The sequence below is a fragment of the Cucumis melo genome, chromosome 8 (genome assembly GCF_025177605.1).
Source record: "Cucumis melo cultivar AY chromosome 8, USDA_Cmelo_AY_1.0, whole genome shotgun sequence".
Lineage (NCBI taxonomy): Eukaryota > Viridiplantae > Streptophyta > Magnoliopsida > Cucurbitales > Cucurbitaceae > Cucumis > Cucumis melo.
In genome coordinates this window covers 25933595-26004990 of record NC_066864.1, presented here as the reverse complement: position 1 = coordinate 26004990, position 71396 = coordinate 25933595, and the positions used below count along the sequence as shown (strand labels likewise).

Sequence of the window (71396 nt, the reverse complement as noted above, 5' to 3'; positions counted from 1 at the left end):
TAAAACCTAGAACCTTTTATGATAGTAAATAACTATCACGAAAAATAATTTTCGAAAACAACGTCTTTCCCGCCAAAAATGCGCATTTTGACATATTATAACAGTTGTTTCTCTCTCCTCTCCATTTTTCTTGTAATGAAATGTCATAGAAGGTAACTTTTCTTGTAGTGTAAAGTGATTAGAAACGAAAAATGAGATCGTAAAACTTTCACGTGAAAACAATGTAAAAAGAAAATTTAATTAAAAACTATAGAAATAAAATAAGTTTTATATTATAAATATAACCCAAAATTTTAATTTAAAAAATAGAGAACTTTGATAGTTGTAATCATTATTAGTTTATGAATGTATGCATGTATGCTAGTATGCATGTATTTATGTATCTATTCCTACAGTTTAATAATTTTTATGAGTAGTGGATCTAAAGGTTTAGGATATTGTTAAAAATAGAAGAAAATAATTTAATTTTTAAGGGGAGAAAAACAACAATGGAGGATTATACAAAGGTTTATAGATATGAAACTAAAATTTAGTACATGTTTGGATTGAATTTTTAAGTATAAAATTGTTTATAAGTAAAAAAAAAAAGTGTTTATAAATACTTAAAAAGTTAATCCAAATGCACTGAAGTCAAAACCATAGTGTGAGGCTTAGATCCTGAAAAGAAAAGAGGGTCCTGTTGAAGAAGAGAAGAGTTGAGGAGTGGATTGATCATTTTAAATCGAAAAGAATGATTATTCTGAAGTCAAAGTTCAAAGGGAAGAAAGTTGTGTTTGAGAGAAGACGATGGAGGGAGAGTTGTTGCGATGAAGGAGTTAAACAATCTGGCGAAGTAACGCAAAACGAAGTCCAAAAAGAAGTGGGTCGTAGTGGTCTATTGCAAGAAACAGAAGGCGAAGAAGAAGAAGACGGAAAAAAAGAGTTTAGTTTCCCAAGAAGGAAAGGGCGAGGAAAAGCTTAGCTTCTCGAGAAGATAAGGTTAGCGTCTCAAGGGAATGTCTAATTGTAACGCTCCGAAAATTAAGATAATTTTTGGAAGATATTTATCTTAGTTTTGTTTAATGAGGTTCCAAATAATGGACGTTATTTTAAAGATTTATTAGTTCTTTCATAGAAATTAGAGTCTAATTAAATAATTTTGGATGGTTATTTAATTAAATTGGAGAAGTGGGTTTTTAGAGATTTGAAAATTTTATGTATATATGGATTTATATAAAAATAATTAAATAATATGTTGTCTATCCTGCAGTTATGATAGTCTTTAGTTCAAACTTAGTTGTTTTTTTATTTCTTAGTAGTTTTGTTTGTTTGAACTGTTATGATAGTCTTCACTATGTCATCATTTTCGAGCGGTTTCAAGGAGACAGATACTCTATTTCTCGAGTTCAGCAACGAGTTCAACAATCCAGAAGGGTTGTCTTCAGTGGGCGATAATTCGAGTGAGTCTTAGTACTTTAATGGTAATGCGAACACATAAATTAATTATTTTAGCTTGTTTCTCATATGACTTGTTGTTTTCTTCAACAGAAAGTACTCAACCCTCTCTGACTCCCTAGAAGACGTCATTAGTCTCAACTCTTGGAGTTTGAGAGGCACGTCAATAAAAATGGTAAGAATTCCAATGACCATAGCCCCTGGAGCGGAGAAGCCAATATCTCCCTACGCTGTTCGGTTAAGCCAGGTCATTGATGTGTGTGTGACATACATTTTCAGTCCACTACCTTAGGTGGACTGGTATTGGACAATAATATATTAAGGTTGTTAAGGGCGCTCTACAGGTACATGCAGTACACAATTTGTTTTCATTTCAAATATACTTAAGTATAAACTAAGCTAATTTGTGGTATTTTGTAATGTAAAGCTTTTTTGTGCTTCATTCAACAATCAAACAATGAATAGATTTGTTGATCATCAAATGCTCACTTCTTTCAATGAGTTCAGGGGCGATTGTCATAGACATTTCAAAAAATACAGTAATCCTGAACAGGCATGTGCCAACCTACAGCACATGAACCGTGCATTTCAAGTGAGACTTATATATTGTAATGGTACATTATTTCATTTAACTTTTTGTATGTATAAATTTAACAATTGTTTTCATGCAGAAGCAATCAACGACGAACAAGACTACTAGACAAAAGCAGCCTTACAATCATAGTAGCGAGTTCAAGTCATTTCTACAATGACAGCACGAGCTCGTTGAGCAATGTAACATTTAATTATAATATATTTATTTTGGATTTGGTATTTTATATAATTATTTACTAATTTATTGTTTATTTTCTATAACTTGATTCAATTTAAATCGAATTAGAACCAAAAAGAATAATATATGATTGAATAAAGAACAATTCAACAAAAAAGATATTTTAAAACTATTTCCCGATGCACAGTAGGCGTTGGAAGCTAATACCTTTCTCCGACGTTGGATCAAAAGCGTTGGGGTAAATGTTTCCGACATTGCATCAGGAAATATCTATTTCTGACGCCCGTGGAGGACGTCGAGGATTGTGTTTTCCCGACGGTGTACCAACGTAAGCCACAGAGATGTCGAGAGACGCATATTTGCGACGTCATGCTAGTTGTACGTCGGGAATAGTTCTTCCGACACGTTTCTCCTTACACTCTTTCTAACATCGATTTGTACGTCTAGAAAGCCTTCCTCGATGCATTTCCAATCATGCCCTGACGCATTGTTACATCGGAAGTCCCCCGACTTGTTGTAGTGAGGTTTTTTCGAGAGAGTACAAGGAGTTTAATTGTTGTCGAGGGAGTACTAGGTGAGGAGAGGCCTTCGAAAAAGAAGAGGATCACAACATTTGCATGAATGACCTTCTTAAACTAAACACTCTTCGTGAGTGGCCTTCTTAAACTAAACATTCATGCGTGAGTGATTTGTAAACTAAATATTTTGTAAATATTTTCTCAATAGATTCTTTTTGAGTTTGAGTTATGCATAAACCATTCTATATCTCTCAGTGTTGTTATTATTGTTGTTGTTGTTTGAAAAGAGAAACTACTGCTTTCTATGTGTTAATTGTGATGAATGTGTGCAAACCATTAGCCTTATTCATATCAAGTAAATAGTGATTATGTGGTGTGCACATAATGTGAATGGCGTCGTGTGGACGACCGGTGCAACAAGAAATGAATTAAGAAACTTCCTAGATGCTACGATGGAGTGAACATCATAGTAGCTCAAACACAAGATATTGGTAAGAGTAAATCGCAGTAGGCTTGGCGAGGGGAAGGATTCATGTTCTTGGTGGAAAGGAATAAGAGAAGCTAATGTGAGAATTCTGTAATTTATGAAATGAGGCATTGGAAGACGCATTTGAGAAATGAAAATGAATTGTGCTTGACTTGTATTCCTATCTAAAGTCTTCACCCACTAAGTATTTAACTTACATGTTTAAATTTCCTTACCTAGTGTTAGGGCTATTTTAGACCTAACATTATTAGACTAATTTTTTCCAACCTTTATCCATTTACTCACTAAAATGTCATTTTTATACAGAATATGAAACTTCACCCCGATACGAGTCCAACGCCACTGAAATCACTTAAATCGGAGTTATAACGAAGAAGAACGGTAAAAAAACAAGTTAAAAGGCAAAACCGAGAAATTGGAAAAGATCGAACGAACCAGACCGCACCACGTGGCATCACCAGATCACGCCACGCGTCCACCTCGAAGTCGCGTGTTTGAACCCCACACGTGCCCCTATTTTTCCTTTCATTTTTCGCACGACCCGAAATCCGACCCAGCAACCCGATCTGTGAACCGGTTCGCGACCCACGCATCCGCCACGTGTCGAGCCCTCGTCCGCGCGTGCCTCTCCCCTGTCGTGAGTTCGAATCTCAGCAACTGCAATTCTTTTTTTTATTATTTTTCTCTTTAATTGGACCAACCCAAAACCCGACCCAAGCCCATTTGTGACACAGTTCATCATTTTCTCCAAAATTAACTGCAAAATGGCAGTTTTTAAAACTAATTCCACTTTTTTGAGAGAAAGATACGAAATTCCAAATGTAAAAAAATCCTCTTTCTCATTCTTGTAGCAAATTCTTGAAATTTTATCAATAAAAGATTACTTTTGTTAAACAAATGGATTCTTTCCTCAATATCTCTTCAAGAATTTCACCAATCTTCATGGGCTAAGGTAATCTTTTGAGACTTTTTCTTGGGTTAAATTACCATGTTTTCTTTTAGAATTAAATTCCTTTCTATATCTTTTCAATTTTTTATTTGATTGCTTGTTTCCCTTTGCAATTTTTTTTTGAAATTTCAATAAAACAAATAAATTTTTTCCATCAATTTTTCATTGAAAATTCTTTACAAACTCTTAAAGTGTTGAACTTAAATTTCTATTTGCAATGGTTTGTTATGATGAATTAATTGTTGAGATTGTCTTTAATTTTCTACTAATTGATTTAGGGTTTTGAAATGGGCATTAATTTTGCTAAGGGTAGTGGCTATCCGCAAATCTTGAATAGGATGAATTTTGCCTCAATTTGAACATGTTTTGGTTGCTGAAATTGATCATGTTTTAATAGAGATTTGGTTACTTTCTTTTTGTAAAAATTTCATTCTTGCATATTCAAGAAAAGATTAATTGATCTTCTTTCTTTTTCAATGATAAGAAACATGGTAATTGCCCAAGAAAAAGTCCATTTACTAAACTTGAAAGAAAAACTTTACTTGAATTACTTGTTGTCACTAATCATTATTTAATGCTTGTTCTTTACTATAGTTCAAAAATTACTTCCACAAACCCCCCTTTTTGTGTTTCTAATTTTCTTTTAGATCATAAAGCTACTAATCGACCTTGTTTATGAATCTTGAAGTTTTGAATCTTAAGTGCTCTCTAGGGTTCGACGCCCTTCTTCCCCATACTACTCTCAATTTCCACAAAGGTAAGAAGGGTTAAAAAGATAACTTTAAAAGGTAATTGAGGTAATCCCTAACCCTCATATTTCATCTAGTCTTTCTCTATTCTTGTATTCTTTTATTTTAGACTAGGAATAAATTCTTGTTTTGCATACTTACATCCATAACAACCTATCATTTTGATAACGACTTACCTCAAATAATATCCTTTCACTCAGGTGTTCAGGCATTTAGGCCAAGTAAGAAAAGATAAGATGGATTGTAATGCAAGAAAGCTGAACAAGTTATTCGTCTTTGGATGGTTTAAAGTTATTATGTTTATAGAGGATTGCATCCCAGTTCTATGTGTGGAATGAGTCTTGTCTTTGAGATGGGTTGCTAGGAGATCAAAGAAAAGGATAAGAAATGGATTCTTATATTGTTAAACACCTTGAAGCGAAAAGTAGCATACCAGTGAATGAAGGAAGGCGGGGAGCTTAGAGTTTAGGTTTTATTTTTGTGCCTTGCGAGAGAATAAATGTAATTGTAAAGTATTAGATCAAGTAATAAAAACAAAGTTGTATTTTCTATTTTCCGTTGTGCTGTGTTTGTGTATCTTTGTGGTGCTTATCACTAAGTAGCTAAAGAGTTTAAGTGTTGAAGGCTAAGAAATTAAGCTAAGTTGGTTGTTTAAGTGTTTTCTCATAAAATGACACATAAAATCTAAGCTTAAAACATAATTACAATAATTGGGACGAAATTGAATAATATTAATGCTACCAACCTATAGAACTAAAAAGTGTATTAAACCACATAAATTATTCAAAAAAAAAAGACCTTATGTTTGAGTTTGAGTTTAAATAATAATAAACAATTTAATATATACAACTGCAGATGAAATTGATATCAAGTTCTGATACAGATTAAAGGATTAAAATATAAGCATGTCATCTATTAACATGTTTAATATCAATATCACGTTAATATCAATATTTAACGGTATTAAATATCAAGAATTAAAATATTAATGACAAAATTACTCTAGTTTAATTGATATAAAATTTGTACTTCCAATTTTATCTAAGATATAAATGAAAAGATCACTATATCGTTGAAACATCGGAAATAAGTTGTCGAAGCAAAGTGGATGTATTGGCCAAGTATTGTGAATAAGTTATCCCCACGTTGTTTTTGTCTATAGATATTGTTCTTTGCAACATGTTCTATCAGTGATAGACTCCTAATAGTAATAGACTTTGACAAATTTTGCAATTTTTGTAATTTTTTTTAAATGTTGTTATATACTTAATTATTTTGAATTTAATGGCTATATTTGCAACTATCTCAAGAGTATAATTGACATTTAATAAATTGAAAGTGGCAACTTAAGATCAAAATCGAGGTAGGAAAAAAAGTTAACTTCGGCCTTGGCCCAAACTTATGTGCTTGCCCTTGGCTTGCCAAATGACTAATGTGGTATGCTGGTCCAAGAAATCATTTTAGGCACGAAAGGAAGATGTTCAACTTTGGCCTTGACCGGTGCTCGATAGGTTATCTTATTATCCTAAAGCAACTCTGAAACTTAAGGAGCAACCTAGGTCAAAATTATGATAAATATGTCATCATAACTTCATATGAGTTAACTTGATCTTTCGGTTTCTTCTTCATCGTTTTTTTTTTTTTAGGTAGTCTTTTTTTCCATATTACAAATTTACTATTATTGTCATGTATCAGAGACCAAGTGAATTTTTTCCTATCCAAAATTTAGCATCAATGAATTCCATGAAATAATAAACATATTGTACTTTGTATTTATATTAATGTCCTTTTGAGTCTTACCTTACGATTGAAAGACGTAAATCCACGTGGCTATTACTTCCAAAGATAAAGACTTAAACTTAAAACCTCTATATTATCTACATTTTTTAAAACACACTCATTTAGATAGAGTATGGTTTGATCCAAGCTAGATAGCCTCCTTTTAGTACCATCGGCTCCTGATATTGATACTTATGACATACTTCTAATTGTATTAGAAATCGACGTATTATAACTCGAGAGCAATAATATCTCTCTATTAAATAAATTAGGTCAATGGTTGGGCGCTAATGCTTTCTCTAGACTCTATCAACTATATATTCACTTTTTTAGTTTTTAGAATATGGTGTTACTAATAATACTTGACTTCTAATTATTGATTTATATGTTGAAAGTGAGGGTTTATTATTTAATAAAGTCCATTCTAAATTTCATTAAGAAAATCATAATTTATAAATTACCAATATTTACATAAAGTAATCGCACATCGGCTTATTTTAGAGAGTCAAAATGAAAAAAAAAAATGTATACTTTTTCAAAACAATGTTAGTTAACCTTTTGCCAATGTGATGGATGAGTCAAGATACGAATTTGCCTTGATTTCTTACTTCCTCCTTCCTTCCTTCTTCTCCCGTGCAACCGCAACTTCTCCCATATACCAACTCCACTTGAACTCTTTTTCTTTCTCTTTCCTTCTTTTTTAGTAAACCAACTTTCACAATAACAAAACTCCTATTCCTTATTTCCTCCCCCTTCGCAAGCATGACCAACTTTGGCAAAATTGTCTAAACATATGTTTTTCGATGTTTTCATGATTTCACTCAAAATTGACATAAAAAATGATCATCTGAAAAAATCAACCATATTACATTCTTAATCCGATTTTTAAATTATTGGTGCAAAATTTCTTATTTATATTAATATAAATAGTATCATCTTTATCAACATAAGCTCCACTCAACTGTATCTTTATATTCCGAGCACAAAAGAGTTGGGTTGTCCTTACAAACACCTTTTCAAAAAAAAACAAATATATATATATATATTGTCATCCTTGACTTGACGATTAAAGGTTGGATTTCTTTATGATCATGCACTTAAGTCATTATACCATCGACCTTATTGAGTGGTATTTCAACCATTGGTTAGCGGCTGGCTGAAGAAGATGGGCCAGGACTATACTATGGGGAACTGAATCTTCATCTTCAATTACAACAAATCGTCTCTGCTCCGGCCATTTCTCCCTAGCTCCGATTCCTATTCCAGTTCTCAAAAGTATTCTCCCCACCGGCCTTAATCCCGCTCCACTCATCCTCATCCAGCGATGATGTCTCACAAACTCTTCGCCGCCTCTTCTCCGTTAGTACTTTTCACCTTCCATTCTTAAATCTTATCCACCTTAGTTTCTTCTATTTTCTTTTATCTGATTTTCAGTTGAGTTCTTTTTTCGAATTTGATTGTGTAACTGTGTTCGTTGCTTAATTTCTTCGTCTAGTTGTTGTATGATTCGTTTGGCTGTTTTGTTTAAAATGTTGCAGATGCCAAGTTGTTTTGTTGGATTGTAACTCTAATGGGTCGAAGTCGTTGTTGGTTTCTCGGAATCTGATGAATTACGGGCTCACTAGAGGTATTATCCCGGGATTAACCCTTTCTTTAGGTGCTGTTTAGGTTGGAGCATGGTAGTAAGTTGGAAATGGTTCAACTCTGAAATACCCTTTTATCAGTTTTGGTTATTGTCCGTTTCTCTTGTGTCTTTAGTGGTTGAATGAATCTGTATTGTTCCTAACCTAGGTCAAATTTGGATTTTGATGCACTTTTTCATTCAATTGAAGTCTCTCTATTAAAACTTGTCGCTCTTTTTTGTTCTTCCTTTGGGATATTGTGGATATAAAAGGAAATTTTGAAGTATTGGTTTCAGATTTACGTTTCTTGCGAACCCATTGTGTCTGTATCCATTACATACTAACGGTGGAAGTAAGAAATGATTAAAATCACTTTGAAATATGTTTTTAGTCCTTCAAAGTTAAGATTAATTTAATGTTTGATTTCACTCTTTTATATGTATTTTCATACCATTAAAATTGATTTTTAATGACAAAAGTGATCTTAAATATTTAGAAATCACTTCCAAAAATGCCCTAATTTTTCATCTTTGCTAATCATTTTGCAGTAAGCAAAAGGCTGAAGGTATGTCGACTCAGGGCTGGCTTCTGGGACTCCATCAAATCCGGGTAATTGGAGATATGGCTATTGTGGTGTCCCTTTTGCACACACTGGAATTTTATTGTAAGCATGCTTTGACAGATTTCTTGGTAACACCATTTTTAATGCTCTTTTAGTATGTTAGACATAGGGTTTAGAATTTCTTTAGTTTTGTTGTTATATAAACTGGGATGGGGACCCCTTGGTGTTGTTTTATTGACCACTTGTAATTATCGAGGTTAGATAATCCTTTTTTTTTTATGATGAGAAATTTCAAGACTCCACATGCACAAATATGCTACTTTTTATTAATCAATACCGGCATTTTTTTGGAGGGGAATAAAAAACAAAAAGGGTTTGTATGCATATGCATACCACCTATGTTGATTAATATGTATTTTATATGCTGATCAACCAATGAAAATATAATCTTAAAACAGTTCCTTTATAGGGAACTTCTGAGAAGGACCCTATCAGAAGTTCCCTATCAGAGGACGCTTGTTATGCAAACAAGAACAATGAAAACTTCAATAAGAAAACAAGTAAGCAGTGGAGAAATTACAACCCTGAAGGGATCATCCTAGAAAGTCTTTCACGTGCAGTGGACTTGAAAAAATTGTATAACAATGACTCGATTAGCAAGTTTATTAACCTTTAAACAAATAAAAAATTAAAATATTTGAGTATGATTATGGGTCTTTCTCTTTTCTAAACTTTAGTTTCATTGAAATCTCTTGGTGTTTATCTTTCACGTCCTACTGAGTCACTGACAAGTGTAACCTACCTGTTCTATTTAAAATGGAGTTTCTGCTTCTTATTGCAGGTTCTTGAATAATAATAATACCCAAGTGGTTGAACCTCCTTCCACGCTTCAGGAAGAGGAAGAACCCTTGCCTGAAGAGTTTGTTCTAACTGAGACAACATTACCAGATGGAAATATTGAACAAATAATATTCACTTCAGGTGGAGATGTCGACATATATGATCTTCAAGCCCTTTGTGATAAGGTCAGTCATCAGATGTAGCAACCGAATAAGAAACATTATTTTCGATGACCACACTTCTCTTATGTGCCGAGGATCTGGATTTTATTACTATTATTATTTTATTATTGTTTTCATTTAGCTAAATTTGAAGTTCTATATGTAAAACAATGTGTGTGCTACTTCATTTCATCCATCCTCTTAGGCCTGATGTTATTGCGATTTTGTGATGCACATTAGTACGAAGGGCAATCTATGAGTAAATGATATCTTTTTGTTGACAGGTAGGTTGGCCACGTAGACCACTGCCAAAGTTAGCTGCAGCCCTTAGAAACAGTTATATGGTAGCTGCACTGCATTCAACACTTAAATCCCCTGTTTCAGGTATTTTGTTGTGATTTTTCATTCCTTTTCATTACTTCTGCGTCTGAAAATATTTATGAACATCTTATTGTATTTTGAGAAGTTATTTGACAGAGGAGAATACACAAAAGAAGTTAATTGGTATGGCTCGTGCAACATCAGATCATGCGTTCAACGCCACAATTTGGGATGTTCTTGTGGATCCTTCTTATCAGGTTATCGTTTTCCACACTGAAGTCTGACAAATTACATGCATTTTTTTGGGGATTGGTAATTAGTTAGCCTTGTGTCCCTATGATGATAAAAATCAAGTGGCCTCGAAAACAGGAGTTTGGGTATTATATATTATATACTTAGGAGAAACTGAGTATTGACATCAAAAGGTTTGGGGCAGAAGTCTACTCTCCTGGTTGTACTAATCGGATAATTGGAGGCATAAATTGGATCCAAAACCCATTCTATTTGGACTACCTTGTAATATTAGAACCTGAATTGATGTTATCTCTTATGCTGTACATATGCTAAAGACACTAATACCAGTGATGATGCTTTTGTGGTTCAGGGTCAAGGCCTTGGCAGGGCCCTAATTGAAAAGCTTATAAGGGCACTTTTGCAAAGGGATATTGGCAACATAACACTCTTTGCAGATAGTCAAGGTATAGTACTCTCTCTTAAGTGCTTCCGCAGAAAACCAACCAATATTGCATAGATTTCTTTAATATTCTTAGAATATTGCCTGGGCGAGGGTATCCATACTCGTACCTCTGACTAGCTATGTTCATGTTGGCTACTATCATAGATCTGTTGCACCATATCAAATGTTTTTTTGATGGGTTTCGGGCAAATACTTTTCACCCACCGCGATGTCGCAATTTTAGGACTGAATTTAATGACTCCAGTTTTACCTTATTCAACAATTTAGATTGGATTTAGATTCAGCTAAAAGTTTGAAACTATGCGCTTGTTTCAGTGGTAGAGTTTTACCGGAATCTAGGTTTCGAACCTGACCCTGAAGGAATTAAAGGCATGTTCTGGTACCCAAGACATTAGAATCTTTGCTTGGACAAAGGTCATATTTCTTTCTCCATATGTTTTGTTGTATAACGTAGGATCTTGGATTGGAAATAGAAGACAAATGAGTTTTATTTATATGATTATCATGGAAGTCTGTATATACACTTCATATTATTTATGAATAATATCCTATTTATTGACTGCCAACTTCTTTTAATGTTCAATATGGCCACCTCTCCCTTCATATTACTATTTTCCTTAGGCAAATGTATACAGTTTTTAGATATTGTGTTGTTGACACAATCCCTTCCCTATCTTTCTCCATATGTTCCATTCATTCCATGACATGATTATTTAGCTCATATATAGTGTTTATATGATCCAACATTCAGAAGTTTGAGTCAAGGATTTGTTGATTCTGCCGACTAAAAACTCGGATTTACGAAGTTGGTTTCTGTTTTTTCCTTTTGTATTTGTTGAGTTTTGTAATTGTGTCGTTCAAGCTACTGTACTTAAAAGTTTAAAGATGGTAGGACAGGATAAATGACGGAGAAGCGTAGGAGGATGGAGAAGGTGGAGGAGTAGTAGTTCGTTAACTTCAGTTGTGTTTTCGAAAATAGCATTAGACTAATGAGGCGCCATCTGTTAGTGTTCTATATGGTACCCCTCCCTCAAAAAGATTATTTATCTTCCTAATTTAGGTTAATATGGCAGGAATAGTAGGGATGAAAATCGTTCAGTTTCGGGTTCTAGGAAGAACTAAACTAAATCGATTGGTTTTATAAAGGATGGATCCAAATTGATGTTCAAAAGCAATAGATTGATTTTTATTTGGTTTCATTTTCCTTTCATTTTTTTTTAAAAATTATTCCTGCTTTTGTTTTGAATCAGTCAGACTATTTTCAAATTAAAAACAGGCCAAATTATTTTCTTTGTTTTTCTTTCCTTGTAAGTTTTAACCTTTTTTTTTAAACAAATATATATTTGGTATATCAATATATCAATATTTACCAATTCAAATGGTGAATCAATTTGGTTTTTTGACTTTTTGTTACCCTCCTAATGGGTAGTTTTATTAGAATGGACAAAATATTTACGTACAATAGCAAAAATGTATGCTGTATCAATTTTGTACTTAACGATAATTTGTTATCGTGTTTGAAAAGACTATGCTTTTAAGTTTATATTTAATTTGTAAGTTTAGGTCGGGTTATAAAAGTTTTAGGGTCAAAGGTTGGTTATATAGCTATTCGACTTAATTTTTTGATTAATTTCTTTTTCTAGCTTAATATATTGTTAAATATATAACTACTTTAACTTAAAAGTTTAACCTATAAAAGATATGACATGTGATTAACTTTACATGTGGATTGATGATGTTACCTTTGATAGTAATTTAGGAGGATTTTTTAAATAATAATTGAGGAGATATTCTTCTTAAAAGAAAACTTCATGATCATTTTCTTTTGCAATTCAAACAAAATCCATAAATTCTATATTTGGATTTATTAAAACGGTGAGTCAAAATATATATGTCATTCTTTGAATTTACCAAATTTCCAAATATTGTCATTATTCATTCAAAAACTTATTTTTCGTTGATTTTCAAAAATTAAATTCTAATTTAAATAATTTTTTAAAATAATTTCGAAAACGAAAAATGTCACATACTATTGTAAAAAGTATGGAATAGAACTTAATCTAGATTCTCCATCGAAAATGCACTTATTTGTTTGAAATAATCAATTGAAGTTTGTCAATGGGACCCTATTTTCTGCCGCTTTCCCATTTGTTGTGAAGGATAACAATAATCACTAAATGATTATGAAATTAGGGTAAAGTGAATATATACAAGACTTTTTAACCACTCTCTTCATTATTAATTATTCATATAATATAAAGTAAAAAGTAAAAAGGAATGTTCAAAATTTTCCTCCCACGCGCCCTCTTCTTCGCCAAATCCTCTCCACCATTGACCTACTTTCAACATTTGGTTACCTCTGGTTGTAGCTAAAATTGATTCTAGGAGTTAGATTAATGCATAATTTAGACCCTTTCACTTGTTTTTTAACCTGTGATCAACAATAAAATCTTATTTGGTAATATTTTTGTTTGTGGAAAATTAGCATATTTTCTCTTTAATTTCTTACAAATGATTTGCATCTTGGATATTTGGCTAAATTCAGAAACTAAAAAACCAATTTTAAAAACTACTTTTCTTTTTAGTTTTTCAAATTTTGCTTGGTTTTTAAAGCTCTAGTAAAATGTAAATAAACTTATCATTTGAATTTGGTTGCGTTGGAGGAGTTCAAATTGTTTGTTATTATTCAACTTATCATTTCAAGAAAGAATAAAGAATATATTGAATTAAGATTTAGTGCTCGTATTTTTAATGTATTCAAGAAAGTTAACTTTCAAAAGATAAAAGTTTTAATTTATGAACTAAAGTGCTCAATTATATTGTATATATGTTATTAACTAAGAAGTATATGGTTTTAAATCTCTCCCTACAAAAATATTTTATTCATAAGAATTGTGAGAACGAGTAATCTAAAAATAAAATAAATATATATATATATTTGAATAATGGTAATGAATTAAAACAAGTTGATAATCCAATTGGGTGTGTTATCGAAGACTAATTAATTATATGATGATCAAAATTTATATTAATCTAATCAATGGTTTAGCTAAAATTAATACAGATGTAGTGAGAGGAATAGATTGTTGTTATTATTTGAAAAGACATACGAGCTAAATTGATTGTACTGATTTGTTGACCTTTTTCTAGACAAGTTAAATATCAACTTTAATATGTTTTTGTTTTAGTTCTAAATTTTTATATTAAAAAACAATTAATTTTAGTCCTTCTCTTCAACTCTTTTTTCGTAAATTATTTAACTTTCTCTCCATCCAAAAAGGACTAAAACATAATATTGGAAAGTCAAAGGACTCAGATCAAAATAAAAGAGATAAATAGCAAGCAGCAACAACAACAGACAAAAATAGTTTAATAAAAATTTAATTTCATTAGTGAATGCAAGAGTGAATTTAAGTACAAAAGCTTGATCCTTTTGACTAAATGAGTATTACAAAAACATATATAATCATAAGATTGAGCAAAATTAGCTAATTAGGCACCACATTACACATTACCTCTTCTACATTATATCTTAATTCTTTTGTTACGATCGTACAGTTCTTTCCCCTTTTTATATATTTCGCCTTTAAGACTCAATTTGCCTTAATTTTCATGAAGTTTTTTGCTTTTTTTTTTCTTTTAATATTTAGTTTTTAGAAAAAAGAAAAATTTCATTATAAAGAGTAAAACTGTTGAAAATATTTACAAATTATAGATCGTAAATTTTCAAATTTTATCGTTAATAAAAGTTTATCGATATCTATTAATAATATAATTTAAAATTTTAAAATATTTTATAAATATTTTGGTTTATTTTGCTATATTTAAAGATGTTAAGGGTTGAAAATCGTTTGGTAATTAAGTTTGATGGTAGTTTTTTCTTTGGGTAAAATACTAAATTCGCGTCGATTCGAACCTGCTTCCATCATTTTCGTAACTATTAAAAGAAAAGAAAATCAAAATATATTAATATTTGAACGATAAAAATAGGGTAAATTATAGGGAAAAAAAGTCAACCCTAAAGTAAGTCCAACTTTACAATAACAAAAATTTGTTTCTTAGTGACTCTAATAAATGTTTGAAAAAAAAAACCCAAAAAATATATAATAACCACCAAATGTACTTATAAGTTATATATATATATATATATATATAAATGTATATGTATATACAATTTGGAAACCAAGAAAGTAAAAGATGTATATATATTTTGAAACTAAGGTCAACAAACAATAAATTTGGATACTATTTTTTGAATTCAAAAGTGTGACCATCTTCGTGGTTGTTCTTAATTTAATACCGATTGTCGTAATAGATGAACTACTTTTATAGATTTATTCATATCGTAGCAATGTTGAGAATACTAAAAGTTCATATACTTCTTCCATTTTTAAATATGAAAAGTTTGAATCAAATAAAAAATAAAAAATTATAAAAGTCAGTCGAAAATATAAGAGTGGTCTAATTGTATATTAATTATTAATAAATTTTAAATTTGGTCACTTAAAGAAAATTTATATTATCTATTATATTTTTATTTATTATAAACTTTGAAAATATATTTATATATTGTATTTTTAATAACAAGTTAACGTAGAAATATAAGATTTACTTAGATTTATTTAAAGACTTAGACTAAAATTAGATAATTGAAATTTGAGGGATTGAAATAATTATATTCTTTTTGTATTTAGACCATGTTGTCATTATTTTATTTTCTAACTTAAGAAATTATTGCAACTTTAAGTCTTAAATATTGCACAATACACACAACTATCCATTGTTTACATTTTTCTTAAATTGAGATACTACACCCTCATTAGAACATCATCAATATTTTTGTCACAAAACAATTAATTACTACTATATTATAATTTACATTTTTCTTTTGTATTCTTCTTAAATCCAAATAATTGCTCAACATGGATGTGATAATCAATTACTTTTTAATAGTTAGCATTATGTTTTTCATATTTATAGATTAAAAGAAAAAGTAAAAGGAAAAGGAATAGTATGAATGATCAAATATTATAGTTGATGAATGGTTTAGATTTATTAAAACAACAAGTCTATTAATTTTCTATCAATTTTGTGTTTGAAAAGTTTATTAGGTTAAATATATAAACTAAAATTGAAAGTTATTAAACATAAAATAGATTTGTTTGAGATTTTAAAAGTTTGTGTTTATAAAATACCTTTTAAAAGTTTAAGAACTTATTTTATATGAATCCTAGAAGATGATAAAGCTAAACTTGTCGTAATAAAAAAGATACTAAAAGACTATTGATTAACTATAAATCCAAATGAGATCTTAAACGTTAAAGAGTAATTGATAGTTCCCAATAAGACTAAATCAAAATAGTTCTTACTTTTTTTTTTTTTTTTTGTTTAGATGTCTTTATGCAAAAGATATTGAGTGAAACCATGTATTAATCGAAGCAATTGAGTTGAAAAGGTAGCAAAAGAAAAAAAAAACGAAAGAATAAAGGTGAAAAAGTTGCTTAGCATCGTTGTTGTAGTGCTACAAAAACATAGTTTCATAGTTAGGGTGTATCTTTTCTATCTAAGTTGTCGTTTCAGACAGCTAACTACTCGATTCATAGTCTCTTCATATATAATATTCATTTTTAGGTTTTATTTTCTTTTGATTGTAAAATACTTTTAATGATGCTTAATCACCTCTACATCATCACGACATATTATCGAGTTTAGTTCTCTAGTTTAGGAACAAGAATTATGATCATGCATATTAATGAGATTTGAGTTTAAATAATAATTGTATTTTAATTTCTTGCATATGTGAGCTTTGTGTTTGTGAACGAATTAGATTTTAGCTAATTGAATGTCGTTATCCATAATTTTTGTTGTTTTAATCTTCAAAGTAGCAAGGATGGATGCATACCATGTAATTGACTTATAAGCTATATGTATCTCTTTCAAATCGGTTAATAATATTCTACCATGTTATGGTTTAACATTTTTATTAGACACAAAAAAAAAAAAAAATAATAATAATAATAAAAAAATGCTAAAAATGCTAGTGTTATATTCAACACAATGATAACATTTTTGAATGTAAATGATATTTTTAAAGTTCATCAGCCTATTACACCTAAACTTCTAATTTTTACCATGATATTTTTTAGTAAATTGGTATTATTAACTAAAAAATTATTTTGTAATTAGATTCTTATAAAGGAAGGTTAATTTTCAATTATGTCCTTAATATTGTCTTTCCGAATTAACTGTCAAAATATATGACCCAGTGGACAACGGATTCAACTTTTCTCAAACACCATTCAAATTAAACTAAGTGGAGAGGGTAAGGAGTTAGAAAGTGAGTTGAAACGAGAGAAAAGAAAAAAGAAAAAAAAAAAAAAGTAAAAAAGTAAAAAAGTTTTGTTAGTAAAAACAAGAAGAAAAAAAGTAGTTGAAAATTTAATTTTCTAATAAAGAAAAGGTATAATTATAGTTCCATTTTATACCAAAATGTTTGATATTTTAGCTAAAAATTGTTTTAAAATCCATTAATTGTTTAATAAAAAACCACTTTCGTAAGAGCGCGTGGCGTTTACATCATCGTTTAGATAAAGAAAAGTCAACAACTTCTGCCGGTTCAGTTTCAAACTTCACTCTGAGAGAGAGAGAGAGAGAGAGAGAGAGAGATTCTGTTATGGTTTTGGTTGTTGCTGTCAATGGATGAGGTCTGTTGTGAAGCAAAATCTCAAAATTATTAGTAAATTGGAAGCGCCAACCAAACCCTCCACGATGCTTTTTCTTTCTTTCTCGTCGCTTTCCCCTTTCATCATTTACCCTCATCTTCAAATTCACTCTCTTCTTCTTCTTCTTCTTCTTCTTCTTCCATTTCTCTTCTACTCCATCTTCAAATTCACTCTCTTCTTCCTCTTCTTCCTCTTTACCAACAGGGTTTCTGACGAACACTTTGATTTGGGCCTCATTCTGCTTCCTTCTCCCATAGGTATTACTTGTTTCCGGTTTGATTCTTTCAATTCGATGGATTTTGTTGATGGGTTTGGTGTTGAATTTCTAGAATGTGATTGGCTTTTTGTGATTTTTGGTCTGATATTGGGTAGGAGTTCGTTTGTTTGACTGCGATGCTGTTTGGGAGCTAATTGCTAGATGCCGTCGATGTGGAGGGATTGTGTGTGCGTGTTTCTGCTGTTGTGTTGTTCATCCATACTTCTTTCTGGTGCTGCTAAAACAGAGCCATCTGATGGTAAAGTTTTCTCGGCTGTAGGGTCTTTCATGAATTTGCTTCCATGGTCTTGAGTGGTTTAAGTGGATATGGCTGGTACTTTTGCTATGGTCTCAATTTTTGTAATTTCATTATTGTAATTGTCATTTTTTGTTTTGCGATGTGATGGGGATGGGTGTGTGAACCCTGATGAGATAGCCGGTTGCGTCTATTGATTCTAGTTCTTGTTATTTAATAGTTTCTTTGTAATTTGAGTATTAGTCTCCTTTCATTTCATCAATTAATTCTGTTGTTTCCATTTAAAAAAGTAAAAATAAAAAAGGGTTCTTGGTAGCATGGTATGTGGGAAGGAATTCCGTGTATCAACTTTGGGAGCTTTTGAGCGTTTGAGTTATACTAAGTAAGTTGCTTGTGAATAATGATTTTCGAGTTTGAATGGTTTGTTTATCACCGAGTGCTCAATAAGGACTAATGTAAGTCACAAGGGACTTGGAGGAAAAAAAATTAAAGTTGCGATGACCACATATGTACAGATTTTCTTGACAACCAAATGGACTAGGGTCGTGGTTGTCTTGAAAGAATAGTTGAGTGCATAAAGGCGTCCTGGACACTCATTGATCAAAAGAAAAAAAACTCTTATTATATGGTCTACTAAACAACGACATGCAGCTTCCTTCATATACAATTTTTATGCATATGGTATAATTATCTTTAATATGAAATCATTTTTGGGATGATCAAGCATCTGAACAATTTGATCTGGGAAGTTGACTACCCTCCAATTTGGGCTCTCTCTCTTTCGGTTCTGTTATAAATTTTTGCTCTCCTAACCATTATATAGAAAGGCCATGCAATGGGGAAAAATATCATATAGAGCCTTATTGAGTCTCCTCATCCTATGTAATGATTTATATATCCGCAGTTAAAGCATTGCTAGCAGTAAAGAGGAGTCTAATTGATCCTGTGGACCAGCTTATCAGTTGGAGTAAAGGAGATCCTTGCAAAGATAATTGGATTGGAGTAATATGTTCTAATGGAGCTGTTGGGAACTTACGTGTCAAAGAAATGTATGTTTTCTCCAGCATTCTATCCCCTTCCTTTATGCTGTATTTTCATCCTTTCCTAAATTAAAACGTAAGGAGAAACTCACAAGTCACGGATTTTCGAGAAATATCTTCTATTTTGTTGCACATTTTACTTTTGAAAAACAAAACAATGATAATTAGGAAAATATAATGGCTTAAATAATTTTCTTTGTTCCAGTGTCACTCACAATATTTAGGAATCAAAATAATGGCTTAAACAATCCTCATTTTTTCTCCTTCATCTGTTGCAGCCATCTATTGAATAAAAACCTATCTGGAAATTTAGCTCCCGAGATCAGTCAATTGTCAGCGCTTGAGAAGCTGTAAGTAGTTGACAAGAAGGTTCCATTATTCTATTTATACTTCCCTAAACATTCTTTCTGTTACTGATTTTTTTTCCTTTTGGTTTGTCCTGAAAGAAATTTCATGTGGAATGACCTAACTGGTTCAATTCCAAAGGAGATTGGCAGTATGATCTCGCTGAAACTTTTGTAAGTTATATCTCAACAATTTCTTCTTTATTTCTATCTCCTGCTTGGGTACCCCTTTCTTTTCTTCACAGTTCATGATTGGAATCTTATAATTTAAATATTTTAAATTACTTCTGCTTATTATTATTTTTTATTGCCGCAAGAGAACCTGTCTCAACCTAACTATCCTTTTCTTTTTCGATCCCCAACACCTGGGAATTGTTTCTGTTGTTTTTTTGTTGAGACTTGGTTTTGTTCATTGTGTGAGAGAGATCATTCATGAACTTGGGATTCAATTTGTATTAGTAAAAGATGATAGCAAGTTTAAGTTACTTAGTTCGTTGTTTGAGAGAGAGATTGTTCGTGAATTCAAGATTGAATGACTTAGTAAAACAGAATAGAGAAGTACGACTTAAGCGCTAATTTCTTTAATCTTAGTGTCTTCTGACAGTGAATTTTTATGATGCACAGACTCCTAAATGGAAATAAGCTATCTGGTTCTCTTCCGGATGAGCTTGGTAATCTTGTAAAACTCATCCGATTCCAAATAGATGAGAATCAAATTTCAGGGCCTATCCCAAAATCATATGCTAACTTGGCCCGTCTGAAGCACCTGTGAGTGAATCTCTTCATCTCCTTGTGGTTTCAAGTTGATCCAAAACGCCGTTTTGTTTTTTGTTTGTTTTTTAAATAAACTATATTTTTTCCTATTTCTTCATTTACTTTGCAGCCACTTCAATAACAACACACTAAGTGGTGAAATTCCATCTGAGCTTTCCAAATTACCCAAGCTTATTCACATGTGAGTATTTATGTTTATAGATACGTATGGAGATGATCAATAAAATATTTCTTATCCACAAATACGTCTCTATGGAAGTGATGAGAGGGCATAATTCCTATGAATTTTCATGTTCGTTACAGGCTTGTAGATAACAATAATTTGTCGGGTTCTCTGCCACCAGAATTTTCTACCATGCCAGTGCTACGCATTCTGTAAGTTCACTTTTGTCATACAGGCAAGTTGCTTATTGCATATTCAAAACTTTATGTTTTCTTTCTCTTGTTTATCTGCTTTCTCAACAATTATATTATAAGACCGTACAAGCGCACTGCTTGGAGACCACCAGGAGGTGTCAACATTGAAAAAAAAACTTCAATGGTTTACAATTAAAAATAACCAAAAATTGCAAAGACCCTACCTTATCTTCAAAGGCGTGGCATTGGAATAATTTTATTTGTTAATTATTATTCTACTTGATCACCTTGTCATAGGTTGTCATCTGCTCTTTAACTTCGTAGTATTGTATTTGGTATGGAAGGAAAAGTTATTCAGATGTATCTACATCAATATTTTACCCTTTCTGGCTGCATGTGTTTTTTCTTGATGGGAAAAAGGATCACATATGGTTTCCATAATGTTTTGTTTTTCAATACACACACACATATGTATGTATGTATATGTTTACTCACCTCTATGCTGGCTTTGGCAGGCAACTTGATAGCAACAACTTCGAAGGGGAAATTCCAGCATCTTATGAAAATTTTCCTGAATTAGTGAAATTGTAAGTGTTCCTTTTGGTTTGCACCTTCCACACTATTCATTTCTATATTTCTACAATAGAACGGCTCTAAAATTTAATGATGTTCATACTCCTCTTTTTGAAAAAGGATATATGTTAAGGTGGTCCATTAGGATTTTAATATTTTATTATCGTAGTTTGCACATACATATTTGCTTTGGAATGTAAATCATGAAGATAATAAGCTTTTGAAGACATCCCAAGTTCTTTTCTTTAAACAAAAATATGTTAAACCAATAAGCGATTTGCTTCATGAATCTTCTCAATGGGCGCTAATGTTTTTCTCTTCCACCATTATGGTTCTCCCAGAAGTCTGAGGAATTGCAGTTTGGAGGGACCGATTCCTAATTTTAGCAAGTTAGCAAACCTCAGTTACTTGTAAGTTACCCTCCGTAGGTTTTTACTTTTGTTTCAGTAAATTTTGCATTCTCTTTCTTTTTTTGGCTAATGATAATAGTTATGGTATTTGTTACCTTGGTTGTTCTACAGAGATCTTAGCTGGAACCATTTTACTGGACCCATACCCCCTTACAACCTCTCTTCTAGAATGACAACATTGTATGTCAATGCCTTGCGTTGATTATCAATTAATTTGCATTTGTTCTCATTTTAGGCTTTCATTTTAGACTTTCACTTAACTTTCGTGAAAAATTATGTTTTGTCTGGAAGTTTTCTGATAGTTTTTTTCATGCTTAATATATCTGTTGATTTTCTAGAATTTTGTCAAACAACCAGCTGAATGGATCAATACCCAGAAGTTTCTCCAATCTTCCTTTCCTCCAGAAACTGTAAGATTCAAGATTGTATCTGGTCTTTATGCATGGTCTTGTAAATACTTGCATGAAATAATGGCTATGTTTGTCAAAGCATCTTAGTTACATTTTTTTCATTTCAGCGACTTAATAATGCAGCATTTTCTTGATTTGGTCACGGAATATAATTCAGCACTATCAATTTTTCTTCCTTGCAGGTCACTTGAGAATAACTTTCTGAATGGTTCTGTACCTTCTGCTCTATGGGAGAAAATGTCCTTTGATTCAAGTGACCGACTTACACTGTAAATCCTTTGAGCAAAAAAATAGGATACAAACTTTCAACTTTCTTGGAGTTTCATTTCTTTTTTTGAGCATTAAAAGCTGCAATTGAAATCTGAGCTCGTTTCTATTTATAGAGTAAATTTGTTCATGATTTATGAATGATGATCTCTCTTTTTTTTAATCCAGCGATCTTCGAAACAATTCGTTTTCTGACATTTCTGGAAGCACAAACCCTCCTGCTAATGTCACCCTAAGGTATTCACTTTATTCATTTCTGGATCTTTAATTGTTACTGATGTCCAATGAAAGCCCATGGAATTGCAAGGCATAAAAAGAACCAAGCCCATAAAAATTCCAAAAGAGGCCAATGGAATTTCTAATGTATCCTACTCCACAGTCGCTAATCTCAGACTTTTACGAACAAAATCGTCACTTTGGTTAGCAGTAGTCTCTCGTAGGTGCATCAGCTTTTTTTACCTTCACTCTCCATTTTTGCAGTTACAGATATTTTCATGCATGAAAGCTTTTTCCTTAATCTTTAGATTATAGTTTTTAGGTAGGAATTATGTGTCAAACTGTAGGTGGTATCACAGGAAAGTACTGTTCATATGCCCTGCTCGGATGAGTTTGAGTTTTCTTTGTCATTAGAAATTTAGCTGATGTCTAATATACCCAGTTAAATATTTATTGTAAATCTATGGCTGTATTTGTTTTTTAATAATGTCTCTTATCCACAAAATTTAAGTTATTACTGAATTATATGTATGCATGGAATGCAGAATTTCAGATGTCTGAGTTGTCTTTTTTCCTCATTGGTAATCATCATATTTGCTCTGTTAGGACTTGAAAGAGTTATTTGGCTTATTATTTTCAGAAACCTGCTTTCTATAGTGTTCTCATTCAACCATCTTTCATTCTTTAGGCTTGGAGGGAATCCAATCTGCAAAAATCAGAGCGGACAAAACACTGAAAAGTTCTGTAAATCAAAAAGTGTAGAGGATGGGCTTCATAGAAGCTCAAGCAGTTCCAGTAAAACATGTCCAGTTAGCAGTTGTCCAACTGACAGTTACTTTGAATTAGTGCCAGACACTCCTGACCCATGTTTTTGTGCATCACCCCTTGGGATTGGATATAGGCTGAAAAGTCCAAGCTTTTCCTACTTTCCTCCATACATGAATTCATTTGAAGCGTATCTGTCAAAGGAACTCAGTTTGGTGAAGCATCAATTGTTAATCGATTCGTACGATTGGGAGGGTTCTCGCCTGCGGATGTATCTGAAGATTTTTCCATCATTTGATAGTGGTACTCATAAATTGGATGTAAATGAGACATTTCTAATTACAGAGAAATTTATGTCATGGAATTTTACCCGTAATGACGTGTTTGGCCCATATGAGCTTCTCAACTTCACAATCCCTGACCGTCTTCAGACTGGTATGTATTTTGTTTTGTGATTTTCCTTTTAAATAATGGTGAGTACGCCAGTTAATATGTTGTATAACTGTTCTTGTGAGTTAGTATTAGTCAAATGTGAACATTTCTTCTTTTGTATACTAGAGTCCTTAATTAGTAGTTGATCATCTTTTGTATGCGCTGATATTTTATCTTTTGAAATCTTCACCAAGTGTAGCACGTCATCTGGTATACTTTAGACAAATTTGACACATCCTTTACGTTAGATGAAAACAGATAGATCCTTTTAAGTTCACAAGTTTTATTCAATTTTTATTTAACAAGTAATAAGATTCTTACTTTTATTTCACTGGTAAGTGTTGTAGGTTCAAGCGGGTTATCCCGTAAAATTAGTCGAGGTACGCGTAAGTTAGCCCAGACACTCACGGATATAAAACAACAACAACAACAATAACAACAACAACAACAACAACAACAACAACAACAACAACAACAACAACAACAACAACAACAACAACAATAATAATAATAATAATAATAATAATCTAACTTTATAAAAGTCAATCTATATAGAAATTGAGGTCCACAATATCTAAGGACATCTGTGACTTACTGCTGTGTCTCATCAGCTTTGATGAGCCTATTTACGCTCAACATATTTTGCCATAACAGAATCTTATCTAAGAAGAATTAGATCCAGGTATTTGTTGGCGTCATGGTCTCTATAATGCTGACTGAGTTTTGTTTAATGTGTATGTTTATTTCCAAATTTGTGTCCTTATTTGCTTGAAAATATGAGTTTCATTTATTATTATTTTTTGTTATTCTTTGATTTTCTGTTGACGTATTCTACAAATCTAACCTTACAAGTTTATCAGTGCAGTCATTTTCCAGACAGAGAAGATGGGCATTAGTACGGGCGCCTTGGTTGCCATTATAGTAGGATCTGTTTTTTGTATCCTTGCGATTGTCGCAGTTACTGTACTTCTGTTTGCTAGGCATTCTATATACCGTCGCAATTTGTCAAGGAAAAATCTCTGTAAGTATGATAGAACGGACTATCAAATTAAACTCTGATAATGGTGGCATAAAGTGCATTGAAAATTTCTTTTTATTGCAGCTTCAACGATTCATCTGAAAATTGATGGTGTGAAAGCATTTTCATTCAAGGACATGCAATTGGCTACTGGAAATTTCAACCACTCAAGTCAAGTTGGGCGAGGAGGTTATGGCAAGGTCTATAAAGGCATACTATCAGATAACTCTGTTGTAGCCATTAAGCGTGCAGAAAAAGGATCCTTGCAAGGCCAAAAAGAATTTTTGACCGAGATAAAACTCTTATCACGGTTGCATCACCGAAACTTAGTATCCCTAATAGGATACTGTGATGAAGAAGGGGAACAAGTATGTTGCTCGCTTTATTTTATTTTATTTAGGTCTTATGATAGGCATTGAGCTTATCATGTGATCAAATAATATCTGGTTCTTTTATGATTTCTATAAATTCAAGGCAAAGTAGGAAGTTGGTTTCAGAAAAGTAACTCATTCTGGGAAATAGTTCTGATAGGGCATGTATCAGGAAGATGTTGCTATTCTTTTCATTGATTTCTGCAGCGATTTATTTTTTGCTGTCTTTCTACAGATGCTGGTTTATGAGTTTATGCCGAATGGAACTTTGCGAGACTGGCTTTCTAGTTTTGAATTTTCAGGTATTGACCGTAGCAAATATTTTATTTGTTCTGAACCCTAATCTATGCCCAATTGCCCATCGCCCCCCATTGTACTTGATTAAAACTGCTCTTGGGACTAGACATATCTGGTATCCCGTGTTGCCTCTTAGATCCGTAAATAGTATTATTTCACTTCAAATTACCTTTTTTGGATAAGAAACAATTTCATGTTTGAAATAGTCCAAGGGATGTACAAAAGCTCCCTATCAAAGGGAGTACAAAAGATGAGACCAATTTGCAACAAAAAAATTCTAGGTTGTGGTCTTTTAGGGGTTGATAATCTTTACACCAAAAAAGAGCTATAAAATTAGAAGATTCAAGAATGCAATAATTCCTCTCTTCTTACATATTTGACAGAACTGCACAAATGAAGCTAATCGTAGTTAATTATGATATTCACTTTTCCTCAAGGTGATGGGCGTTATCTTTTTGGCTTCTAGGTGGGATATGGTGGAAGCTTTTTTATAATTATTCTGTTTTTTTTTAAGAGAACCTATTCCTTGTTGATGAATGTCTTTACCCTTATTTCATACTCTTTTGGTCAAATGAAATTACTAATTTCCTGATAAACTACACACTTGTTCTCAAAACTTCCGATGGTGAAATCAGAATTCTTTACCTATTTTTATTTTGTGTGCAAAAAATGTTCTGAACATTGTTCACCCATTCCTAGTACAGCCGCTTGCTTTCATATATATATTGATGTTGTAAGACTATTCAAGGTTTTCTTTTGCATCGAAAATTTTGGTTGCACCATTAACTTCGACTGTTCTATAGCAGACGAAAGTACATCAACAGTAAGACTGAATTTTCGTATGAGATTACGAATTGCACTGGGTTCAGCTAAAGGTATACTGTATCTCCATACTGAAGCAAATCCTCCTATATTTCACCGAGACATCAAAGCTAGAAACATACTTCTCGATGCTAAGTTCACGGCTAAAGTGGCTGATTTTGGATTGTCACGTCTTGCTCCTGATCTAAATTACGAGGGGGACGTTCCTGGACATATATCTACTGTTGTGAAGGGTACCCCTGTAAGTTTTTCTTGACGAAAATGGTCTACATAAAGCATCTAAAATTTTTGGGAACGTCCTGGGATGATTTCTTGTCTATTTGGAATGAACACTAAGGTTTTTGTTAGCTTTTCTGAGTGTTCTATGTATCGTGCAGGGTTATCTTGATCCAGAGTACTTTTTAACCCATAAACTGACAGACAAAAGTGATGTCTATAGCCTAGGAGTTGTATTCTTGGAGCTCTTAACGGGCATGCACCCTATTCAGCACGGCAAAAACATTGTCCGTGAGGTATGTTTCCTTTCACCGTTCGTCTTTTGCATCTCATTTTCTTAATCATAATCAACAGTCAACACTTCCACAGGAAATAACCTTGGCATTCTATTGGTTTCAAAAACTGCATTAGGCATCAGCCTCAGCTTCCTTATTTTCTCATCTATTCTTCTTTTCTCAATTTTGATTCCTTAACCTGTGCTTAATTCTAATAATTTTTCCGTGTACTTTCCTTATTTCGAAGTGCACAATTAGTCTGTCATTCACTGTCCAATTAAATAGTAATTGAAATCTACAGGGCTAATGAGGAAACCGATGCAATATGTAGTTACATAGTTGCATATAATACAAATTTTAGAAGTGGCTTCATCCTAGCCTCCATCTTTTCTTAACTACTCTTCCCAAGATAGATAGTGTTGAGTAAACAGATAGGATGTTCACAAAATCCTAAGAAATAAGGGGTTGTTGGCTCAAGGGTCCTTGTTTGGCCCCAGGAATGTGGATCCTACGACTAAAATACATCAATTTTATACTCTATTAACTTTCTTACACTATTGGTCCTAGGAGTTTACACAAAGACGGGGATATTTGGGACAAGGTGTGGAATTCTGAACTCCTTAAATCCATAATGTACAGAGTTAATTTGACATAAAAGTGACGTTTTTTAGTAATGGGTCCCACAAACTCTATGGGTCAAACAAAGAGTAATGTTCACAACTTCACACTTCTTAACTCCCTACTCTCCAACTAAGCACTCCCTTTATGGTTCACAACTCCAGTCTTTGCCTCAAATGCCCTTCAAGTGGTTTAAGAAAATTATTGTTAGTGTAGAAAAAGAAAAAGAGAACAAAGGGTTAAAAACAGCGAAGTAGATGAACTAAAATTGTAATCTTAACTTTTTCTTTCGACATTTTATGTTTACATCAGGTAAAATTGGCACATCAAACGGGAACAATTCTTTCAATTGTAGACACAACGTTGGGTTCTTTCACACCTGAGTGTTTAGAGAGGTTTGTTGCTTTAGCCATCAGTTGTTGCCATGACAATCCCGAAGAACGGCCGTCCATGCTAGTTGTGGTGAGGGAGTTGGAGAACATATTGAACACGATGCCTGACGATAGTGGCGCACTGGATTCAGACTTGTCAACGAAATCAAGTGCCAGACTACCATCCTCACCAACATCAATGTCCGGCTTCAGCCGAGATCATTTTGCATCGGGAAGTACTTCAGGGAGCGATCTCATCAGTGGCGTCATGCCAACCATCAGACCTCGATGACATCTTGTTTTGCTTCTGCTTGATGCTTGTTAGTTCATAGTTGTATGTAACTGTCTTCTTACGAATCTGGATTTGTTTAGCCAATGTTTGTGATACTAAGCAGTAGGATTCATAGATAAGGGGCCTCTTCAAAACTAGGAAGAGTAAATTGAGTTCTGATTTTTACTCAGTATATTTGTATATTTATATATTAATGAAAGCACGAAAAGCGAAAAATTTACATTTGAAAATTGACTCGTGTTGTACAGATGATGATCGGGATCAAACATGTGGAAGAAAGTATATATCTTAAATCGAGTTTCATGTTTCAAATAGCATAGAGATAAGATTCTAGCTTTTAGAGAAAGTATACATCATTGAGGGGTAGGATTTTTCTACTTCATTTGATCACATTAAAGCATTTGAAAATAAAACTTCCCTCAATCTTAAGAATTCAAAGTCAAATAAAGTTAGAATATAGAGATGAGTGAGTGATTCTTGCTCTTTTATGTCAAATCTCTTAGGACTTCCCTCAATTTTTCTTTATGAATTATTTTCTCAAAATATCAATAAAAATTTTCCCTTGATCAAACACTTACATGAGATTACTGTATCTTCTTGAATCATGAGTAATGTCGTATCGTGAAAAACCAAATGTCAAGGTATCGTTTTAGTCATCATTTGATATCAGCTGGCGATATGAATAAAATAAATAAAAGGCCACTGGGATTAGATTAAGATTATGAACTAAATCATGTAGTTTGTAAAAGCTTATGAACATTCAATCAATTGGTTGTGCCAATTTGCTATAAGCCAGCTATATAACATTCAGTTTAATTCTCTATATGTTAAAGACTAGTTTTTGCCAATGAGATATTATAGTCTACTCTATTGGAGCCAATCTTTATAAGTGACTGGGAGATACATATTTGGAACAACTTCTAGGTCTGTCAAGAATTTTTCTAGCCATACTGCTTCATTTGCCGCTTTGTAAGTTGCTAAATATTCAACTTTCATTGTGGAGTTAGTAACAAGTTTGTTTTATGCTTCTCCACACTACGACTCCTCCATTTAGAGTGAATACTGATCTTGATGTAGACTTTCTAGCATCTTTCTAGCATCTTCTACTCAGCATCTTTCAGTTTTCATGAGCATGTAATCTTTTGTTCTTCTAAGATATTTTAGAACATTCTTAATGATTGTCCAGTTATCATGTTCGAGATTGGACTGATACGTACTAACTATCTTACTGAGTAGCAAATGTCAGGTCTAGTACATAACATTACATACTTCAAACTCCTAAGAGTGGAAGCATAGGAAATATGTCTCATATCCTCAACCTTTTTTGATGTTTTAGGGCATTGTTATTTTGACAAATGAATTCCATATTTATTGCCAGTTTGCTATAAGCTACCTATATATCATACCCTTAATATGAAATAAGAAATTGCAATTGCAATTTAAGATAATAAAAGGGAGAAGGCATCAATTAATGAACAGTGGGACTTATAAATTTAAGTAGAATAAAAGGGAGAGAGAGAATGCCTTTAATTTAGTACATTTTAAAAAATAGATGATTTTGTTAATTTTAGGTTTTTTCTTCCACAATTTTTTAAGTTAAATGTTGGCATAAATTACAAGTTTAGTCTCTATTTATAAACATAATAAATAAGCCTCCAAGTAATGTATGGATATATTGAATACTAATTTGAGTGAGTTTTGGTAAAAACGCATACGTTATGTTATGTTAAGAACCTATTAAACATAAACTAGCTCATTTATGATTATTAAATGGGTAGAGTCCAAGTGGTATCGATGTTAAAGTGTGTGAAACCTAATTATTATAATTGATAGGGAAAGTTGCAAATGTTTCGATTAGAATAAAAATATTAACATATACAACTATATTTTAAAATAATTTGCAAATATAGTAAAGTTTATTAGCGATAGAAGTTTATGTTTATAATATTTTTTTTAAATGTTACTATACACTTATTATTTCTAAAATTATTACCCATTAAAATTAATCGATCGATATGTCATGTCTCTCCTAACGAGACTAAATTCTCCCAACCTATTTCTAGTAAAAAAAAAATGAACGATCTTATAATAAAAAAATTATTAAAAAAAGTTTAAATGGCCGTATCAAAATTAAAGCTGTAAAACTTTTTAAAATTGAATATTTTAAAACAATCAACTTACAATCGACCATAACCCAAGTTAACAATCTTAGATTCAACATCGACCAACAAGGTTAAATGTATGAATCTTTCAATTTTTCGGTCTTACTTATTATTGAATTAAAAAATAAAACAAAAGAAGAAAATGTTTTACTATTTTTCTAAAAAGGGAAAAACCTATTAGGTTTTTCATTATTCACTCTTAGATTTCAAAACATTACATTTTTATGTTTATGTTTGTGTTTTAAGTTTTCTTTTTCATGTTTCAAACATCTATAGTTTTACCTTTAATCTTTTTTGCCTTTTTCTTCTTGAAGTAAATTTCTAATGATTAATTAGATTATAATTTTATTTTTCATCATTATTTAAATAAAATAAATTTATAATTATAACATTAATAGCACACACAAAAAATTAGCAAAGGAAGGAAAATTTTGAATTGACCTAATAATGAAATTGAAATTAAACAAATATCCAAAAACTTAATGAAAATTAAATTTAAAATTCTAAATAAATATATGAAATATTAAAACAAAAAGAAATTATTTTAAATGATAAAATTTCTAAAAATATTTATAAATACAACAAAATATCACAATTCATCTGTATAAAAAAACCAAAATAAACTACTATTCGTGACTATCGTGATACAAATAAACACATCCAATTATTTTCCAAAGTTAATAATTTTTTTTTTTGTGAAAATGAAAAAAAGGAAAAAGGAAATTGAGTTTTATATGTAAAAAGGGATATAGATTGGATATTCTTTGTATAATAATCCGTTGACTAAATACAAAAACACAAAACGATGACACAAAAGTTGTCTGTTTTCTACTAAAACAATGGGCTCTTTTTCTCTCTCCTCCCCCTCTTTTTTCTTCTTACTTCTTTTCTATTCTTACCCTTTTCTTTTCTTTTCTTTTGTTAAGACAGATAATTCCAATTTTAATTTCTTTTTCTTTTATATGGAATTGAATTTAAGCTTTCTAACATGATTTAACATTTTCCCAGTTAAATTATAATAAAAAAAAACCCTACTTTTTATGTATGGATACTCTTTTCTATTTTGATTTGTGTTCTTTTAAAATTCTCAATTTTAGTTCATGATGTGTACTTTATTAAATTTAAGGTTTTATGGGTTAATTATAATAATTACTATTATCAAAATAGTTAGATTATATGTATTAGCCCATAGTTTATGCTTTTCTGTATTAAGAAACTTCAAATATGGAACTATTAATTCAACCTTATATATTTGTCATGGGATTTTCTCTATTTACTCCCCAAAACTTTTATATATTCTATTTCAAGCTCTCTATCTTTCAATATTTTTATTTCATTCCATTAATTCTACACAAATAAAAATCTAAATACAACACATGGGGAGAAAAATTAAACTTTGTTAGCTTTGTACTCCCCTCTCAATAAACCATTTAATATATATATAGATTAAGTCTACCAACCAATTATAGTGATATAGATTAAAGTGGTATGTTAAAAAGTTGTAGGCCGATTATTTAATCATGGAGTTGTCATGTCCATTCAATTAAAATTCATACATTAAGATTTGATAAATGAAACTATCAATCCAAAATGGAGGGATGTAATTGAAAAAGTTGTGGAGTGTAGGGAGTAAACCATAAATTAGTGTAATTTTAAACAAAGTTCCAATTTTTGAACCAATTTAAGATCCAAAGTTTGCTATTATTCATTCCACCAACCACCTCAAGAAAACTGCTGCCTTTTCTCATTCGCCCCAACTCTTAAGGTCTGGGGAGCGCCTTTATTCCTCTTCATTTCTTCTTTCTTTCTTCATTTCTTCTCCGTAAGTTCAAAATTTCCCTTCTTTTCATTCTTACTTTCTTCTCAATTTATCATCTTTTTCGATTCTTCTGTAATTCCCATGTCTCTTCTTGTTTCAATTTCAACTTCTTAGGGTTCTGTTTGCATTGTCTTCATTCTTCTTAATTTCATCTAAGAATGCGTACATACCTTTCTTTCCTTCTTTGGTTATTCTCAAATGGGTTTTGTTGTAATTTCGTCTTGAATTGCTTGAAATGCCTCTATCGTGTTGGGAAATTCTATTTCCTGGGTTTTGATTAACGAATTCGTTGATTCTAGTGTTGCTTTTGTTTAATGGGAAATTGGGACATCGGGGAAAATATCTAGCAGTTTGGTTTTTTATTTTTTTATTTTTATTTTTTTTTTAATGTTTTAGGGTATTTTTATTGATGGGATTGTTGTTGACTTCATGGTAAGCTCCATTTTTCATCCTTGGTAGACCATTTTTTTTTAGTTTAGTGGAAGGGGTTGTCAATGGAATGGTCATTGACCTTCGCATTGTGCCCGCACTTTCTTTGTGTTATTTAATTCGTATTCGTGAGAAGATTTTTGCGAATTTGTAGGAGTCTGTTGATTTGGAGTTCAGAAATTGCATTGCGGATTGAATTGGCTATATTTTCGGGTGAATCTATCTTGTCTTTGTTGGTAGTCCTGGAAATTATCTCATATCTTTCTATGGTTCTTTTAATTGCTCTTCTTTCTTTATCTTCGTTTTCTCAAAACAACTGGATCTGCTAATATATACATCTTATGATTTAGAAACATGATTGTTATTCGTGGTGTGCGAATATTTTGATGTATGTACTCAAGTTGTATCTCGGTTGTTATGCTGTGAAAGTTTAGAGCATAAAATCATGGTTCTGTTGTAGGAGAAATTTTGCATTTCTTTTTTCTCATTTTTGGTAGATAATGTTATATCAGATTTCTGATTCTTATGATCATTCCTTGACTCACAGCATAGCTGCAAAGGCGCCTCCCTGGTGTTAATCTAACAAGAACAGGTGGTTTGTAATTTTGAAATGAAGGTCGCCTGCAGCTGCTGAAAGTCATATGCTATAAGCTCCGTGGCTGGGAAGCAGTGTCTAACGCTCTTTTAGGATTGTGGTGCGTAGTAAAGTCTGTTCTATCTGGTGCTTGAGAGATTGGACAAATGTGCTCCTAATTGTGTCTCTGTGAGAAAATTCTGTTCATTCGTCCAATTCATGAAGTTATAATCACTGAGTGAAATCTGGTTGAGAAAAAAAATGACAGTGGATTTTAAGCGAGTTCTGTTGTTTTCTCTACTGTTCTTATTGTTCTGCGGTCGTGCTATAGCAGAGTTTGAACATGGGAATTCACAAAAGATTATATCTGCTCCAGATAAAAGTGGAATAAAAGTTATTGATGGTTCTGGTACAGAGAATTTGATTGGTTTTGAGGATACTAACTACTTGTTGCATGAGAGAAAAGGAGGGAGCAGAGTTTCAGTGTCGACTGTTGCAGTATTTACATTGGCCATGGCTGCTGCTACAGGTTTAGGTGCTGTTCCATTCTTCTTTGTGGAACTCGATCCCCAGTGGGCTGGTTTATGCAATGGAATGGCTTCTGGGGTGATGTTGGCTGCTAGCTTTGATCTTATACAAGAAGGGCAGGAACATGGTGCCGGCAATTGGGTTGTAATTGGGATTTTAGCTGGTGGAATTTTTATTTGGCTTTGTAAGAAGGTAATGGACCCGATCTTTCTACTTAATATTTTCTATCCCTTTAGATTTTCATGTAAAGTCAGCTGGTGCTTCTTGGGCATTCTTTACTTTTACTGAACGTTAATGTGGAGTCTATAATTGTCTTGATTTTTCTTCTTTTTATTTATTTTAGAAAGATGGAGGATCTTGTGTTCATAGCTTATCTTTTTCATGTATTTAACCCATGTGCTCACATGCATTTATATCCTAATCATTGCTGCTTCAAGATCTCATTGCATTGTTATATGTTGATTTTCAGTTTCTTGAACAGTACGGTGAAGTGAGTATGTTAGATATAAAAGGTGCTGATGCAACTAAAGTTGTTCTTATAATTGGGATAATGACTCTTCATTCATTTGGTGAGGGCTCTGGTGTCGGTGTTTCTTTTGCTGGGTCTAAGGGTTTCTCTCAAGGTCTTTTGGTGACTTTAGCTATTGCTGTGCATAACATACCTGAGGGATTAGCTGTAAGTATGGTTCTTGCCTCAAGGGGTGTCTCACCACAGAATGCCTTGTTGTGGAGTGTGATTACATCATTACCTCAGGTATTGCTTTGATAAATTGTTAAGTTAGTTCCTTCCATTAGTTCACTTCAAATCAGCAAAAAGATATCTGAGATCGATTTAAAAAATGTTATGCCATGTAGACAAGAATTTATATATTCAAAAGCACTAGAGTCAAGAGGAGCCCTATATTTTCATTAGTCTTCAACATCATCTATTACTACAAACAGCTTTATAATATATATTTTGAGCGATATTTTGGGTATGCTTGTACATCTTAGCCAGATTCAATATCCAAACATAGTTGGTTTGATCTTTTTTAGGGCAGTTTTAGTTATTCTTCATAATGATGGTTCATATGTCCGGGTGGGATGGTGAAATTTATTTTCATTATATTTAATCTATTAATTTCAGTTATCTATGGGTCACCTTAATAGATCACATTACATATGACAGAAATATTCAACTTTTTATAAATTGTGCAGTTTGACCCAGTAATAAATTTATTGTGCTGTAAAAGTTACGGCTTAATGCTGTGATAGATTTGCTACTTTGTTACATGAAAAGTTCTATTTCATCCTCCCTTCATACAGTTGTATAATTTTGAGTTTTCAACTCTGTTATGATATAAATGTCTCAGCCTATTGTAGCAGTTCCCTCGTTCATATGTGCTGATGCATTTAACAAATTCCTTCCCTTCTGTACGGGCTTTGCTGCTGGATGTATGATATGGATGGTGGTCGCAGAAGTACTCCCTGATGCATTTAAGGTACTATCAGCTTTAAGATCCTCAATATCATTTTTTCCCTATCAACTGGAATGTAGACAGAAAATTGAGGGGTCTAAATTATCTGCCTAAAAAATGATTTGTAAGAACTTATGACTTTTAGAGATAAGAATTATCTGCCTAAAAAATTGAGGGTTTAACTTTTGTTCTAAGTAGAACCTGGATGGTAAGAACTTATGAATTCTAGAGATACTATAGCTATTCAAGGTCCCAAGTTTGAGCTCCCTAGTTGGAAACTCAATTACTCAAAACTCACGTTGTCTCCTAAAACTGGCCACGGTGGGTGAAGCCTAACCATAGATCAAATGGTGTTGGCCAAAAGTAGATGCGAGTGAGGCTCCAGATGCCCGGTTATCCAGAGAGAAAAAAAAGATTAACTGTGAAAATTATATCTTTATGTAAATTATAATAGTTTTGTTACTTTAATAGTTAACAGGAGCATCTATTCGACTGACTTGTTTCTTGAAAATTATCTGGTGTTTGTATACCAGCCGTGTCTTAGTTTTTATTTCATTTATTCAAGAAGTTCGTGTTCAATTAAAAAATTGTGGAAAATAGGAATAATGTGAAGTGGGTCTTTCTATAGAGTTGTTTTAAATGCTAGGATAGTAATTTTGGTTTTATCTGTTTCATGGTTTCAGGAAGCTTCACCATCACAAGTTGCATCTGCAGCCACACTTTCTGTGGCATTCATGGAAGCTCTAAGTACCTTGTTTCAGAGTTTCACCCATGAATACAAGTGGGTTTGATCCTTCTTTTTAAAACATTTTTAACTTCACTTTTTCTTTCTTCTGTTTGTTTTTCTTCAGTTCCTAATCTTTGTGAGTAAAGATTGATTACATTCCAGGAAATGGCTATTTAATATGAAGTTAGCTTACATAATGAAAATGATTTGATTATAAGTTTAGCTAACGTGAATAATTTAATTAGGAATGGTATTTCTATTTTTGTTGTCATTGCTATTTTCGTCCTATTGATCGATTTGATATTCTCGTGTTTCAGCTCTGGAGATGTTTCTGGCTTCTTTGTTTCCTTACTTTTTGGCGTCGGCCCACTACTCGGTGGCCTTGTTCTAGTTGTATTTGCTCATGCTTTTCATCTTCAGCACGCTCTTCTCATGGGTACTGCTTCTGGGATTGCTTTCATTCTTGGTGCTTGGCGACCGTTGCAGCTACTATTTTCTTCAAAAATGGATTTCATCCCTCTCACAACACTCCTAACATTAGGAGCAGCATTCATCCACTTCTCGAGTTCCAGTCTTCTGAAGCTCGCTGGTCAGAAAAAAGCTTCAGTGAATGATTTAGCAGCTTCGACCAATTTTTCAGTAAGTGTGCACACCCTTCAATCTTTCCTATCATGTGGAGCAATTGCATTCCATGCTTTAGCTGAAGGACTCGCACTAGGAGTCGCTGCACCAAAAGCATATGGGTTCGGTCGTCACATAGTTCTCCCTGTTTCTCTACACGGCCTCCCTCGAGGTGCAGCAGTAGCTAGTTGTATATTCGGGGCAACTGATAGCTGGCATGGATCTCTCATGAGCGCAGCCCTCATTGGATTCGTAGGTCCAATCTCTGCAATTGGAGCCATACTTGCAGGTATCGACTACAGTGGTTTAGATCACGTGATGGTGCTGGCTTGTGGTGGGCTACTTCCGAGCTTCGGAAGTATAATCAAGAGAGCAATGCGATTGGATACACAGAAAAGTAGCAGCGGACTTGTGATTGGTTTGGGTTTTGCTATTTTGTGTTTGATGTGCACCAAATTGGTTTGCTTGCACACACCTTACTGCAACTCTGCACCCGAAGCCGTTAGATGATGAATGCGAGTGTGTTCGTCTTTGTAATTAATTTGACAGGTCATTGCAGCGTTCTGCTCGCAAAGGGATACACATTTGAGAGTTGTTGCAGATACGAATGAAAAGGGCACACATGAGTTTAAAGCAAAACTGATGGCAGAGCTTTTTACTCATATTTGCAATTGAAAGAGGGGAGGGAGGGAGGAAGCTCATCCAATTTCTAGAGGTGTGTGTTTAAAATTTTCTTTTATACAATAGATTTATGTTATGATAACCGTAGGAATTTTGGTTGTATTGTATTTTATTCTCACAGAAAGGGGGAGATGGATTAGGATAGTTTTAAATGGTTAAAGCTTTTGATGTTACTATTAATATTACATGGCATGGTATAAATCTTGGGTTACTTTTTTATATTAACAAAAAAAAAAAAAACAACATATTTTTTCTTTTTTTTATTTTGTGTAAAAAAAAAAAAACTCAATGGAATCAGAAAACATATATAATAGTATTTGAGGACTTAATTGGCAAAAGTCAACTAGTGAGACTTTGTAGTGTAATATTTGTATGTTGATGGTTTAGTAGATGTAGATAAGACATGTTTTATTATGATGATATTAAAGATTGATAATGTAGTCGTCTATTGCTTCTTAATATGTCAATTTACAAAAGATTTAGTCTAATTAAGATTCTTTTGACTGCCACCCAACATAAACTATATAGAATTGAGTTGGTGGACTTTTTAATCTCACTTTGCGTTTGTTTCTTTTTTGTTACTCCTCTTCTCAACTCTCCTTTCTCATTTCTTCCTCTCACCCCATTCTCATCTTTTTCATCTTCTCTTTTCTTCATCTCTGGGTTTGGGGCTGTTTTTATTATTATTATTATTTTTTTTTTTTTTTTTGGAAGATCTACTACGTACGTACTTATGGTTGTTTGTTGTAGATGATCTGTCTATGTTTTTACTCTCTTTTGTTTTTGGATTTCTTTATGTTATTTTGTTCAGATCTTTCTTTTCGTTTTTTTTTTTTTTTTTTTATTATTATTATTATTATTTTTAAAACGGGTAGGAATGTAGATTGTATAGTTGAAAATTAGAATTAACAATATGAAAGAAGATTCATTTACAAAAACTACAACACATTCCAAATCTCATCTCTCTACCAAACCCAATTTGAACTTTCTGAATAGTAATTAATTACACAACTCTATGTTTGTATGATACCCCAAACTTCCCTTTTCAAGTCCATCCATTTAAATTTTCTATTTTTTTCAACTATCAATCTTTTTTATTAATTTGAGGACTTTATCTCTTAGAATTTCTCTATTTTTTGCTTATCTAAAAATTCATCCGTTTATGTTAGAACAAAACTACTTTTAAAGGTGTGTTTGGATTGATTTTTAAAATGTTTAATTTTTAAAATAATTCCTTTTAAGATAAGGTGATGTATTTTGATATTCGTTTAAAATAACTTTAAAAGAATGAGATTATGAAATATATCATTTTAAAGAAATCGAATCCAACTAAATTCTAAAATAAATGTTTATTTGATGTTAAATAAAGAATCTCTCCTAAATATCTATTTTTCTTTCTTTTTTTTTTATTCTTTTTTCCATCCGTTTTTCACTCTGCTTTTTTTTCTAAATATTTTGAATATTTTTTCAATGTATTCATACACATTTATATATAAAAGTTTGTCAAATCTACTCCGCCTTAACATTTGTGAAAGAAATCATGAAGACGTAAAAGAAGAACATGATTGTTCAATTTGTGAAATGAATATGAATGAATAACGTGATCGAGTTGCATACCTTTTTGTTTAGCTGATATTATATTGTTTTGGAAATATTATTGATCTTATCTATATTTTGTCGTTGAAAATCAATTATATATATATATTTATATTATTGTGAGGTATTTCCATTTCAAGATATTTGTGTTTCTAAAATTGAACTGTTCAAAAAAATTAATACAAAAAAGGTGAAATTAATGCTTTAGTTTATATTTCAAGAATTTCAAGTAACTAAAAAATATTAATAATTTCAAGATAAATTTCAAAATATATTTTTTTTAAAAAAAGATTTGAAATATGTATTTCTTTATGCAATTAGTTCAAAATATTTAATAGTGTTTTATGGTAATTTGATTGTTAGCATAGTACAAATCAAACACAATTTTGCATATAAACGTTTATAAAGAGATTGAAAATGTTTAGATTTTAAACTTGTTTTGTAAAAAAATGTTTTAAAACAATGTGTTCTAAAAAAGGCATTTTTTTTCATAAACAATCCAAACACACGGTGATTTTAAATTAATTTAATATAAAAATAGTTGTAAATTACAAATAAACATTTCACATAGTTTTTTCCATTTAAATGGATACAATTATTAATAAGAATGTTTTTAAATAATGCAAAATAAATCAAATTATTTATAAATATAGCAATAATATTATTGATATATGATTATAGACGGTGAGAATATCATCATCTATTTGTCTATCAATTAAATTTTATTATATTAGAAATATTTTTAAAAATCATTCTTAAATATAACAAAAACATTTGCAACTATTTACAAATATAACAAAATCTTTCAAATTTTCAATAGATCATTTATTTATTTATTTATTTTTCTTTTTACTACGTGTGAAAATAATCATAACTTTTCTTTTTATTATTATTCATAACAATTTCTGTATTGATATTTAAAATAATTTTATTTATTAGTTTGGGGTTCTAATTAATATTTGATACGTAGAAGGAAATAGAATTGAATGTTTTGTAGGAAGAAAAATAAAAAATAGATAGAAAGTGTGTTTTGATTGGATATGTTTTTCATAAATGACAAGTCCTACCAACCTACCTTTGATTTGGACAACTTTGGTACAATTGAATAACCTCAACCATTTGTGTTTGTGTTTTTGTTTTTGTTTTCTAATGGTACCTTATACATACAAATTTTTAGATTATTGTCTTGGAATTTTCTTCAAACATAATGTCCCACAAATTCTTATTTGTGATTTAGAAATTAAAATAAAATAAATATGAAAATTAGAAACATCATTTAAAACTTTTTTCACATTCTCCTCCTACATCCCCTCTCCTACTTATACTCTTTGGGTTTTAGGGTTTCAAAGATTTGATAACCTAACTCAAACTCAACTTCACCTTCTCCATCTCCATCTCCATATTCCAAAAAGGTTAACTACCTCAACTCAACCCGTTCCATCACTGATAATTTTGAGTTGACTTGATGAAACTTAGTCACCTTTCTTTACCACACTCGATTGGTTTGGCCTTAAAAAACATGGATATTTAGTTTAATTAGCATGGATCGATGGATACCTATCATACACTTGTTAGTGCAAGAAATGCATTAGACATGTATAGAACATTTTTTGAGTAGACTAAAAAGATACATATATGATAATAATAATTAAGTATAGAATACATCGAGTTAAATCTTTTAAGCATATAAATGTTTCAAATCATTTATTATGAATTTTTTTTAATATAAAAATGATATACATATTTATTTTAATAAATAAGTTTTTTTAGCCTTGTTATGTCCTAGATTCTTAAAATACGACACCTTGTTTGTATCATGTAGTATGCATGTTTCTTAGGTTCAGCCTTTGCCTAGAAATTTGATTCATTCATTGAAGGAAAAAAAAAAAAGGATGTTATTGTTCTTCAACTTTAGCCCAGTAAAAGTAAAGCAGCTCATTCATCAATGAAAACTCGTAGTGAAACCTAACAATTCAGAATCCTCACAACACTTTGAGCTTCTTATTGTTATACAAGCAAACTAAAACTATCCTCACTCACTCAGAGCTTGAAGCATATATTAACAATGGAGAAACACAAAGCTATAACGATACCAACCAGCTTCTTTCATAAACCCCTTTCTCTTTAATAATCTCAATCATCCATTGTTTGTTTCTCACTTGCAAGCTGTTTGGTTGCTCCTTAGCTCCTCCTCTTTATCTCCCTCCAACAGCTTCTCTTTCTCATCACCAGAATCCAACTCCACTCCTGCTGTCTTTGGCCCCTCGACGCTTTGTGAACCTGTCAGCCGTGCAAGGACGACAAACGACATCCCCCCAAGAACGTTGTTCAAACATCTCAACACCACCACAGAGCTCTTGAATGCCAGAGGAGGAAGCCCTTTGGCCAACACATATTCAACTCCATTCAAAGTTTGATATCTCAAGTTACTGCTAACCCCCATGTGAATTGCCCAAGTCATGGCATTCAACAATGTCGGAGGCGCCTTATTCGGTGTTTCGAATCCAGGATCCATTTTCTTCCTTAGCATGATCAAACCATTCGAGAGTGCAGTCCCTACAAGCCCGGCTGCTAATCCAACTGCGGCGAAGACGGTTCCTTTGTAAACAAATGTTCCCAATCGATCTAAGAGCGTGAATGCACCGGGTTCAAACATATGACTAGTGGGGCAACTTGCAAAGATTGAAGGTAGCTGCTTGGCTACAGCACCAGCTGCTGCAGTGGGAGCTAAGAGATACATGAGAGTGAAATTCAGTATAGATCCGACGACAAGAGTGGAGAAGACAAAGTCGAGCTCGTTGAGACCAAAGTTGGGACGAGAGGCCATGTCTCCAAGAACACAAGAACTCACACCAACCAATTCTTCCATCAGTACCTTGAAAGGAAACTGTGGATCTGCAGCAACTCTAGATCTCCACCCTTTAAGAAACAATCCCAACACTCCAAAACTTGATGAATCATCATCGTCACCATGAGTTCGATCATCACTCCAACCACCATCACCACCACCTCCACCACCTTTTCCGCCATGGCCAACGCCGTTTCCACCGTCTCCTCCAGCCAGAGAAAGCTCAGATTTTGCTAAATAACTACGCCTGGTTAAATCCGCATTAAAAAGCGAAAGAGAAAGAGATCGACTCCTCGATTCAACAACCGATGAATTAGAGAGAAAAGAGAAAGCCGGAGTGTTGTTAAAACCATGATTATTAGGAACATTGTAGTATTGTCTAGGGCGAACAGAACAATGCAGCTGAGCCATAGCCGCCATAGTTCAAACAAAAATCCCACAAACAAAACCTACCCAATTCCTCAAATCTGAAAAGAAAACAAAAACAACAAACAAAAATTTAAAAAAAAAACATCATAACCCCATTAAAGAGAAAGAAACAGAACCCAATTCAACAAATATTCACCAGATCTGAAAGCGGAAAAATGAATGAAAATGGAGACAACCCATAACAGAGATCATATGATCAGCATAAAATACATGCAAAATATGATGGGAAATTAAAATTACCTAAAGAAGCAGTGAACAAAGAAGAAGTTAAGAACAAATTACAAAAGGATGGTGAATTGGCGCAGCCGAAAATTGAGAGGGAATTGAATGGGGGCGTTGGTGGGTGAAATGAAATGGGTCAAAAACGGCACCGTTGGACAGACGAATCTATATATACATATACTGTATATGTTTGTATATATATAGAGAGAGAAGAGTGTTGTTATTCGTCAGACGCTAAATCTATGTCATCATTTCTCTTTCTTCCTCCGTAAACCCTAACGAGGTTTTGCCGTAGAATGAACAATTTTCAAAATTATAAGAATTGTTTTTAGTTGAATTTGAAGAAACAAATCCGACCTTAGCTCAGTTGGTAGAGCGGAGGACTGTAGTGGGTGAAATTGCCTCAAAGCCATCCTTAGGTCGCTGGTTCGAATCCGGCAGGTCGGAAAATTTTTCCCAAATTATTTTGATATATATATATTTTCTACAAATATCAATTTAAACTGGGAAGGTTAAGATTGTCTCAAATTAAACCCAATTTTGTATTAATTGAGCTCTTAAATTTATAATTGTATCAATTTAATTAAAACTTGTATGACCTTTTATTTAGAACAATATCGTGTTCGATTTTATAATTATATCGATTTTAAACTAAAGTCAATGATTATAAGTTTCATATAACGTTTTTCAAATGAAATCTGAAAGGGTGTAAGTTGATCCACATAAAATCTTAGGGATTAAATGGATACAGTTATTGGTTGATGATTTTAATTAATCCAATTCCCATACTTAAAAGTAATTATAATATAAAATAAAATTTCATAAAATAATTGAAAATAAAACCAATATTTAATACTTTATCTTATCAAATTATTTATATATATATATATATCTTATCCATTTATTTGACTGTTTAAAAATCATCCCTTTAATATTTAGGAAATGCTTGGTTCACTGTAGAAGTCAAAAACTTCCATTTTAAAAAATAGTTTGAAAAAGTTGAATGTTTGATCATATTATAATTTTGGAATAAAGTTCATTATTTATTGATTTATTTTTAGTAATTTTAATAGGTAGAAAGTTGATTTATTTACTAGTTTCAGGAGTGTGTATCTTAGGCCAATTATTAAATTCTCGATGTAGTTGAGAAGTCGGGCTTATGTGACATTAAGTTTTGTGTTTAGTAGCATTTTAATTCTAAAATTATAAACTCGACATTCTAACCCATGAATTTGCTCATTAATTTTAGTAGCATTTTAATGTTTTTGTTGATTTTCTTTCGATCAACACAAGGGATAAATCTAACAGCTATATTACATCACATAAAAATCTACGGAACATAATAAATTAAGTAACAAAATGTCACCGATACGAATATCATACAAATAATAAACATGTTACTTGTTTAAAAATCCTAAAATATCCATTTTCTAAGGTTTTTTCTCTCTTCCTCATGGCATTTTATAGATATTTTTATCATATTGACTTCGATATTTCCATCCATATTTGATCTTTTAAATCTTGCTCATCCATGACTGCCACCACCATTTGTCATCATTGTTGGCCCTCTTTACCACGTCTCTATCTCTTCTTTAACATTTGATCTTCCCCGTTCTTTTTCTTTTCTCATGTTGTTGCACCACCCAATCTGGAAACGATCGAAAACCAAGGGGCCTCTCCTTTCGGCCATTTTCATATCACATGTTGGGATTCTTGTTAAGTAGGAGAAGATAGAGGAGGGGAAAAATAGCAAAAAGTAAAGAAACGAGACTGCAGAGGGAGGAGCCATGAATGGTTGACGTTGGTAATTAACAGAAAACAGACTGTATCGCCAGGTCCTTCAACATCATGAAGGATATGATGGAGATGGCCAAGAAAGAGGGATAAAATTAACGAAGATACAAGTTGGTCGATATTGATTCATGTTACCTTTGTGAGTTCATCCGTCCAAGCCAACCCGTTTACCCTCCTAATCCTCGAAAAATTAAAAAAAAAAACAACTATGCAAGACATGTGTTGTAATAATAGTCAAAGGCATAAGTTTTCAACTTTTCAGGAAATGAAAAGACAGAAAGGAGAATCATATTCTGAAACTTGAAAAGCAAACACAAACTGAGCAAACACTTTTGTATGAGTTTTTGCATTGTTCTTTCATATATCAGTCCAAAAATATAATTGACATTGACATTGCATACAACACCTAACAAATATCAAATAGTATTACATCATCATCACTTCCTAAGGTTTTTGCATCAATAATGCAATAAAACTACACACTCCTCGGCAGTCACTAACACAAGAATAAATCCAATGAATATATTAACTTTGTTGGAAAAACTGACCTATTCAAACCTACACCCAACATGAAAAACCATCCCTACTATTACTAACAATTTTTTTTCCTTTTCACCCCCTGTTTTTTTTTTCTTTTTTTCTTTTTTTCAACTTTTTTCCAGTCTATCTGTCAAGAATATTAAAGGGAACACAAAGAAAAAAGCCAACAGAAGGCTCGCCAGGAACTGAAGTTAGCCTCCCCTTTCTCGTAGCTATGTCACACGGTCGGTCATGATTCACTTCACAGTATATAAGTGACCGAAATTTGGACTGGGGTAGAAATTGTTTATGGTACGGAATGATATTGAGCACCTACCGACCTGTTTTGGCACGTTTCATACCACTTGAGTTGAAAGGAGAGACGCTGCCACCAGGTCCTGGACTCTCTTCTCTGAAACTTGAATTTAGCATTGCGAGTTCACGTAACTGCTGCCTTTTAATGTAATCATGACTCTCATCCTGCAAATGGATTATTCAAATGCCAAAAGAACCAAAAGTTTGTAAGTACACACCGTGTTCTGGGAAAAGAAAAAGGAAAAATCTGAATCAACTACACCAAAGGATGAGAAATGCAAGAAATCCATGAGAGGTTGAAAGTAACTTTAATATCGTAAGCAAGTAGATGACTTATAGTTAAACCAGTGTGTTTTACCTACATAAATAGAATAAAACTCAAGTAAAATGGTTTTAAACCATCATGAGTTGGATTAATGGTAAATAAAAGGCATGTGTTAATGATAAAGGGCTAAGAGAGAGGGGTTCAATCCATGGAGGCCACCTATCTCAGACTTGATATCCTACAAGTTTTCTTGACACTTAAATGTTGTAGGGATAGGTGGGTTACACATGCATATGAAAAAAAAAAAAACTAAAAAAAGGTATGTATTGGACCACATTTAAAATAAGTATGTTTAGCAAAAACATTAAACACTTCAACAAACAGTGATGACAAATAACTTCCATAGTTTCTCTATACTCTTGAGAGGTTGCAAGTGGTCCCTAACAATCACTTTGGTAAAAATGCACTTCACAGGAGCTTCTTTAAAAAATGCACGCTTACTTATAAAGCTCTCGAGTGAGTAAATATAAAGGTGCATATGGAAACGCTGTCAAGTGCTCCCTAACAAATCACTTTGGTTAAAAAAAATTAACAAGATGGTGATTTTGATAGTGAAGTTCTTTTTAGCATGGAAACTTTGATTTGGGCCAGCCTAAAGCATTCCAAAAGCATATCCAAGGTCGAAAACATACCACAGGTTTGAGCAGTTCTTCTATAATTTCTTGTGCCTGTCTGAGCCGTATATCAACAACATTGGCTGGCAAATCTGCCTCAATCAAGATGTGCAGCGGTTCATTCAAGTGCTCATAGCCAGGTCGTCCCCGTAATTTTTCTTCCTTGATAATGTAAAAGATTAACAAATTAAGTAAGAAAACGATTTATAACCAATACTACTACTCAACAGAATGATAACAATCCAATGAAAGAAGCACAATATCACTTTACTACTCTCGGACTCTTGAGAGATCCATCATATGAATCAGCGTTAATGGCATATATCGGTACCAAAATAGCAATATCCATATAGTACCTTGTCTGGATCCTTTATTGACCCTTTCCCTCGAATGTATACACGACAACCTGTAGTAACTTCCACTCGTTTCAAGGAATTTCCACGAGGTCCCAAAAGCCGCCCTACAAAATTGAACTGTCCACAAAGAGCAGAAACTTCAAGTATTAATATATATCCTTGCGCACATACAAGTCAGACAGGACAGGTGGCATATGATGGGAAATAAAAAGACATCTGTGCTTTGACAGAACTCACATTGGGATAAGTATCAACGGGTATTTCCAAACGTAGAATCCTCTTTACGGTGAGTGAACTAGGACTTGCAGGTGCGCTTTGCCAGTCCATTGTCATCCCAGGTGCTCTACTTAATCTCTGTATGTTTCAAAACAGTTATAGATCTTAATACAACTAAAACAAACCAAGGATAACCATCCAGAAGACTAATTAACATAGATAGAATTCTCAATGAATATAAGAGGACTGGAATCACAGGAGATATCAGTATGCAATGATAAAAAAAAATAATCAGGGATCCAAAATGAAGATGGAAAGGGAACATGAAAACTTAACTAGGTTTCAGTAAGAGCCAATTTTTGCAAGAAACGTTGGGCTTATCTGGATTTGTTTACACACTTCTACAGATACTTGACATATTTTAATCAGTTTTTGGCATTTCATCTAAATGGGAACTCTTTGGTCTTATAGATGATGCTTTCAGTTGAACTTTAATGTGGAGGACCAAAAAAGACAACCAGTACAAGGCAACCCTCAAGACTGACAAAGAACTTTCTGACCACTTTTTCTTTAAAGTAGTGGTATTTCAACTTTCTGACCACCCACACAAACAAACTAAGAAATAATAAAATATCATTATAACAAGCCTAAATTGGAGAAGTCAAAGCAATACTCTCTTGCTCATTTCATTTCTGAAGGAAGTCACCAGAGTGAGATTTTCAAGATTGGAACTTTACATGCTACTGCGCTAGTAAAGTGCACCAGATGATAGGACCATAACGTAGGCAGGCTTCATTTTTTGTAGTTTATCCATATTCCCTTCCTTCATTGGGCCATTTTTTTGGATGCCCTTGTATACTTCATTTTTCTTCATGAAACCTTAATCTCTTACCCTATGTGTGTGTGCGTGTAAGGAGAGAGGGGGGGAGAGAGAGAGAGAGAGGTTTCACGTTTTTACCTTAAATACATGGGCATCTATGAGAGCAGATAAGATCTCAATAAGCAAATTAAATGGTACTACAATCATATGGAAAATGAAACAGTCTTATTGATAACAAACAAACATGCAAAATAAGATAATCCACAAAGTGGAGAAGAAACTAACAATTTCATGGGACATGTGTTCTATTCCATTCCAGAACTAATACAGAGTCAAAGCCAAAATCAAGTCGCTCCTTCTCTCACCACTTATGTTCCCAAAAATTCATTTTAATAAAAGTGACAAACAAACTTTTGTAATTAGCTATAAATAACGGCACACTGCAACATCCCTAGCATCACTCAAGCTATGTCGTAGGAGCCTCCTTTAGAGGGAGCATTACAATGTTACCTTCAAACTATCATGTTGTAATTACGGCATGTGCATGTCAGTCCATATATTAAAACATAGTAAATTTAGACTCAAAATTATAGGAACAAATAGGTATCACGTATCAGGAGCCAGTTACCAATGAAGACCATTCCAGCCACTCAAACCTGTACTACTAACATAGTAAAATTGGACTCAAAATTAGGCAAAAACAGTATTACCTCCTGAGGAAGACCATTCCAGCCACTCAAACCTGTACTACTAACATTAGACATAAGGTTTGAAGAAGCCATTGGACTAGGGCTCCTATGCCGAAGCCTATCAAGGTCGCAGAAACCCTGGTTGGACATCATTCCAGAAACCCGCAATATTTCTGCATTTAGAGAGCATAGAGTGAGAAGTTGCTGACAGAATTGAAAAGCAGAAATATATAGAAAGGAAGATATTGAAATATATTTGTGCATTAAGTAGAGAGAAGAATGCTTATAGAAAAAACTGCACTCTATAACAAGATCAATTTGGAAGGGCAAAAATATCTTAACCACTCAGACAGGATGAAGGTTCATCAACACACTTCGACAATTTAAACGGAGGTTGAAACTTGAGCCTTGGAACATTACATGACTCTCATATGGTAAAGACTCCAAGGAGAACTCCTGAAGTTCAAATAGCACTAAAGTCGTAACCTTAGATCTCAGGAATCCAGAGGAACAACCTAAAGAACAGATCCTAATCAAGGAAGCTCATATAGGAGAATGACTGAAAGCATCATGTGTTTCGCACATTGATTAGTAAAACTACTACATATCTTTCCTCGAAAAGATTTTCCACAATAACATCCAGCCGTCAATTCTCATGTCACAGACCAAGGTATTATGACTGACCAAAAAAAAAACAGGTTGTCACCATGAGATTACAGCATGACCCAAATGATGAATTTGAATCGACATATTGTTTGGCTGCTATCATTCTAAATCAAACTTGATGACCTAACCTTCAATTCAAATAGACTCCAATCACAATAACTTGAAAGGCTTGAAAATTGCTTTCTGAAGCTTACTGTAGCGACATGGTTTTTAGTCTTTCAATGGTCTATTGGTTCACGGTGATGATACCCCAGTAATATTTTTGTAAAAATAAATTAGAACAAAAGAAATTGCAAATTATAAGAAGAAAGTTCTACTAGGATGGATATGCATAAACAAGTGGGACGTCATATGCTAGAAGAATTGAGCACCCTACAGAGGTATGCTGAGTATAAAACCAATTAGAAGAACAAGGAAAACACCACATGTCAAAACAATAGTTACCAATATGCAAATGTCTGCTCAGTTTAAAAACGTGAAAGTTATAAAGATTAAATTGACATTTCCCAACAAATATACAATCAAGCCTAGTATCTCAAGCATTCTAGCATAACAAGCTCGATAGATAATGTCCTCTCTCACTGATTTGCATTGCCTGCACCTAATTTCAAAAAGGATATGCATTTGATAACGTTTTTTATCATATGTATATCATATGTATTTCTTAGTTTTTGTTTTATAAAACATTAACTTAATGGAAACGGTTTTTTTTTTCCAAATGAAGGACTTATTAAATATAAAACTAAAGAAATACCCCATTTTAGTATTTAAAAAAATGTTTTTCAATGATATTTTCAAGGGAAATTTGCAACTTTTTATAGTATACTAACATAGAACAAGAAATTCAAAGAGAGAAAAAACAAATAGTTGAAGAAAGATAAGAAGTAATTGCCAAGACACACATTTTTCTTTCTTCAGCACATAATGAAAACAAGATAAAAACAAACTTAAAAGGCAGATGAATCATCATTAATCAAACCCCCCCCCCCCCCCCCCCCAAAAAAAAAAAAAAAGAAAAAAAGAAAAACATTCCACAAAACCCAAGTAAAAAATGTGAAAGAATTTATCCTTGACTAACATATGCACAACTCAACAGTCAAACTCAAGGGCAAAAACAACCAATTGCTGTTAAGACTAAAGAGGAAAAGGAAAAAATCCCCTATCAGCTTCCCCGATCTAAACACACACATATACATCACCACAACAATTAAACACTTAATGAAGGTCAAGAACACCAAAAATTCATAGAAGAACAATACCTTGATTCAAAAGTCGGCCGCAGATCGGAAGAACTTGCATGAAGGGGCCGAACTTCTGATGCTCCGCTAGTAGCTCCGACAAGTACTGACTAAAGATTAAATAACAGAGAACCAGAAGGGGATTGATTTTCAACGATTAATCAACTTTTTATCGAGTTAAGTAAACTTCAGGAATCCTAAATTAAACAAAAGAAGAAGAAAAGGGAAATTATGGGAAGTGGGTTATCAGAAGGGATACCTGTCGACATCGGGAGTAGTTCTGATGTGAGGAGAAGCAGTTCTTGCAGGGGAGAAGTTGGTACTGTACATACCGGACATAGCTGTAAGCTATTGAACTATGAGCTGAAATGGATGTTCCGAGAATTGGGGGATTGGAAAGTTGGAGTGGGGTTTTGGAGATAAAGGCGAGGATGTCGCCGGAGAAGATGGTGGATAAGGACAACTCCGACGAGGGAGGCGGAGGCGGAGCTAAGGAGTAAAAGGGTGGAAACTGAATTGAGGAAAATATATGATTGTAAATGGTCGTCGTTTTCTTTTCTTTTTAGTTTCTTTTTTTATTTTATTTCTTTTTCTTTTCTGAAATCTCTTTAATATTTAGGGTTCTTTTTTTCAAGTTCTAAATTAGGTTTTTCTTTTTAAATTTTATGCAAAGTAAAGTATATTATAGAAGTGGGTGAAATAAAGGAAGTTAATTTCACATTTAGTAAACTTATGAAATGATGTTGAATTAAATGGTAAATATCAAAGATGATTTTATTTATTTCGATAAAGTAGGGGATTCAAATTCACGACCCTCTACGTAGCAAAGCAAATATATTGTGTCTAATATGCATTGAAGTTTTTGAATATTTTTAAATACAATTTTTTAAAAAATATAACAAATTGATAAAATATCTATACCATATAGAACAATTTTAAAAACGAAAAAAATCTGTATGTCCATAATGGGAAATACAAAAAATGTCTCAGTTAACATGCTATTAATCGATTACATGCGTGCGAGTAATCTTCTAGATGATTATGTACTATAGTCATGATACACGATCGGGTAGTTATTTTTTAACGATGGGGACAAAGGCTTTAAATTTGACGATCATGTTGATCATGATAAAACGTTTGTGTTGACTATGGCAAACGATCGCGTTAATCATAAAAAACGTTTGTGTTGACTATGACAAACGATCGTGTTAATCATAAAAAATGATCGTGTTGATTATGGTAAACGATTGTGTAGTCCAATATAAATCATGCTGAGTGATTGTGTTGATTATGGTAAGTGATCGCGTTTAGATCATATCAAAAGAATTGTGTAGTTATTTTTAAATAATGGGGCAGAAGGCTTCAAACTTAACGATTTTGTTGACCATGCTAAACAATCATGTTAACCATGCTAAACGATCGTGTTGATTATGGTAAGTAGTCATGTAGTCCAATGTAAATAATCGTTAAAAACTTTAAATTTAACGATCGTGTTGATCATGTTAAGCGATCACACGATTGTGTTGACTATGGTAAGCGCTCGCTTAAATCATATTAATAAAATCATGTAGTTCTTTTTAAAAGATAGAGAAAAATGTTTTAAATTTAACGATCGTGTTGACCATGCTAAACGATCGTGTTGACCGTTACAAACAATCGTGTTGATTATGGTAAGCGATCATATAGTCCAATGTAAATGGTCGTTAAAAACTTCAAATATAACAATCGTGTTAACCATGCTAAACGATCGTCTTGACTATGGTAAGCAATCGTTTAGATCATATCAACATGATCACGTAGTTCTTTTTAAATGACGTAAAAAGGGCTTCAAATTTAGACGATCGTGTTGACCATGGTAAACGAACGTGTTCACAATAGTAAATAATTGTTTAGATAATGTCAAAATATGATATTTACACGATTTGATATTCTTGAATATGAGAAAGATGGCGTAGCTTCAAAATTTTTTTACCGAAAATGATGAAAATGAAATAGAAGATTTAAATAGAAGAATAAATAGTTTAAAAATATAAGAAAGAAAATCTAGAAAATGAGATGAAAAAATCTGGAAGAGAAGATGAATAAATGACAAAGAAGAATAAGAAAGAAAAATGACGAATCATCTGCAATATTCAAGAGCAAACTGGAAATTATGGAAAAAAATTTATTGGCTTCAAGCGCTTTTGTTTTTCTTTTTTTTTTACACGGGCCATAAATATTTTTGGGTTTTGTTACGTTCATGTAAATTAATATTTTAAAACTTACGAATTTAAAAAGAATATTTTCAAATATAGCAAAACTTTTAATATTGTGTATATCAATACCTATCATTAATAAAATCTGAATTTTTGCTATATTTTATAAATATCTTCAACATTTTTGTGATTTACGATAGTTTCCTATTTAAAAATAAAGAATTGAAAATATAAGAGTGCATAAGACATAAAATTCATTTTTATGTCCAACGGATATGTTCATTAAACAATAAAAACAAATACAAAATTGTTATTGATAGAAAAAAATGAAATTATTACAAAATATAACAAAAAAAACCTGAATGAGTTATATAAAGAGTTTGATGAATTTTATTATATTTTATAAATAATTTTAATATTTTGCAATTTTTTAAAATGTTTCATATGTAAACTAAATATATTTTCTACTATTTAGATATAAATTTATAAAAAAAAAATGAAATAAATTTCAATTATTGAATAATGATCTATAAGACACTTAAAAAAAAAAAAAAAAAAAGGAATGCCATCTACAAAGTTGAAATTTCAAAGCCAAGTTGTAAATTAATCTTATGATATTTAAACTTTAGGAGTTTATATGGCCATTATTCAAAGAGAGAATTGGTTCTTGGGAGACATCCAAAATATTTAGAGAAAGATTTATGCTTTGATTATTCTTTTTTAATTGATTATTATAATACTTAAATGCAAATAAAATCTCTGATACCAAAGTAGTTCACAGTGGAATTTTTCGATCATAATTATGTTTGTGTTACATATAATAATTAGGTTTGGAATTTCTATATCTTTTAAAATAATTGTAATCAGTTATCTTTTCTTCAAACTTCAATCCTACTCTGAAGTAAACTACCATTATTGGGATTTAGGAAAAAAAATCATCAAATGTACGATATATAAAATAATAAATTTCAAAATTATTTTGATTTATAGCAAAACTACCTGTTAGATGATTTTTTTCAATTTTTTTGGCTTTAAATTACCTCTTTACGAAGGACAATTGGTCACATACAAATACGTATTTGTAAACACATTCACTTATGATAAATCTTAACGAAATAAAAAAAATATTATGTTGTTGCAAAATATTGAACTAACGATCTCTAAAGATATAACTTTAGTTTCAACGTTCCCTAATTATTAAGATACGGAATAAGGTAATTAACGAGTTCGTATATTTCATATTATTTATAAAAAAATATATTAAAATAATACATTTTCAAATTTTTAATAACAATTTCAATCTACATCATCCCCTAAAATTTTCAATTTGAATTCAAATTCCCTAAAATAACTTCAAAGGCAAATTCAACTATTTCACATTTTTTATTTTTTAAATTATTTATGAAAAAATATACATAAACAATACATAATACATATTTGATATTCTAACATTATTTTCCTAAATTCCTAAAATTATGCCAAAGTTAATAGATAGTCTCTTAATTTTAAGATTTTTTATTTTTCAAATTATTTATGAAAAAACATATCTAAATACATTAATTTTAGACTTTTAATTTGAATTTTCTAAAATTATGTCAAAGATAATGGATAATCTCTTAATTTTAACCTTTTTTATTTTTCAAATTATTTATGAAAAAACATATCTAAATACATTAATTTTAAACTTTTAATTTGAATTTTCTAAAATTATGTCAAAGATAATGGATAATCTCTTAATTTTAACATTTTTTATTTTTCAAATTATTTATAAAAAAACCATATATATATATATATATATATATATATTGATAACATTCGAAAAATCCTCCGACGAACATATAGATATATACATATATTTTGTTATTTAACTCCAAAGATAAATTTAACTATTTAGTATTTTTTGGTTATTCATCAAAAAATAGACATGAACAATACATAATACATGTTTTATATTTTAACATTATTTTCCACCATAAACCATTAATTTTAAATCAAATTTTTAATACTATTTTAAAATCCAAATTCTACATGTTAATTTTAGATTGTTAGTTTGAATACCCTAATTTTACACGTTAGGCCACGATTTTCTCTAGTTTTAATTCAAAAGTTTCAAATTATTTTTAAATTTAAATTTTACACCTTAATTTTAGATTGTTTGTTTGAATTTCTAAAATCATGCCAAAGATAGTATTTGTTATATATCCCACCCTAAAACTACACTTTGTTTTTAATTTAGTTTGAATCCCTAAGATTATGCCTAATATATTGTTTGAATCCCTAAAATTATTTTGTATAATTTATGAAACAATAATTTTATATACATCTATCATATGCTGTGGTAAAGCTCAAAATTAAATCTTTCCAATTCAATAATATTTTAGCATATATCTCTTCACTTAATTATTCCCACACATTTTAAATAATTTTTTCAATTTAAAAATATACTTGACTACTTAGTAAACATGTTCCCTTTATAGACTGTAACAGACGATGTGTTAGACGAAAGAGATGTTATGATGCAAAGCCTGAAGATTGAAGATGCAAACGGACGATTGAAAATTGGTGATGTGCTGGACAAATTTGAAGATTGGAGATTGAAGTGGAACGGATGATTGAAGTTGCAAATAAGATTGAAGTGAAACAGACGAAGTCGAAGATTGGAGATGTACCAGACGAAGGAGATGCGAACGACGATGTGAAACTGACGATGTACCGAACGAAGGAAATGAAAAACGAAAGATGGGTTCTCTTTTGATGCGAAGGAGATGCAAAACGGACGATGAGTTTGGGTTTTTCAATTTGAAGCGGACAAAGTTAGGGTTTTCAAAGTAAGGGAAGGAAATTTCCAAATTCCAAATAATGGAAGATCTGAAACGGTGGCCTGCACAAATTGAATGAGATCTGATAACTTGTAGAGTTTTGAGAATGTGATTTGATGGGTTCTTTTCTGTTTTGGGAGAAAAATAGGGAAAATAGATTATTTAATTGTGGGTGCAAAATTTTATTTAATTATAGGGTATTTGGGGATTAGTAAACAAATGTATCTAAGGCATTGTCCCCCCAATTTTTATTTAAAATTCTTATGTTTTGCTATTTTGTCGATTTAAAAATAAATTTGCCATTTATACAAAGTAAATCTCTAATTTTGTCATTCTTCTTGTCAACCCTATTAATCACCAAAATATCCCTTATCGGTCTCGACAACGCAGGAAAGCCAATCAAGAAAAGAATATGTCCTCCTTTGTGAGACACAAGATGTCAAAGCATGTTTGGTCAAAGAATGAGCCACCAGATTACAACATCTAGAAATGTAACATAATCGTCTAACATTTTACCACCTAGTAAGAGAATACTTCAACGTAAATAACTCTAAGGGGAGTAAGAAAAATAGAGAGAGAAGGAATTTAACAACACCATCATCGCCAGATTTAATCCTAAAACCCACAAGACCAACTCCTCGAAAAGTGTAACCTTCAAAAGAAAGTAGAGATCTCATTGACTTAGTCACAAAGAAACCCTACGAAAAATCAACACCAACAACAACAATGTCCTCTTCCTCATTTCTCATGATAACACCCAAGCTCAAACCAGATATGGAAAGTGGAACAAGTGACATAAACATTAATTTTCACAAGGTCAACTTCCATGAGACTCTAGCGGAATAAAGACAATGTAGACACCTGACACCTCAGATTCGACGCACTCTAATCTAACAAATTGCGAGAGAGTCGTTCATCTAATTTACAAATGTATCATACCTCCTATCATTCAGAGCTCTTATAATTTCAATCTCCTAAATATCCCAACAAGTCACCCAAAATAGGAAAAATAGTTGTTCGTTCAAACTCGTTGTTGCAGCCACAAACCTAAGTTATTAGATTGTTTTATTACTATTATTTTGTTTAAATTAATAGGCAATGGAAAGAAATTGTGTGAACATGATAAATAACATTGATTCTATTATAAACATTATTAAAAATATGCCCATATGCTTGGTATCAAAATGTCATGTGTCACTCCATCCACACTCCATCTCTCTTGTTATGTGTCTTAAAGACACCAACTCTTAGTGTAATCTACTTTATGTTCGCCAAATTTTCTATAAATAGTGGTATTTTGTGAGTTGAGCAAGACATGCACGTAGCCGTGGAAATTTTAAAGAATTTGGAGATGGTAGATAATTTTGGAGATTTTTTTTTTTTTTTTTACATTATATATTATTAATTATAATATTGTATTTTTTTGAGTTCATGTTTTCCTTATATGTCATTTTTACGGTATAATTTTTCACAATTAATCTAACCATCTTAGACATTTTCTTTCCAATTTTCCGTTTGAAAGTAGTTTTCTTCATTTTTCTTTTCTTTTCTTTTCTTTTTTTTAATATTCTTGAATTCTTACTACTTCATCGTTTGATCCACTCTTATTGAAAAGGTTTAGGGTGTTAAAAACCTAACTTAACAAAGAAAACTAAGTTGATTGAGAAGGTTGTAGTATATGATATTCTCAACTTTAGGGTTTTGTCTTTACTTTTATTTATACCATTACTTTACAACAACATTTTGCTTTGCACTTCGAAACTTTTATTACATTTATTCCTTTAGGTCTCGTACTTGGAATCCTTCCTATAATAAATCAGTTGGTTAATGATGTGCACTTGTCACTACAAGAATTTTGGACTCTGTTGACATTCGATGTTGATAATACACGTCAATTTTAGGATTGTAATAAAAGATGAATTTGGGGTTGTCTTTCTTTTCGAGGGAGCTCGGAGAAGAAGGCGGTGGAAACCCTTATGTTGTTGGAGGGCTTGAAATTGACTTAAGATAGGGGAGTTTTTTAGGTGTAAATTGAGACTGATGTTGAAGTTATTGTTGAGAAAATACATGTTTTGAGTTTTGCCCTCTCTTCTTTGAAAGTCATTTATGCAAAGATGGATGATTAAACTAAGAATCACTAAATTAAGTTTTGACTCTAAATCGTGTAATAAGGTGGCTCATAGTCTGGTTATCCATGTTAGTCCATTTACTGACTCATTCATTTTCTTCTCGGCTCTTCCAGGTTGTTAAGGTATAAAGAAGAAATGGGGCTGTAATTTTTTCCTCTTCCTGATTGAAGTTGTATTTTGGTAAAAAAAAAACATGAATGAGATTTTTAAAATGATGACAATTAACTAGTGTTTTGAAAATGATTTTCCAATCATTTCATCAAACACAATCCTCCTAAAAAATAATCTCAAGCATATATATTTCTTGGATGGAATTTGAGACATTCGCAGTGGAAAATTGGATCAATAATACTCTAATTGCATCTATTCTAATTAGAAATTAACAGGATTAAAACTTCCTAATTAATAATAGAATTAGGGTTTAAAGTGATCATACCTTTTCATAGCTCTCCATTACTTGTAATCTTCTCATAAACTCAAACCGAATCATCACTAGTATTGACCCGCTATTCTCCGAACTTAGAACCGGGTTGTGGGACTTGATAAGTGAAGAATTTGAGAAAGAGTGATGGAATTAGAGGATGAATAAACTTGGGTCGAGAGGGAGAAATTCCTTTGGTGAATAAATTTTTAAGAAAAGTAATTAAAGAGTCAACAGTTTTTAACAATTTGAAAATCAAACCTTTTATAAACTAATTACATACAAAATTTGTATGTAATTTATTCACCAAAATCCAATACCTCACATTCCACTAACCATTAGTGGGCTAGATGTTTACATCTCATACAATACAAGTCCCATTAGTTAGTGAGATTATCTAACAAAATGTTGGATTTTCCACCTAACTTTAGTCAAAGGGCAAATTAGTCTTTTTATCATTCTAGTAAAAGTCAAAAGTCAACTTTTTTACTTTTACCATTTTGTTCATCTTGACTAATTTTGACCTTCCGAGCATGAATACGCATTCATTTTTCCAAAATTTCATATTTGAATCTAAAGCCAGTTAAAGTTTGACTTTTTACAACTTTGACCATTTCCATCATTTTCGATAGCTTTCGAATATGAATCCACATTCATATTCTTGATATTCAAATCACATTTAAAAATAAAACTCTATAATAACCAATAGCTATTTCATATAGTTCAAACTATTCAAACTAATCCAACGTATTGTTTTAAATTTATTTCATACGAGCTAGTAGGGGAGCCTAATGGACATATAAATTATGGGCTCCAATGATCCGAGATTAACTGGTTAAACCCTTTTATATTGAACTAATCATTATTCGTTAACTAAGGGGTCGTTTCTTTAAAGTCTTATAGTTGCACTTCCTTCACTATATATAGATATATTTGTGCCAATCTGACATAAGCATGATTAGTAAGTTAGTCCTTCATAGATTGTTGGTAATCTCGTTTGGGTCACAATATCATTTTACTCCTAATATTACATATTGTTCCTTAAGACCCACTGATCCACTATCAAACAATTGGTTTAAGGTCCAACCTATAAATCGAATCCCTCTCAATCTAATAAGAGAGTGGGGCCCCTTGTTTAAAATCTGGATTCAGTGTATAAAGGAACAATCTATCTACTAACTCTAATTCGGTTAGAAGTGAATTCGGTCTTGCACCCTATGTCCCAAACTATACACCTGATCTTACCCCTGAGATGAGAGATTTATTAGGCCAATGCTAATGAACTATCCTCAACTATGCAGATTTAAGGATAATCTCGTGTGAACAAGAGTTTATAATTATCTCAGGATTAAGATTAAACTATCCATGTTATCGATAAACGAAACAGTCAGTTTTATATAATAAACAGTGTTATAAGGTAAAAGTGATTATTTCATTGTTATATTCATGTTGTGTTAGAATAAGGTGTCCAACCTTATTTCTATACTAGGCTATATATTTGAACTTGATCTATTTTTATGTCTCTACATAAAGTTCAAGTCTATACAAAATAGTTTTGAGTCATTAGTTGATGGATTCAAGCTAAGGTTATAGTATTTATTTTCACTAATAAGTCCCCAATAACTACCTTATTGATAAAAAAATGATTTTAAATTACAAACCATGAGTTTTACGACATAAATTCTAACATAGTTTCGTTTAAAATAAGATCATGGATTGTTACTATCATTAGGCTAAATTGTATTTAAAAAGTGCCTCTATAATTTTCCATTTATTTCAAATCTGTTGTACTCTTGAAAGTTTCAATATTTCCTCTAAAATCTCGTAAACTTTTCAAAACTACTTTTGAATGACATTCTCTGTGATTTTGAAAGGACAACGTGGATTGAAATGGTGGCGTGAGGTGATGACCTAAATTGTGTAAAAATTCCAAAATTTATGTTCTAAATCAACGGCACGACATCTTTCATTTTCCAATTTTGTTTGTTAAAATTATAAAGGAATTTTCACTTAAGTACGAAAGGTCAAAGAAAATATTGCAATTGAAGTCTGTGTAGAAATATTTTAAAATCCAACAAAGTGTAATCAATACATTAACATATATGTCTATGATCGAGTATTTTTTTTATAGGTTAATTTTAACACGTGTCTATATGTATTGAACAATCAATATGTTAACATATATATATATATCTATATTGATACGAATATATTTCAACTATATATTCACTCCACGGTTCGAGATCTTTTTTACAAAAAGATGTTAAAAGATTTAATCTCAAACTTACTTATTATAAAATATATACTATATTATAATAAGTTAAAAATACGTCAAAAAAAAAAAAATCCTAAATTTTAAACCTTTCATCTAATAAAAAGAAAAACTGTGAGAATTAATTGAGAATGTCAACTCACACAAACAATTGATAATAATCAAAGATGGTATGAAAATTATTTTAAAACATGTTAAAATAAACTCATTTATATTTAAATTGGAATAGTGACAAAATTTAGAGAATAAATAAATATAATAAATAGTAGGTATAACAATGTTTTGATGTATTTTTATTGATATCTATTAGTTCAAGTTTGTTATTTACACTAACTCATCAACATTGAAGGTGTAAAAGATTTTGTTTAATATATTGGAGGTTTATAACCATTTTCAAGTAAAATGCTTTTGTTGATATATTCCCAATTAATGTATATAGACGAAATATCTCTTCTTCTTTTCTTTTTTTTTTTTTTTTTTCTTTTTGTTAAATTGGAGAGATAAGGGAGAAAGAAGCTTTTTTTGTTTATTATTATTATTTTTTCTTTTTATCATTTAAAGAAAATGGTTAGTCGGTGGTTTAAAAAAAATCGTGGCCTTTCATTTCCTTTTTAATTATCTTTTAAAATTTACGGTTGTAATAAATGTTAGGGAAGAGAAACGTATTTAATAATTATTTATTATTTATACGTCTCTAAAAGTGTGTTGGATGGACGACACGTGTACACCATGCACTCATTCGAAGTTGCTGTGTTAGAGTGAGTGAGTGAGTGAGACTTTGGCCAGAGGATATCTTATTTGCAAATGTTGTAAAGTGAAAGGGTCTGCTTGTAAATAAACCTAGTCCTACACCCTAGATGGAGAATGAGACAAAATTGTGTCAACCTCTCCCAACTATTTTAAAATATAATTAAATTCCAAGTTTAATCTATAAATTTATTTCCCCCCCAAAAAAAAAAAAATCAATAAGCTCGATCTAAGTTACATGATCGATTCTATATGACTCCAAAAAAGTTATATATCGAAACAATTTGGCACAATTCCAAACAGTGAAGCCATTAGAGTTCTAATGGCCAAAGGTACTATGTTCATTTTATATTTGATTTCAACCTACAAAATTTTGTAGAATAATTAACTTCATGAATAACTGGTGCATTTGCAATCATTACCATTCTCTTCTGTCTTCTTGAGTTTGAGAATACAATCTTAAATTGAAAAACATAAACTAGTTGCAAAAATCTCTTCTATATATTCTTTGCGCATTTCTTCCTCCTACGCGGAATCTATATATTCTTTGCACCTTTCTTTTATGAGCCTAACCACGAGGATGAACAATCAAAAAAAAAAAAATTTGATGCAAATGATCCCACGCGGAAAAATACTAAAAACTAAAAATGAGAACAAAATCGAAATAACATACACTAACCTCAAGCAATTCGGTCACTCCACTTGAAAATGAGCATAACCCATCAAGAATCGACGTTGAAACATGAAAAAAAAACGACATGATTGAATAAAAAAATCACCCAATAAAAAAAAAACAAGAAAGTATGATTTGTAATCATCACAATGGATGAGAAACTAGTTGGTTTTAGTTAAAAGATAATACCTGAGAAGTGATCGCAGAAGGAGAACGATAGAAGCGATGTTTTCGACAACTAGATGGAGGAGGTGCTTTCCACGGTTAGGTCAAAATGGGGAGGAAGACGAGAGGAGAGGGGTAATGTGGAGGGTATTTTTGTAATTTTCATAGAAGATGAAAAAAAACTCAATTTTTCGGCCAATCACTTTCAACTTCATTTTGTAAAATTGTGGTTTTTAAGGATTTCTGATTTTCTAAAAATGCATTATTTTAATTTGCCAAACACTACAAGTTTTTTAAATAGTTTTTTTCAAAATTAAATATTTCATAATTCTAACCAAACACACCCATTAATGTTAGGCCGAAGATTGAATCTCAAAAATATTTAGAAGGAAATTGTTTCCATTTGAACCGTGGATTTTAGCAAAGGATGAAGAAAGAGATGGTAACATACATATGGGTTTCAACCCATATAATAATCCCTAACAGCACCTTTTTAAATTTTTTACTGAAGTTGGTTTTCCAAGTTCAAAAACAAAATAATAATACTTTCTATTCATACACAGTAATGCTATTATTGAATTTTTTTTAAGGTTTAGAGTCTTTTTTTTTAGCATATTTGAAAACAGATTAATGTGTTCATCCCCAAACTATTGATTAAAATGTGTTTTTGACCTTTTTTTTTTCATTGAATGGTATTTGAAATCAAATTTCTATGTTCATCATCACAGTTAATGGGATCAATTGTGTGTTACATATTCGAAAGAAAATTACTATTTTCATTATAAAGAATATTGTCATTCTGTCACATCTACATCTGATCATTGAAAAATCGAACCCAAATTCTTTGTTTATTTCCAATTTTTAGGTACATACACTCCATTGCTTCTTTTGCATTCCGATTCTTTACATTTTGTTTCTTTGTTTCTTTTTCGTTGATCAGTTCGACATTCTCTATATAGCTTTCTGATTCTTACATTCTCTACATAGCTTTCAGATTTTCTACGTTCTCTATATAAACTTTATCTCTTCCTAATTAAATGGTCAATTAAGCAAAAATTGACCATTTCATTTTTTATAAGTATTTTCTTCTGTTCACTTCGTCGTAGTCTACTGGCATCTTTATTGTAGCATACTCATTAGAATGTTAGAATTTTGAATTGTAGATCAAATTAAAAGTTAAACTGATTTTATATCAAATTTATATTTGGTGTTACCAGTTCTTATGTTGTGGGAATATAATTATAGTGTCAACTACAAGTTAAACTGATTTTAGATTGTTTGACTTTTCAGTCGTTCGTGTATCACGCAATAGTACGGTCGCAGATCTTAAACGAGTGATAGAGGAGGTTTTTGATTCGCTTAGGGGGAGTGAACACTACAAAATTACATGATAGTATAGACTATTTTATGAGACATATGGCTAAATTTTTCACTAAGAATCTTGTTTTTCTTCCTTTTAGGAGCTTTGAAATGCTATTGGGTTTTACATGAATGTTGTTTTGTTTATTTCCACAACATTAAACATTGCTGATTGTATGTGTTCTTGGATCACTTATCTGGGGACATTTATGGTTAGGTTATGAAGGTGAAAAGCTTATTGATAACAAAAAATGCATTAGAGTTTATGGGATTAAGGATGGTGATCAAGTGTGAGAATATTGACATTTAACACTTCACATCTACATCTGATCATCCAAAAATTGAACCTCAATTCTTCGTCTATTTCTAATTTCTCGGGTCACTTATTTGAAGACATTTATGTTTATGTTATGAAGGCGAAAAGCTTATTGATGACAAGACATGCATTAGAGTTGATATGATTAAAAATGGTGATCAAGTGTAAGAATATTGTTATTTCACATCTAAATCTAATCATCGAAAGATCAAACCCAAATTCTTCGTTTATTTTCAATTTCTTGGATCACTTGTCTAGAGAAATTTATGCTTATGTTATGAACGTGAAAAACTTATTGATAACAAGACATGCATTTTAGTTTATCAGATTAAAGATGACAATCACGGGTGAGAATATTGTCATTCAACTTCACATCTACATCTGATTATCGAAAAATCGAACGTAATTTCTTCGTCTATTTTTAATTTCTTGGGTCACATATCTAGGGACATTTATGCTTATGTTATGAAAGCAAAAAGTTTATTAATGATAAGACATGCATTAGAGTTTATGTGGTTAAAGATGGTAATCAAGGGTGAGAATATTGTCATTCAACACTTCATATCTACTTCTGATCATCAAAAAATCGAACTCAAATTTTTTGTATATTTTTAATTTCTTGGGTCACTTATATAGGGACATTTATGCTTATTTTAGAAGGCGAAAAACTTATTGATGACAAGACATGCATTAGAGTTTATCGGATTTAGGATGATGATCAAGTGTGAAAATACTGTCATTCAATACTTCACATCTACATCTAATCATCAAAAAATCAAACCCAAATTCTTTGTCTACTTATAATTTCTTTGGTCCTTTATTTGTGGACATTTATTCTTATATTATGAAGATGAAAAGCTTATTGATGACAAGACATGCATTAGAGTTTATGGGATTAAGAATAACGATCAAGTGTGAGAATATTGTCATTCAACTTCACATCTACATCTGATCATTAAAAAATCAAACCCAAATTCTTTGTCAATTTCCAATTTTCTGGGTCACTTATCTGGAGACATTTATGTTTATGTTATGAAGGCGAAAATCTTATTGATGAAAAGACATGCATTAGAGTTTATGAATTAATTTTTCTTTTTAGCCACTCTTAGCCTTTCAAAGGTTGATGGTCTTGTAGTAGTTGGGGCCTGACATGTGGTTCTCTTTTCTAAAGTTTTCATAGTTAGCCTTTGAAAGGCTGATCATTGGTTAAGGCTAGATGTTAACTGGTGACATTTTTTTTCTATCTCTATCATGCTTAGTCTTTTAAATCCGTCTTTCGTCCACCTTTGAGGCAAGTTTGCTTCCGTCAGGTCTATCTTTATTTCTTGCTTTGTTATTTTGGTAAAAGGTGTAGTGAAGCTTTCTCTTATAACTTCAATATCACCAAGCTTCAAGCCTTTTGGGGACTCTACGAATAGTGTCTCGCCTTTCTTGCGACTCGATAGAGGAACAAAGCGCAAAATCGGTGAGTTTGAAGTCTTCTCATCTATCAAGATCATACTTTTTATGGTGCTCATGGATGCCTCACCCCTTTTAGAATTAAAGGTTCCTGTACTTTTATGTGGTTCCCTGCTTGTAAGTGATTTCAGCTGTAAATTATCTTCTATGTTTTCAAGAGGAATTTCTACAGGATGAGAAATAGGGAGAAGACTGATATTCATTTAAAAAAAAAAAGTTAAATTCAAATTCAATAACTTTCAAAATAAAGTAAATAAATAAAATAAAAATTAAATAAAAATAAATAAAGGACAAAATGTTGTATCTACAACGTCTTCGAAGATTACCTTCCCAATGGATCAAAAAAGATTGCTGGAGTTTTTGGGAGAAAAATGGCAGAATGAAGAGGGAGGAGTTTTGCCAAAATGAAATTTAGAGAGAATTTTAGTAAAAATTGGAGTTGGATTGATGAATTTTGAAAGGAAAGTGGTTATTAGAAAAAATAAAACACAAAAGAATATGTAGGGAATATTAAGATAATTTGTAAAAAAAATCAAAACAAGTTATTTTTTAGATGCAAATTTAATTCACAAACAAAAAAGTAGAAATAAAGGGAAGAAACTCTCAAACAAATTGAATACTCGTTGCCCTCTTACCTCTTAGAAGATTACCCTTTATCACTAGCTTTGACAACAGAAGTTTGACTCGACTCAGCAGTTTCACGAATCCGCATATGCTCTCTCAAAGTTATGATTTTGTGGTCTCATTCCTCCACAACCTTCATTAGGAGGTTAATTTTTCTCTCCATCTCCGCCATGGCAGCCTCGGCCGTTATATCAGCCATCATGACAGACATCACCTCAGGTTGTGCTTCCTTCTTTGACTTGCTAAAAGCAGAATCAGAATTATCGTATAAAGGATTTTCCTTGATGACAATCTCAGCTTTAAGAGATTCCATCAATTGCTTAAGAATGCTCTGTGTGATGTCAGAACCTTGATCCTACTCCTGGTGATTCCCTTAAAACGATTACGGGTGATAGGTCTTGTGTAAGCGTCGCTTGCAATAGAAGATTTGGATGTAACCTTCTTTGATGACATTGATTTTCTTGTAGATTTGGATGACGAGAGAGATGAGAGGTAGAGAGTGTTGGGGTTGATGCCCTAACTCTCATGGTCTTGTAGTTTGTAATTGTATATATTATACAAACTTTTTATTTATCTAATAAAATAAAGTGTTTTATTTTATTTGACATTTAGTTGCATTAACTCACAAAACCAATAAACTAATATCCAAGGTTATCTTCTGTAACCTAAACATGTATGTGGGGACATACAAGTGGATCATGTTTAAGTGATAACCTAAATGGTCTGTCGTAAATGGATAAGGCTGGATACCTTATCCTGGTGACACTACGAATACGGCATGCTTTGTAGTTGTTACAATTGTTCTAAAGTGCTACAAATGATTTGATCCTGATCATTTATGTTGAGACATTAGAGCGGGGGTATTCTATACAAAGAGTTTGTATAAGACCGGACCATGAAATGAATAGTCTCTCTTATTAACACCGTTACTAGTTGAGACTACATTTCACCAGGATGACTATAGGTGACTTGACCTGAATCCTGATTGAGTTGTGAACTCCTGCCTATGAAGGCGATCCTTTAATTTGTATGGGTGAAAGTGGCCTATATAGCCGACTCAATATGCCTACCATTTTGAGGATTCGTCTGATTGGGGAGCTGGGAACGCAGCTACACAAGAAGGAATTCACTCCTTCTCTAGAGAAATTGCTCTCTTAAGGGTTGATTTCAGGGCTTAAACAATGTGGCGTCACACCCTCTCTTGGACTGAGAGGAGTTCAGTTATAGTAGGACTATAATTATTGTTCATTAGAGGAATCAGTGGTACTTAAGGAGTTAGATGTAACTACAGGGGCAAAACAGTAATTTTTGGTCTAGCTGTACTTACGAGCAATTTGTGAAGGGTCATTGCACTGTTGATTGGTTATATCTAATGGACACAAAAATATATCTACAGTAAGAAGGGTGCAACTATTAGTCTTTAGTGGAATGACTAATAGTTAATGAATAGAGATTAATTTAATTAAAAAATTTAATTAATTAATCTCATTTCATTGGAGCTTCAATCTGTAGGTCCATAAGGTCCCCTTGTTAGCTCAATAAGGATAAATGAGAATCAAATTTACTTTGGTTTAATTTGAATTGTTCAAATTGATTAAAGGGATTAAATTGTATATGATACAATTAATATAATGTATTTGATACATTATAATGTAAAGTTTTTATGAGAAGTTAATATTTGAATATGATTCAAATAATAATAATAATATGAATAAGATTCATAAATAAACTATAGGTTAAAATTGAATTCGATTCATATTAGAACTATAGATTATATGAGATATCTAAACCATTGGTTATATTATACATGATATAATATAAAGTTTATATTATATGAGATATAATATATTTTAATTAAATTTATATTGATTTTATATTATATGAGATATAATATATATTAATTAAATTTATATTGATTTTATTTTATTTTGATAACTTTCCCCTCCATGGTTAAGATTTGTTTTTAAAAAGAAAAAAAAAACACAATCTTACGATCTCTCTATATTTCAAAAGGAAACAAAATTCTCCAAAAAAATTCTTCCCTCACCAAAATTACAGAAGCCCACAACTCTCTGTGATTCTTTACTTGAAGAATAACGAGGAAGATTTTGTAGTGTCTCGAAACTTGGAAGAAGAATTGGTTCTACAAAGGTTAGTTTATTTTCACCTTTTCCTCCATGAGAAGCATGTTTATTATTTTTCTTTGAATTTGTTGGTTTCATAAATTGAATTTCACTTGCACGGCGTTCATACGCTTCCGCTTTAGGAATTCCATTCCTTCAAAGAAGTCCCACTGGACGTACCAATTTGTTCACACGAGATTTCTGGAGAAATTTGATTCGTGGAGTTGAACTTGTGTTGCGATGTGGTTCGATCTCTAGATTTTGATCCTCTGATTCTCTCTCGACTAGACACTTACGCTTGATTTGAGAAAGCGAGCGGAGCACGTGATGTTCTTGAAGTTTGGAGTCGTGGAAGAAAGCTTGTATCTTTAAAGGAGCTTCAATCTTCGAAAGTGGTTGACTTCAGGAGTATAAGTCTTTGGGAGAATTCTTAGTTAAAAATTTTCAACCCCACAAATGAAGAGAACTCCTCTATTTGTAGAGTTCCTTGGTGGGCTTTTATGAATTTTGGCCTAATCCACCAGATCCATAAGCTCAATTATATGGATTTGGGTTCTATTTAACTTTTGGCTAAATTAAGCTTGCTCCATTAAATTTTAGTCCAAGTAAATAATATTTAATTGAATCAAGATAATTAATTTGATCCAATTGTCATAATAAAGACATGTGACATCATTAGAATTGGCCGATTTGTCTTTAGATTTAATTTGCGACACATGTCAATTTTTAGTTAATCTCAAATGCAATTATTTTAGTAAATGACGTGACAATTTGTTATTAGTTCCAAAATTCCTTATTCAACAATGACATGACATGTATTATACTTTTTGGGACTAAGAATGGGGTTTAAGTGGGGGATATTATTATTCAACACTTTACTTCTACATCTGATCATCGAAAAATCGAATCCCAAATTCTTCGTGTATTTCCAATTTCTTGGGTCACTTATCTAGGGACATTTATGTTTTGTTTATAAAGGCGAAAAACTTATTGATGACAAGACATGCATTAGAGTTATGGGATTAAGGATGGTTATCAAGTGTGAGAATATTGTCATTCAACTTCACATCTACATTTGATCATCGAAAAATCGAACCCTAATTCTTCGTCTATTTCCAATTTCTTTGGTCACTTAACGACAATAATCAAACTTTCAACACACAATTAACATTTATCACCATCAAAGTTCCACATAATTTCTGTAGCTATTTCATATCTTCGTCAAATCATATGCGTTCAGGCAGAAATGATTGGAGCTAGCTTCTAGTTTCGTCCCTTTCAAACTTTTCAAAGTCTTTATACATTTGGTGCAAATCAAGGGATTTTTTTCTTGTCGACTTCTCCGACCGGAGACTCACGTGTCGAATAACCCATTGCAAATCCCAAGAAGAACCACGACTGAAAAACAGAACACCCACAACGAAACTCACCGTGAAACTTGTTGAAAACACTGCTCGACCCTTCTATCCTCTTGCCCATGGCTAAACCCGTGAAAGTTGACTAAATTCGTCTCCAACAAACGTCAGAACATAAAAACTTGCCACAAACCCACGATCAACGTCAAATGCCGTCAGACGTTGCTCGAAAAAGGTCATCGTCACTTACTTCGAAACTCCAACTTCTTCCTCTCCGTCGGTCACACTTTTCTTCTCTCTTGTTTGCAAGAAAATCATTCTCCCTCTTATTGTGTCTGTCTCTTGCGTTGCCTGCCCCCCTTCTCTCAATCTCCTTCTTTTCTTTTCTCAAATAAAACGTAAAAGAAGAAGATTCAAATAATTGCAAAAATTTCATTGAGGCATAATTACAATTCTAAATTTAAATTCAAATTGTTATTAAAAATATATATTATGTATTATTTAATAAATTGTTTAAAATATATAAAAAAAATGAAAATCTTGTATTTATATTTGGCATTATTTTAGGGGAGGATCTAAAATTTATATTCAAATTATTATTAAAAATATATATTATGTATTATTTAATAAATTTTTATAAATTGTTTAAAATATAATAGTAGTCGAGATTGTTGTAATATTGTCTAAAAACAAAATAGTAGATTTAGTTAAAATTTACCAAATTTGAATGTTGTTTGCAAAGTACATTGTCTTCGTGCTATTTCCTATATTCTGCTCATTTTTTAAGCTATTCAAATATATTGTATTTGGAATATATGGATTATCATAGTCCCAAAAAAATGATACTATATCTTGTTGACCAACTTTTTAACCTTTTTGTGTGTGTTTCAAATCTATTGTTTAGAACATCATTCATACTTGACATATACTATGTTCGGAAAATCTTAATTCTATTGATTATTATAAAGTTTGGTTAGTTAAACAATTGTGATTATGATTCAATGACACTATTTAAAAAATAGTTCTTATTTTTCATTTTGTAACAAATACATCTTAATGTTAAATTTTTTTGGATTGAAAAAGTATATGATTATATGAGCAAATAAATATTAATATTTGAATATATGATCATGATATATAACGAATAGTTATCACATTATTTAAAAACATAAATTACAATGTAATTGTGTCAGCAACATATGTTATACATTATGTCAAATACTGTGGATCTAATATGGAAAAAATAATATTGTCATGTAGTATGTATAAATACACTATAACTCTATAGAAAATCAACGCAATCAAACATGCCCGATTTAACCAATAAAGCAATTTTGTTAAATTAGAAAAAAAAAGAAGAAGAAATAAACAATAAAATAAATAGAACAAATTAAATATATTCAAATTTATACTTTACTTATATTTTCCAAACAAATATTCTCAAGTAGGTTAATGAATTATATTTATTTACTAACGTACAAATATTTTTAAGGAGCTCAATGAAATATTTTGGATTAAATCGAATTTATTAAATTTTTGTTAATAAATAAATAAATTTGGAGATTATCGAAACAAATTAAAACTAATAAAATATTTTCCTATATGAAACTAAATGGTTGTTATGAAAGCAAAATTACAATTTCAAATTTCAAATTCGCACATTTCTCTCGAGTTCGTTATAAAAAATATTAATTAATAAATTTTAAATTCAAATTTTTATTAAAAATTAAGAAAATTTCATAAATATAACAAATGACTAAAATATTTACGGCTCATAATAAAGCTCATGAAGTTAGCTATTTTTTAAATATTTTAGGTTTGCCCTTCCGTCTTTCTTCTCCTCTTCGCTTGCGATTTTTTTTCTATCGTCTTTTTTCCTTTCTTCTTTCTTTTTTCCACTGCGATTTATTTCCATCGTATTTATTTTTTTTCTATTTCTTTTTTACGTCATTTAGATTTGGGTAACCAAATATGATTTCTTTCTATCATCTTTCTTCTTTTTCTCTTAATTTTTTTCGTTACGATTTTTTTCATTGTCTTTATTCTTTTCCTTTTTTTTTTATGTTGTTTAGATTTGAGTATAAAGAATATTTTAAAAAATCATTTAGATTGGAGTAGCCAAATCTAAACGATCATGTAAAAAACATAGACGATTGTGTACAAAGAATCTTGAAAAAAATAAATAAACAAATCTAAACGATCATGTGACCAAAATAAACGATTATGTAACCAAATTTTTTTAAAAATAAATTGTCTAGATTTGGCTATCCAAATTTAATCGATCAAATCTAAACGATTGTATACCAAATATATTATACACGTTGTTGACAGCATAGTTAACAGAAGTTTTTTCATTTGAATTGTTCTATACAGTTTAAATGTTTTGCCGCTTTGTTATATTTTTTAAAAGATGCCTTAAAATTTTATATTTTGTATTATTTAATAAATTTTTTATAAATATTTTGGAATATAAGTTGTCAAATTTTAAATTACAACAATTTGAATTTAAAAATTTTAAATTCAAATTGCTATTAATAATTCATCTTTGTCATTATTTTAGGGATATTACGTAAGATTTGAATTCAAATTGACGATTTTAGGAGATGATATAAAATTTAAATTCAAATTGTTATTAAAAGTATGTAGTATGTATTATTTAATAAAGTTTTGATAAATATTATGAAATATAAAGAATCTGAACCTATTAAACTTATATTTGTCAATATTTTAGATGTATTATCTAAAATTTGAATTCAAATCATTATTAAACATAACTATTATGAATTATAGAAATAAATTGTTAAGCAATTGATTTAAATCTAAGAATCCAAAAATCTGATAAAAATTACATCTTGATGTAATATTCTCCATTAATAAAATATCATGTTTAGTTAAGATTTATCAAAATTGAACGTTGTTTAGAAGTATACTGTATTCATTATCTATAATATTCTGTTTCATTTTTTTAAACTATCTAAATATATTGAAATGAATTATCTTATATAAAAGAGTATAATCGAGTATAAAAATGTCAAAAAAGTCTGCGTGCTATAGATCAAAAGATTTTCGGGATTTGCTATTTTTTTTAAGTTTGTTATTTAT

The 71396-nt window shown here is 31.5% G+C and overlaps 5 protein-coding genes, 1 long non-coding RNA gene and 1 other non-coding gene across 10 annotated transcripts; 4 read left to right on the top strand and 3 right to left on the bottom strand.

Annotated features, from left to right (window-relative positions):
- Nucleotides 1-7714: 7714 nt before the first annotated feature.
- Nucleotides 7715-11457, top strand: LOC103501481 (histone acetyltransferase TAP1). Its single transcript, XM_008465064.3, has 8 exons — nucleotides 7715-8047; nucleotides 8227-8315; nucleotides 8859-8919; nucleotides 9714-9897; nucleotides 10158-10257; nucleotides 10351-10451; nucleotides 10799-10892; nucleotides 11207-11457. Exons 1-8 carry the CDS (start codon nucleotides 8013-8015, stop codon nucleotides 11284-11286), a joined length of 744 nt encoding a protein of 247 aa, XP_008463286.1. The 5' UTR covers nucleotides 7715-8012; the 3' UTR covers nucleotides 11287-11457.
- A 6067-nt stretch (nucleotides 11458-17524) lies between these two features.
- Nucleotides 17525-28223, top strand: LOC103501482 (probable LRR receptor-like serine/threonine-protein kinase At1g06840). Of its 2 annotated transcripts, none has more exons than XM_008465065.3 (21): nucleotides 17525-17870; nucleotides 17986-18128; nucleotides 19030-19174; nucleotides 19444-19515; nucleotides 19612-19683; nucleotides 20134-20277; nucleotides 20393-20464; nucleotides 20587-20658; nucleotides 21156-21227; nucleotides 21555-21623; nucleotides 21735-21803; nucleotides 21962-22033; nucleotides 22216-22302; nucleotides 22469-22537; nucleotides 23205-23716; nucleotides 24579-24734; nucleotides 24816-25099; nucleotides 25338-25404; nucleotides 26203-26462; nucleotides 26599-26733; nucleotides 27643-28223. In XM_008465065.3, exons 2-21 carry the CDS (start codon nucleotides 18032-18034, stop codon nucleotides 27991-27993), a joined length of 2877 nt encoding a protein of 958 aa, XP_008463287.1. In that variant the 5' UTR covers nucleotides 17525-17870; nucleotides 17986-18031; the 3' UTR covers nucleotides 27994-28223. The 2 variants fall into 2 exon arrangements, with proteins under 2 accessions (XP_008463287.1, XP_008463289.1); XM_008465067.3 differs by having other exon boundaries at nucleotides 17526-17870; nucleotides 26206-26462.
- A 3495-nt stretch (nucleotides 28224-31718) lies between these two features.
- On the top strand, nucleotides 31719-37210 carry LOC103501483 (putative zinc transporter At3g08650). Of its 3 annotated transcripts, none has more exons than XM_051088292.1 (7): nucleotides 31826-31977; nucleotides 32558-32616; nucleotides 32951-33697; nucleotides 33975-34259; nucleotides 34858-34986; nucleotides 35646-35743; nucleotides 36007-37210. In XM_051088292.1, exons 3-7 carry the CDS (start codon nucleotides 33239-33241, stop codon nucleotides 36818-36820), a joined length of 1785 nt encoding a protein of 594 aa, XP_050944249.1. In that variant the 5' UTR covers nucleotides 31826-31977; nucleotides 32558-32616; nucleotides 32951-33238; the 3' UTR covers nucleotides 36821-37210. The 3 variants fall into 3 exon arrangements, with proteins under 3 accessions (XP_016903007.1, XP_050944249.1, XP_050944250.1); XM_051088293.1 differs by lacking the exon at nucleotides 31826-31977 and adding an exon at nucleotides 32376-32406; XM_017047518.2 differs by lacking the exon at nucleotides 32558-32616 and having other exon boundaries at nucleotides 31719-31977.
- Nucleotides 37211-40507: 3297 nt separating this feature from the next.
- On the bottom strand, nucleotides 40508-42348 carry LOC103501484 (protein RETICULATA-RELATED 3, chloroplastic). The gene is made up of 2 exons (XM_008465069.3): nucleotides 42105-42348; nucleotides 40508-41902 (listed from the first exon to the last, which is right to left on the bottom strand). Exon 2 carries the CDS (start codon nucleotides 41853-41855, stop codon nucleotides 40743-40745), a length of 1113 nt encoding a protein of 370 aa, XP_008463291.1. The 5' UTR covers nucleotides 41856-41902; nucleotides 42105-42348; the 3' UTR covers nucleotides 40508-40742.
- A 90-nt stretch (nucleotides 42349-42438) lies between these two features.
- Nucleotides 42439-42533, top strand: TRNAY-GUA (transfer RNA tyrosine (anticodon GUA)). Its single transcript has 2 exons — nucleotides 42439-42475; nucleotides 42498-42533. It is a non-coding gene; the product is annotated as a tRNA-Tyr (tRNA).
- Nucleotides 42534-44199: 1666 nt separating this feature from the next.
- On the bottom strand, nucleotides 44200-50208 carry LOC103501485 (KH domain-containing protein At2g38610). The gene is made up of 7 exons (XM_008465071.3): nucleotides 49898-50208; nucleotides 49660-49748; nucleotides 47756-47907; nucleotides 46247-46363; nucleotides 46010-46126; nucleotides 45672-45815; nucleotides 44200-44879 (listed from the first exon to the last, which is right to left on the bottom strand). The coding sequence occupies exons 1-7, from the start codon at nucleotides 49975-49977 to the stop codon at nucleotides 44733-44735; spliced, it is 846 nt and encodes a 281-aa protein (XP_008463293.1). The 5' UTR covers nucleotides 49978-50208; the 3' UTR covers nucleotides 44200-44732.
- Nucleotides 50209-60592: 10384 nt separating this feature from the next.
- Nucleotides 60593-61074, bottom strand: LOC127150485 (uncharacterized). Its single transcript, XR_007822843.1, has 2 exons — nucleotides 60901-61074; nucleotides 60593-60789 (listed from the first exon to the last, which is right to left on the bottom strand). It is a non-coding gene; the product is annotated as an uncharacterized LOC127150485 (long non-coding RNA).
- Between the last annotated feature and the right edge of the window lie 10322 nt (nucleotides 61075-71396).

Bases quoted from the DNA above. Each gene is read 5' to 3' on its own strand.
- LOC103501483 (XM_017047518.2), top strand. From the start codon at position 33,239: ATGACAGTGGATTTTAAGCGAGTTCTGTTGTTTTCTCTACTGTTCTTA. The intron at 34,260-34,857 runs GTATTGCTTTGA...TAAATGTCTCAG, and splicing joins TGATTACATCATTACCTCAG to CCTATTGTAGCAGTTCCCTC. The intron at 35,744-36,006 runs GTGGGTTTGATC...CTCGTGTTTCAG, and splicing joins AGTTTCACCCATGAATACAA to CTCTGGAGATGTTTCTGGCT.
- LOC103501484 (XM_008465069.3), bottom strand. From the start codon at position 41,855: ATGGCGGCTATGGCTCAGCTGCATTGTTCTGTTCGCCCTAGACAATAC.
- LOC103501482 (XM_008465065.3), top strand. From the start codon at position 18,032: ATGCCGTCGATGTGGAGGGATTGTGTGTGCGTGTTTCTGCTGTTGTGT. The intron at 20,659-21,155 runs GTAAGTTCACTT...TGGCTTTGGCAG, and splicing joins ATGCCAGTGCTACGCATTCT to GCAACTTGATAGCAACAACT. The intron at 22,538-23,204 runs GTATTCACTTTA...TTCATTCTTTAG, and splicing joins CCTGCTAATGTCACCCTAAG to GCTTGGAGGGAATCCAATCT.
- LOC103501481 (XM_008465064.3), top strand. From the start codon at position 8,013: ATGATGTCTCACAAACTCTTCGCCGCCTCTTCTCC. The intron at 10,258-10,350 runs GTATTTTGTTGT...GTTATTTGACAG, and splicing joins ACTTAAATCCCCTGTTTCAG to AGGAGAATACACAAAAGAAG. The intron at 10,893-11,206 runs GTATAGTACTCT...CGCTTGTTTCAG, and splicing joins ACTCTTTGCAGATAGTCAAG to TGGTAGAGTTTTACCGGAAT.
- LOC103501485 (XM_008465071.3), bottom strand. From the start codon at position 49,977: ATGTCCGGTATGTACAGTACCAACTTCTCCCCTGCAAGAACTGCTTCT. The intron at 46,364-47,755 runs GTAATACTGTTT...TGAAACATACAG, and splicing joins GGAATGGTCTTCCTCAGGAG to AGATTAAGTAGAGCACCTGG. The intron at 45,816-46,009 runs GTACTATATGGA...TACATTATCAAG, and splicing joins CAATAAAGGATCCAGACAAG to GAAGAAAAATTACGGGGACG.